Source organism: Panthera pardus, unplaced genomic scaffold (genome assembly GCF_024362965.1).
Source record: "Panthera pardus isolate Hobbes unplaced genomic scaffold, ASM2436296v1 HiC_scaffold_7, whole genome shotgun sequence".
Taxonomy (NCBI): Eukaryota; Metazoa; Chordata; class Mammalia; order Carnivora; family Felidae; genus Panthera; species Panthera pardus.
This window is the reverse complement of record NW_026527002.1, coordinates 73,947,526-74,016,959: the sequence shown is the minus strand read 5'-3', so window position 1 is coordinate 74,016,959 and position 69,434 is coordinate 73,947,526. Positions and strand designations below refer to the sequence as shown.

The following is a 69,434-nucleotide window of genomic DNA, read 5'->3' as shown; positions in this document are numbered from 1 at the left end:
CACTATTTAATACCGCAATAAATCATACCTCCTCATACGACTGTCACGCCCCACAGTGGAGAAAAGGGTGAGAGGCCAGGAAAAGACAAGCGCGTCCAAGGGAACAAACAGCATGTGCAAAGGGACAGAGGCAGTCCAGCCCTCCAGCGGCCAGAGTGCACCGTGGGAGCCTCAGAGTGACTGATCCTAACAGTGGGTCGCTGCGGGTCTGCAGCCCTCCCCACAGCTCAGATGTCACGCCCATCTCAAGGTGAGGTTCTAAGAGGTTAGACAATCTAGCCAAGGTCTCCCAGGATATAAACCCAGGTCTCCTTGACTAGCAGCTTCAGTTCCTGCAGACGGCCTGGGAGGAGATGATGTAAATGAGGAGCAAGGAGGGAAGTGAGACGGCAACTTGCCTTGCGCCTGGGGTGCCCCAGAGGTGGGAGGCCAAGCCCCCAGCCGGGCGCTGAGTCAAGGGAACCGGCCTAGAATCTGAATCATGCAGGTGACTCCAGAAACCAAGAGACCGAGCTGGCCTGGCACCCCAAAACGCCAGCCTGTGGCCGAACATGCACACCTTCCCGGGCTCCTATTAATAATCAGCCACAGGAAGCCTCCCTTGGTCACTCACCTAATGATTAAACCCATTATCACCGCTTCAGACAGCTCAGCCTCACTGCCCCTGGCGGTGGGGGAGGGGTGGCCAGGGAGGAGGTGATCTCATCAGCGAGGCCCTTTTCCCTTTCAGCAGAGGAGGTGTGGTTGCGGTAAGACTGGATTCAGAGTCACAAGACGAGGACAGAGAGCCAGGTGCATTGTCTCTGGTTGTCTGGGTCCCTCTGGCTAGAGTGTTAGCTCCAAGCTGCTCCCCAGCGACATCACATAAAAATGTGTGCAGAGCCCCTTGGCTTTAGAAGGCACTTGGTGGTTTAGGAGAAGAATGTGGGTTTGGGGGCCATCCAGACACGGTGGTGAGGAACATACTTGGGAGCTAGACCGCCCCGATTTGGTTTCCAGCCCTACCCCTTACTCGCTGGGCGTCTTGGGCAAATGACTCCATATGTTTCCTGCCTTGGTTTTTCCACTTATAAAGCAGGGATGGTAAAAACAGTACCCTACGTCTTGGAGATGTGGCGAAGGTTAACATTATTACACGCAAACGCTTTCCAACAGCCCCCGGTACCTTTGTGCTAAATCGGTATTTGCTATGCTTGCTAGAAATATTATACGAAACGTTGTCCCATCCATGCAACGGGATAGATATTATACGTTGTTGGGAACAATCTCCTTGCCTCGTGGATGCTGGGGATAGCGGTGAGGGTTCCCATGGGGTGGTCGTGTTCCCTGTCTTGGCCCAGGTGGGTGCTGTATATTCTCGGACGTTCATTTTATAATTATTCCACTATCCTGCACGCGTAACGTTCGATGCATTTTCTGTTTCAGACAGGCTGTATTTTATGATAAGAAAGTAGAAAAGAAAGGTGTGGGCAGACTTTTTTTTCAAACGCGAAGACGTTCATCATAAACGGTTATGTGAAAAAGGCAGGTTATAACAAAGTCAATAGTTATTTTTACAGGCTGTCATCCAAATACCTGCTTACAATTAAATGCTATCATGAACTTTTAATACATATTTACCCATACATGCAAACATACATATCCACAGAAAAATTTCTGCGGCAAGAAGCACCAAAATGCTAACAGAGATTATTACTGAGTGTGGGGTTATTTTAATTTTTTGTGATTTCTGTTGGTGTTGTATGTATTCAGTGCCTATCTGAATTTTTTTTTTTTTTTTTTTTTTTTTTTTTGAGAGAGAGCGAGCAGGAGTGAGGAAGAAGGGCAGAGGGAAAAAGAGAGAATCTTCAGCAGGCTTCATGTTCAGCACAGAACCCAACACCTGGCTGGTTCCCACCGCCCTGGGATCACGACCCGAGATGAAATCAAGAGTCGGATGCTCAACTAACTGAGCGCCCCAGGCGCCCCCATGCTTATCTGAATTTTCTGATAGCTCTACATGGAACATTTATTTTTGAATCGTTTTTGTTGTTGTTATGGGAGCAACCAAGTCTGTAGCATTTCCTAGTTTACGACGTGCTCAGGATTAAAGCGTGGTCTACATGCTCATGTGCTAAAAGTGAACTCATTGTCTACCCGGACAAGTACACATTTAGTCTCCATATAAACTGGGGACGGCCTGTTTGTTTTAAGGAAGACTGGGTGACTCTGAATGCACCTCGGCCCCAGACGTGGCTCTGGGGGCTCCGGCTTCACCTGGCTGGCTGGTGGGACCGTGACAGTCACCTCTTCTCTTCTCCTGCCACTCCTTGACGGTGCTTCCTCCTCCTCAGAGACAGCCTGCTCGTGTCACTAGCTCTCTGTCCAGCAATGACTGTGTCATTAGTCAAATCTGGGCCTCAGCTTCCTCATCTGTGAAATGGGCACCGACGTCGCCCACTGGTCAGGTCGTGGGTGGGCGTGGGTGGGACCTTCCCTCTGAAAGGTCCCATGGGCTCCATCCTTATAAGAGTATTAAGTACAAACCCACCCACCTGCTCAGGTGAACTTTGACCCTCCCCAGATTGTGTAAGGGCATATTGGTTTCCCCCCTACCTTCCCCCCCTTCTTTGCATTCCTGATTCGGGTCCCAGGTGACGGTGGGAGGGGACCAGCAGTCAGGAGCCAGTGGGGAGACTTAGGCTGGCTCAGGCTTAACTTCTTGTTCACTCAGAACATCAGTCAATGAGCACCTGTAAAGGTAAGGGGATGCATCCTTGGGGGGGGGGGGTGGGTGAGGAAGCAGAGTAATGTTTTGAAAGTCCAAAGGAGCGTACAAAACCTGGAAGAGTGATGGTAGTTTTGAACTGTCTGCACTTAACGTTCCAATCTCCTTCCTCCCTCCTTCCTTACATTCAGTCAGCAAATGTCCCTTAAGTCTCGCCTGCCCTGTGTAAGTCGGCGTGTTCCCAGCATAGAGGGACCGTGGCCCCTGGGGACTCACAGGCAGGATCCCAGCTGTGTGAAGGTACCTGGCGTGACCGGCCGGGGCAAGCGGGCAGGTTTGACTGGAAGGTGCAGTTGTTGCTGTAGGTGGTGGTGAAGGTAGATGGTCAGGCCAGGGAGGGGGGTGGAGGGCAAAGGGCCGGCAATTTTCGGATGAGCGGCCGCCAAGCATACATTCAGGCTCCTCAGAGCCCCCGTGACCTCTCAGAGAAAATGAGGGAAATCTCCCAAGGCTCTGTCCTCCTTAGAGATAAGGAATTCTCCAGCTAACTGACCTACATTTACTTGATAACCTCCTGATTGAATCTACAAAGGACCTGCCTTCAGACAAAGCCAACTTGGAGTGAAACTTATCTGAGAGCTACTGAGAGCTGGAGAGGCAGGGGCCTGGTGACCTCAGGCCCTGGTTCAAGCTGTGCCTGAAGCCAGCATCCTCTGGACTTCACAGCTGTATGAGCCCAGAGATACACCCTTCTTTTTTTGCTTAAGCCATTTGAAATCGTTTATGCCACATCCACATTAAAGAATTATAACCAACAGGGGCGCCCGGGTAGCTCAATCCGTTAAGGGTCCAACTCTTGGTTTCAGCTCAGGTCATGATCTCCTAGGTTCATGAATTCGAGCCCCACATCGGGCTCTGACAATGTGGAGCTTGCTTGGGAGTCTCTCTCTCCCTCTCTCTCTGCCCCTCCCCTGTTTGCTCTCTCTCCCTCTCTCTCAAAAATAAATAAAGCTAAAAAAAAAAAAAAAGAATTCTAACTAACAAAAAGAAAGGATAACATGCAATCTCCGGGGATCAGAAGGTGGCAAGGTCATGGTCACCCATGCCTCATCTAATGGCTGCCTGCTTCAATATCCCTTTTCCAGAAAGGCTTTTCCAGACCTTTCAGAGTAGGTTAGAATCTTGGGTCACTGAGTCTTCTAAGACTCTCTATTTTTTTTTTAATTTTTTAAGTTTATTTATTTTTTAGAGAGAGAGAGAGAGAGCGTGAGCAGGGGAGGGGCAGAGAGAGAGGGAGACCCAGAATCAGAAACAGGCTCCAGGCTCCCAGCTGTCAGCACAGAGCCCGACGCGGGGCTCGAACTCACAAACCGTGAGATCATGACCTGAGCCACAGTCGGACGCTTAACTGACTGAGCCCCCTGGGTGCCCCTGAGACTCTATTCTTACTTAAGGACACTTACAAGTCCATGGGCCTGCCATTGTTGTATTTATCCCTTTGTTCCTGCCCCTCACGCTGGGCCTGAATGGCTTGTGAGTGCTTGACAACTAGGTATTGAATTTGAAAAATGAACTGGTTGGAGATGCAGGAGAGGTTTCCTGGAGGAACTGACATGTGGCATGGCCTTGGAGTCCGGGGGTAGGAGGGGGGGGTGGGGTTTGAGGCAGCTGTGGGGGCTCAGCAGTGACAAACCAGCTCAAAATCCTGGGGGCAGGATCTTTGTTTCTTTTTCTTTTTTCTTTTCTTTTTTAATATGTAATTTATCGTCAAATTGGTTTCCGTTCTTTTTTTCTTTTTTAAAATGTTTATTTTTGAGAGACACAGAGCACCACTGGGGCATGGCAGAGAGAGAGAGAGAAAGAGAAAGAGAGAGAGGGAATCCCGAGCAGGGTCCTCACTGTTGGTGCAGAGCCCGATGCGGGGCTCGAACCCACGAACCAGGATACCGTGACCTTCGCCGAAGTCGGACGCTTAACCCACTGAGCGATCCAGGTGCCCTGGCAGCTTATTGCTTCCCCATGTCCCATATCTACTTGGGGTCAGCCGGGGGCTCTGTTCCATGCTTCCTCCTGCCAAGCCCCAAGGGAAGTCACCTACACTGTCCGGGGTAGTGCTTGTGGCCGAGGCAGGAGAGCAAGGTGAATCCCATGCTGGCTATTAAAGGTCCCATCCTCACTCTTACGTGGATCCTGAGAAACTTAACAGAAGACCATGGGGGAGGGAAAGGAAAAAAAAAAAAAAAAAGGTTAGAGAGGGAGGGAGCCAAAACATAAGAGACTCCTAAAGACTGAGAACAAACTGAGGGTTGATGGGGGGTGGGGGGGAGGGGAAAGTGGGGGAGGGGCATCGAGGAGGGCACCTGTTGGGAGGAGCCCTGGGTGTTGTATGGAAACCAGTTTGACAATAAATTTCACATTTAAAAAATAAATAAATAAATAAATAAATAAATAAAGGTCCCATCCGAAGTGACACAGGTCACTTCCGTTCCCCATCTGTTGACAATGAGAGGCACACCTAACCGCAGGGGAAGACGGGCAGGAAGCAGGAGAGCTGAAATGGTGGGGTGGGGTGGGGTGGAGAGCACCCCTAGTGTTTCCCCCCAATGAATGGAGTCTCCATAGGGGAAGGGGGTGTGTTGGGGGGGCTTTCTAGAAGGAGAAACATTGTGGGCCAAGGTTCAGAGGTGAGGACGTTGGGGGGAAGCAGTGAGTTACCCAGTGCCTGGGGGAGGGAGAGGAAAGTCCGGGCGTGTGCAGGGGCATGGGCACAGCCACTCCAGGAGGGGGTGGGTGGTGAACTTGGCCGGCAGCAGGAGCAGTGGAAGGTTTAATTAGGCAGGACCTGTGATTAGGCTGCTCAGGATAAAGCCAAGCAGAGGCTGAAGGGAATCGGAGAGGGCCGATGACACCAGGGCGGCTGGCGGAAAGCCGGGCGGGAGCCCCTCGGAGACCCCCCGAGAGCAGCACCCTCGGGCCCGACCCGAGCAGGCCAGGGCGTGGGTCTTTCTGCAAATACGCTACAAATATTAAGTACACACTAACCGTGTGCTGGGTTGAATCCCGTCCCCCCAAAATTCATTTCCTCTGAGAACCTCAGAATGTGACCTTATTGAGAAATGAGGTCTTTGCAGATGCAATTAGTTAGGGTAAGATGAGGTCATACCGGATTAGGGTGGGCCCTTAATTCAATCTCACTGGTGCCCTTATTAGAAGAGAGGAGCTAGAGACAGAGACACCCAGGGAGAAGGCCATGTCATGACAGAGGCAGGGATCGGAGGGACATGGCCACAAGCCAGGAGACATCAAGGGGTGCCAGCAGGCACCAGAAGCTGGGAGCATCATGTGCAAGGCAGGATTCTTCCCCAGAGCCTTCAGAGGGAGCAGGGCTCTGCTGCCCCCTTGTTTTTGCACGTCGGGCCTCTAGAGCTGTGAGATAATGCATTTCGGCTGGTTTAAGCCACCCAGTTCGTGGTAATTCGTTACAGCAGCTTTGACAAACTCTTACGAACCAGGAGTGAAGAGAAATTGATTTTCCATGGGCCCAACCTCGCGCATCTCTTTGCTTATGTTCAGAGTACAGGATCATTTCGTGCCCTGAGCACAGGCTTACATCCAGCCTCGCATGGAATTGTTCTCCAGCCGTTTTTCCCATGGCCCACCGCGGGATGTTGCGGGGGCAGACCTGCTCTCAGAGCACTGGGAGAATTTACAGAGGTCCACGCATGGGCTCCGAAAGCAAGTCGACAGATCCCTGCCCCTCCCGACAAAATCTGAGCCAGGCTGCACGAAGTAGGGAGAATCCAGAGAGAAGGACTCGCGTCCCCCCACTTACTCCACCAGTATCTGCCCGATTTCCGTATGAATCGGGCACCATGCAAGATGCCAGGGGTGACGGTGGCGATGATGGAGTCTGCTAACAGTTTATCAAGAGCTTTTTACCTGCCAGACACTGTTCTAGGCACTTTACATGTGTTAACTCCTATATTGCGGATTGTTTGGTTTTTTGTTATTTTATTTTATTTTATTTTATTTTATTTTATTTTATTTTATTTTATTTTATTTTATTTTATTTCTTTAGAGAACGAGCCACAGTGAGCAGAGGAGGGGCAGAGAGAGAGAGACTCTGGGAGAGGGAGAGAAAGAACATTTAGCAGGCTTCACGCTCAGCACGGAGGCTGACATGGTCAGGCTTGATCTCAAGACTCTGAGATCATGACCTGAGCCAAAATCAAGAGTCAGAGAGTCAGATGCTTAACTGATTGAGCCATCCAGGCGCCCCTGTTTGTTTTTTTGTTTTTTCTTTTTTTTCTTTTGATGAGGAGGCTGAGGCAGGAAATCAAAGCACTTGCCCAGGGGTGTAGAGCTTGTGAGTGGTGAGGCCGGGAGGGGGTGGGGAAAGCTATTGTTTTTCCTAACAAGATTTGCAGAACTGTTTGGCCAGGAACTTGATAAATTAAAGCCTTAAAAATAAAGGGAAAGGGACTGAAGGAGGTGGAGGCCTGTGTCTAGACACGTGGTTAGAGTAATTCCATGGAGGAAGCGGGGAGAGGAGTAGGGCTACAGTAACCAGAGGGCAACTGGGATACTAGAAAGGGTCATGAACTGCAGTGAATGTGTACTCCTCGATTAGAATGATCTGGAAGGGAGGGAGATAGGGATTCCGGAGGATGGGGGGGGGGCAGTGCTCTGGAATCCCTATCTCCCTCCTTTCCAGATCATTCTAATCAAGGAGTACACATCCACTACAATTCATGGAGCTGGGGGATGCTGGCTTTTCAGGGACGTTTCCTCATCCCAGCAGGAAAGAAATATGGCACCGCGACGTCAGGCTTATACATTGTGGTGGAAAGGTCTGATGGCTTCTCTCACCCGTTTGTTCTATGTGCACGTGGAGGGGACGGAGGTGCAGGGAGGTGGGGTAACTGCCCAGGTGTCACAGCCCCTATGGGAACCAGGTGCTATTCTCCTGAACTCCAGCTTTCTCTCGGGTCTCTCTCAACCCTGAGTACCATTACCTTCCAAGAAAGAGGGTGGGGAACAGGTGAGCCCTAAGGTCCTTTTCGTCCAGATATTCTGTGATAAAATTGAAGGTGTTGCTAAACAGAAATTTCCAGAGGACATTAGCCCAGAAACTCCAATCTCATCCTGTGACGGATTTGCAGCACACACGCATTTACTAAGCAAATCTAATTCTATTGCTGACCAGCGAGAAAGAGAAATAATTTAAACAGCTCAACTCAATTGCACCCACATTTGGCTCCAAGGGCTTCTGCTGCCTCAGCTGGTCCGGGCTGGGGGATGTGGGGGTGTGGGCGGCTCTGGGCTCCTAGGCGCACTCTTCTACTCCCCTGTGCGTCCGGACTTGAGCCAAAGTCCGTATTTCCTATAGTGTGGCCACCTTGAGGGAGCTGGCTGTGTTGGGTCTATGGGACAGGGAGTGTGGGATCCAGCGGATTTGGACTCTGCAATCATCGCCTTTCAACCTTGTTTTAGAATGCCTCAGCTCTGGGGCACCTGGGTGGCTCAGTCGGTTGAGCGTCCAACTTCGGCTCAGGTCACCATCTCATGGTCGGCGAGTTCGAGCCCCGTGTCGGGCTCTGTGCTGACAGCTCGGAGCCTGGAGCCTGCTTTGGATTCTGTGTCTCCCTCTTTCTCTCTCCTCCCCCGCTCTTCTTCTCTCTATGCCCTTGGTACCTTCCCTCCCCTGTCCCTGAATTTGTTCTCCTGCTCACTGCCTTCTGGAAAGTTGGGGTTCCCATAGAGCAACTTGGGGGCCTCTGGCTGCAGGTCTGGGTTGCTCTGTGTGCACCGTCCCAAAGACTTCCTCACAGGGGCAGGAAGGGGCCTCTCTTGGCCAAACGCCCTCCTTCAGCACACATACTAGTGTTTTAATTTGTTATCCAAGGAGTAGGCAGGCTCCTCCATAGTTTTAAACTTGACTCTGTATCTTTGGCAGGTAACAAACCACAGGTGCTCAATAAATGTTTGTTGAAAGCCAAAACAGAAGGTAAGGGAAAATGGATGCATGTGAGTGGGGTAAAAAGACTGCTAGATCTGGGAAGGTCTTCAAATAGCAGGGTGGCTTCGGAGGAGGCAGATTTTTGTTCACGACCATATCCGCAGGGTCTAAGACTGTGCCTGGGCATAGAAGGGGCTTGATCCGGGTACTGAATGAATGGGCTCAGTGTAGCCTTTTTGTTGCACGGATGGGGAAACAGAGACTCGGTCTCCTACGCCGCGCCCCTGAAGGAAAGGACTTTGCCTTTTCAGTCCTTTTCCCCCGTGGCTGAGCACAGACCCCGGCTCACTGCAGTGGCTCGATAAATATTTGTGGAGTAACAGGAGAAGTAAATGTCAGGGCGTATGGAGGCAGACGGGATGCACAGGGAGCCAGGTCCCTTGGCTCGAACAAAGCACCGGCAGGTGGAGGGAGTGGGTTTATCATCAGCCAGAAGCGATAAGGCGGGGGAAGGAGCCTGGAGCCTGCAAATACAAGTCCTGACAGGGGCCTGGGGACAGTGACAGGGTCTTCCTTTACTTATAAAGTGATGTTCTTCCAGTCCAGTGGTTCTTACCCAGCTGCACCTTAGAACTACCTGGAGAGCTCCCTAACCTTCTGATTAATCTGGTCTAGGACGGGGCCCAGGCAGGCCCCTTTCAAAAATAAGTTCCTCCGGGGGATTCTCATAGGCAGCGAGGGTTGAGAACACGGAGACCATCTTCAAACAGTAACAAGGCACGGGAGAAGGACAGCTAAGGGTGGAAACGGTGCTCGGGGTCAAGTACTGGGAAGCAGAAGAGGAAGAGGTGAGGACCCTCCCAGCCACGGCTCCCAGGGGAGGGGAGAAGGCCAAGGGCGGGAAGCTAGTGGGACTGGTGGGCTTAGAACTGGGGAGGGGCAGAGGCAGGGGCCGCTGGGCTCGCAGATCAGGTGGGATGGGGTGAACCAGACGGATGAGATTCAGCGGGAGCTAGGATTTCAGGGGAGAGACGAGCCAACAGGGGGACATGGAGGGACAGCCGCTGGCAGCTGGTCCAGGGGAAGCCGAGGAGGCAGCCTCGGGAAGGCGGTTAAATGGGGCTCGGAGCTAAGACCTCGAGACTCACTGGGAGGAAGTGGGGAGCAGCCCCACAAGGGATGTCAGGGCGTGGCGCAATGGGACTCGGCGGAAGAAACTCCGAGACACCGCGGGGGCCGTTCGGTCACACGGAGGCACACGGAAATCCACACGCGCAGGCACGAGCGTGCACGTGGCCACGCGCGAGCACACAAACGCTCCCCGCTCCCCCCCCCCCCCCCCACCCCGTGCACACGCGCCCGCGGCACACGCGGAGGCCCTGGCTTTCCGGGCGAGAGAGGCGACCGCCGAGCCGAACCGCAGCCCGGCCCGGGAGGGCCCTCCCCGCCGCGCCCCTACAAAGGCTTGCGCAACAGGCAGCGGTTCTGGCGGGCGCCCGCCGCGCTCTGCCCCAGCCCAGCCGGGCCAGGCTCACTGGCGGGAGCGGGAGGAGCGCCGGGGAGGAGGGAGCGGCGAGGGGTGTGTCCCCGCGGTGTGCGGGCTCGGGAGGGGCGGGGCGGGGCGAGCGCGGGGGCGGGGCCGCGGCGCGTATAAAGTCGCTCTCCGCTCGGGCATAAACAAACCTAGCCCGGCTCGCCGCTCGGACCCCGGAGCGCACGCACAGCCTCACCGCTCTCCTCCGCGCCCGCTGGCCGCCGCGCCTCCAGCCGAGCTCCGGCCTCTCTTGCCTTCCTCCCTGTACCTTGGGTAAGCCCGACACCCTCTTCCTGCGGGGCAGGGAGGCGTCGATCGCCCACGGGTGCCGCCGCAGCCCCTGGACCGCCCTTTGTGGCCCCCGAGCGGCAAGTGCGTGGCGACCCTGCGGCGCGGGGCGCAAGGAAGGGCTTTGGGGCGCGGCCGCCGCTGGAGTGGAGGGGTCGGTTAGCGAAGAGGAGGAAAAGAGATCCCCGCCCACCTTTCCCCAGCCGGGAAAGTGGGATCCTGAGGGTCGGGGACGGCTGGAGAGCCGGCCGGGGAACACCTTGATCGCGCTTCCCAAAGGCACCCCGGAGTCACGGCTGGCGTCGCAGGCCTGAGGGCGCGCTGGAAGGGGAAGCCGGAGGAGGGCCTGGGAGAGTGCGTGTGTGTGTGTGTGTGTGTGTGTGTGCGCGCGCGCGCGCGCGTGTGTGTGTGTTGGGGCGGGGTGTGTCCTCGGAGTGGGGTGTCTGGGGAAGGAGGGCTTGAGCGCGCGTGTGTAGAAAGGAGGCTGGTAGGGACCGCTCGAGCTGAGGCTGGAAAAGGGGCCGTGGGTGTGTCTGGTTTCCAGACTGCGCCCCGAACCGATTTGCATCCGAGGGGCGGGGGCCGATTCCGCCTCGAAGCCAGGGTGGGGTGTGTGCGCGTGTGATGGGAGGGGGAGGGTCCGAGTGTATCTCGACGCGTGCCGTACGCGCGGGAGCCCGGGTCCGCCAGCGCCGCTGGGCCGGGTGCGCACCCCGAGGTGGCCCGGGGTTGGCGCTGTGGCTGCGCGGGAGAGGTGGCCTGCTCCAGAGGGGTCGTGTGGGCAAGTGGCGGCCCAGCGCTGGCCGGGGCCGCGGGTGGCGTCATTTTCGCCTCCGCCCACCTCCCCCGCTCGCCTGGTCTCCCGGCCTCCGGGACCCGCCTCTCCGGCCCTCCGCGGGGAAGAGCAGCTGGAGTTGCTCCGACGTTCCCAGGAGATCCGCGGTCCCTGATCCAGCCTGGGGCCGGGAGGGCAGGGCGTGACGAGCGAGGTGGGCCGGGGGTGGGGTGGGGTGGGGTGGGGGGCGACAAACGAGCCGCCACCTCCGTCGCTTTAGTGACTGAAGCCCGGATTTAGTGGATCCTTTCCTTACCCGCCCCCCGTCGCCCCCGCCCCCCCCCCACCCCGGAATTTTCCCGTCTGTCGCCTCTGCTGTCAGATGTCCCTGTGGGTCAGCGGCAGCACCCGTCTGTGGCTGGGAAGAGGGAGGTGCCTGGCAGCCAGTGGGGGAGGGCCCAGGCTCAGCCCTTCCTCACAGATGTCCTGGCCACTTGGATTTGTCCGCTTCCTTTAAGTTCCTGGGGAAAGATTGAAGACTCAAAGAGAGTTCAGCCCGTGGCCACACTGGACAGCTTTATTCTCTTCCTCGCGTCCATCGGCCACACTTACTGTTCTCAAATGAGCAAGATAGCTAAATACAGACTTGTGTTCTCGCTGTGAAAATGCAGTGTCCCGGCAAACCCTTCAGCCGTGCCTCCTGTACCGAAATTCGGCGTCGGTACTGGCTTTCGCTAACGTGAACTGAAGTAAGCAAGGTACAGAGAGAGCACATCCCAGCACCTGTTTGCAAGGGGTTCACCCATTGCGGGGACAAGTGCAGGGAAAGGGGGGGAAGTGCTGATGTGGCACCTGGCATGGGGGGGGGGGGTGACGAAGAGGTGGAGGTGATCCCGAAGTGGAGGGGGAACTGCCAGAGGGACCCTGCCCTGGTGTAAGGAGTCAAACCTATAAAATGCTCTCACCTGTGACTTCTTAGTTTTGTGGGACTTTGTCCCCCACAAGAGGCTGAGAAGGAAGGCTTTGCCTCCCTCGCCCTGCAACCTGATACCTGGCACTTGAGAGGGGTTCAAATCCATGCACTGAATGAATTGAGTGGCTCCTTCCCTCTGCCCCATTCCCCTCTAGTATCCTGGGTGGGGTCCCAAGCAGGCAATTGACCTTTGGGGTGGCCGTGTTCGATTTGGCTTTGCAGAGAGACCTTGGAGCACCTGTTTGGGGGTCTTCTCTCCCCCAGAGGGAGATCTCCAGGCGCGACATGCAAATTCAGGATTACTAACTGTGGGTCTGCTAATTTGGAATGGAATGAAAAACCCACACAAGTTCCTCATCCAACTTCTGCCCGTTTTACAGATGGAAACTGAGGACCAGAGATAGGGTATGGCTTGTCAAGGCTTAGCCAGAGCTGGAACTTCACCTTCCAGACCCCTCTGGTTGGGACTGAAGGTGGTGAGAGGCGTTCTTGGTCTTGATGTTTGCCCCTCTGCCGTGAGGGGGGAGGAAATCAATAGGATCCTCACTGAGTTTCTGGCGAGGAAACTTTCCGGGCGGAACGTGGTCATCCTTTATTTATTTAGTGTAAATCAGATTGTTCTGGAGAGCTTAGCAGAATCAGACTAGTGAGCAAGGGCTCCCGCTGGATTCTGGCTGCCCCCTCCAGGTTGGACCTTAGATCTGAACAGAGCTGGGGGCTCCTCCCCGCCTCACCAGGCTCACGAAACTTCCTGGCCTGAGCTTGCCTTGGCGTGGATGGGGAAGAAAGATGACATTGTGTTTTCCTGGTGGCCCAAAGCTGCACTTCTTTCTTGGGACCTAACTCTGGAGAATCCCATCCAAGGCGTGACTCAAAGTGGCTGTGCCTCGGGGAAAGGAAGCCAGGATGATGACTCAGCATCTAAGACTCTGGTGGGGAGGAGGCCTGACTCAGGCTGGGAGGGGGTAGAGGGGCAGGGCTCGCCCTCTCTCTCTCTCTCTCTCTCTCTCCCTTTCCCTCCTAGCCCTCCGCTGCATCCCTGCTTTCCCTTTCGTCCCTGGGAGAGTTCTGCCTGAGCTGTATTGGTTCCACTGAGTAGATCAGAGAAATGAGGCTCAGAGAGTTTAAGGGACTTGTTTGCGGCCACCTGGCTGAAAGTGGGAGAGGCAGGCTTTGGACCCAGAGAGCCAGACTCCCAAGCGTCTGTTCTTTTTCACGACAGCATGTTGGGGTGACCGGGAAAAGCTGGAATGAAAGGTCCAGAGATGCAGACAGGAGCTCCCTGCCTCAGTTTCCTCTCCGGTAATGTGGGAATGACAGACAACGTCTAGTGGAGACCTGTAAATGTTAATTGAGTTAATCCACATACACAACTGAGAGGAGTGCCGGGCACGTGGGAACGCCATGTAGGTGTTTGCTGTCGATGATATCCACAAATTACATTTCTCAAGGCATTTCCTTGGCAATCCGTGTCCGGGACTTTTGTCCCAAGCTTACCCATGCCAGTGAACGTGCCTGCACGTGCTGAACTCATGTTTTGCTTCTTGAAGCTCTTCCAAAAAAACCAAAACCAAAAACAAAAACTAAGCTTCTGCAGACTGCATAAAAATGTGATGAGAACCTTGTCTGAAATGCAGATTTCCAGGCCCTGCGAGTTTGGGAGGGGCCAGGAATCTGCACCGTTTCAAAGTCCCCTGCGCTGGATTGGAGGGAGGGCGTAATGAAGGCAGCCAGGGTTGAGGACTTCTGCTCCAGAGCGATGGGCGAGAGGGAAAGGAAAGGAGAGGCCACGTGTCCCCTGCTCCTGTGTTACCAGACCGGGGGGCTCCGTAAACAGCCCTTACCTGGCTAAGGTGCCTTGTGGCTTCAGTGTTCTCACCTCATTCAGTTGAAAGATGGGAGACATTCTTGCCATTTCTCAGGTCAGAAAACTGAGGGTTGGGCAGGCTTCCTGGATTTGTTTCATGCTGCCCTTCCTACCTCCCTGGTCTCAGTCGGGGCCCAGGCCTGCCTGTCTACTTGTTCTTTCTGTTTCCATTTGGAGACCAGAGATGGATGGAAGGCAGCGTCTGCTGCAGAGCTGGAGGTGAGTTTCCCGATACTCTCTTGGCCTCCTCCCACACCAGCCCGGGCTTATTGGAGGTGGGTGCGCGGAGGGACTGGGACACTTTGGGTGCGTGTGGAGCCCAGTTCTCCAGGGTGGGTGTTGTGAGAGATGAGGGAAATCTGGGGGGGTCTGATTTGGCATTACAGAAAGGAACAGATTACAAATTCAGGTCCATGAAGGGACCTTTCTGTGAGCCAATCTTTGCCTTGCCATCTTACATTTACTAAAGACCTGCCCGCCCCCTACCTGCCGGGGCTCTGCCTCTAGGCTTTTCCAGTCTAACAGGGTGTTCTTCCAACTGAGCCCATAGGAGATGAGGCTCATTAGCCGTCTGGGGGGCCTTGAATGGCCTGCTCAGGAGTTCATCTTTTGTTTTATAGTTTTTCTCTCTTAAGTCTGTGGCAACCTCAGTATACGTGGGGATGTTTACACCTGTGTTCAGCTCTGCTTGAAGAGATGGATGGGGGCCCGGACTCCATCCTGCTCCCCATCTAATCCTAGCTTTACTCCCTTGGCTTTGAGAAGATTCTGAGCAGCTCTCTGGGCACCACCCACATGTGTGTTTGAGCAGCCATCTTAAGAGGTACTCAATTCTGCGGACTCCCAGCTGGGAACCCTGGCTTCCTCTCCTCTCTCTTTCTAAGCATGGAACTTGCCTCCTTTTCTCCAGAACGCCCTCCCTGGCTTTCCCCTCCAGGCAGGCTGGCATGCTGGGGTGGTGCCCTCCTTGGATCATTCTGGGCTGAGTCTGCTTACCCTTTTCCTGCAGACTTAGTAGGCACTTAATGTTGATCAGAAGAAGCCCTCCATTTCTTAAGGAAATAACTTGGGCCGTCTTGGTGTAGGAAAGATTGGAAGGCCATCCAGAGTGTAGAAGCAGCGAGACCATTTTGGGGAAGGAGCCTGTCTGTGTGGCCATCATGCCATCTCTGGAACAAAGGGTTTTGTAGGAGGAATCTACATCCTTGCCCTGTGCTGGCATTGGTTCCGTTGGTGTGCGTTCGACAAATTATCTCACGGACCATCCGGTGCAGCTTGTCCCTCAGATTTGCAGAAGAATCCTTGAATCCTACCAGTGTCCTCCTTTGGACTTGCCATTGTTCTGCTTGTCCCCGCAGACGGTCTTCTCTCTACCAAGCAAATTTATCGGGCTGCCAAAATTCTACTGAGAACCTTCAGGATGATCCCCGGGGGTTGTTGCAGAGAGGGGGTGGGTGCCGCTGGATTGCGAACCCCTCCCTCTTCCTACTTTATGTCCTGGACCCTCTGGCTAGTTCTGTGCTCTCGTTGAACCCAGAGAGGGGGTCCCACTTCAGCTCTGGCCCCGGTACCTGCGGAGTCAGTGCAGCAGAGGTTTGCCTTGTTTGGGGAGATTCCTTTTTTGGTTTTGTTTTGTTTTGGTTTTTGTTTTTGTTTTGGTATCAAACGATTCCTTGAATGCCTGCTGAGTTTCGGGCTCCATGCGGAGCAGGAAGGGGCCCTCCAGGAATTCCTAGTCTGGCTCTCTCCTCCGCATGGCACTTGAGCCCTTTTATTGACTTTGAGAACCCTGTTCTCAACTTCTGTTCCCCTAAACTGGAGAGCTCTCTTGAGGGTTCAGGAAGTCCATCCGTGCCGCTTACTAGGTTGATTACGTAAGAAGAGCATGGAGAGTTAAGGCCACCAACTTCTTCACCCTCCCCAGGGCCTTGGGTTTCAAAAGGTCCAGAAAATCTCAAGAGGACCCGTGAACTGCCTTGTAGGTTGATATCAAAACCTCTCTGGCAAGAAAGAACGGTATGCCCAGTAAGGCAGCGGTTTCCCAGGCATACCCCAAGGCTGCTTTCCTTGAGGTTAATGCAGGCATGAGTCTGTTCTCTGGAACCTTCGGGAATTGCAGTATTCGGGGAAGATGCTGTGCCTAACAGCAGCAGCACACATTGATTTCCACCCCCCCCGGCCCCCCTTTTAAATTCTGTCCTATAAAGAGCCCAGTGTGCTGGAAAGAACACCACTTTCATGTGGCTTTGAAACCAGGCGTGTTATGGAGGGGACAAAATCTGGGCCAGTTGCTGACATTCCGAATCGATGCAAGCTTGCGAACACTCCCCCCTGGTCGGCCTCTTTCTCTGCTTCACAACAGGCCTCCGGGAGCCCGCTGTCTGCCCGCCCCTGCCCCCCACACTTGCACCCACGTGGAAAGAGTGGGTGCCGGCCTTTAGGAAGTCACGCGGGCCTTTGCTTTGGAGCCTCAGGCTACCCCTCTGTAAGCTGGGGTGACAATATCCACCTTCTGCCAGGGACCTCCATGAGCAACAAATAGAACAGTGGAGCGAACACTGTTTCAAAGTATCGGAATGGCGGAATCAGCAAGGCTCCTGTGGGAGAGCTAAAACGGAAGGCTTTCTGGGGGTGGTGAGGGAGAGTAGGAAGGTCTAGGGCACGGACTCTGTCCAGAGCCCGGGCCACTCATCGGGGCTCGCTGTGGGACTGTGCAGGTGGAGGAGAAGCTCGTGACTCCCTCGGCCAATCCACATAAGAAAAGCCTCCCAGTTCATCCTTAGGACGTCCTGCCTGGACAAAGGGTGGGTGCACAGTATTCCTGCGTATTTAGGCCAAGTTGACTTCAAGGTCAACTTTCCCCTTTAACCTATGCTGGCTTGTTGCTTGGTGACTTGGGGCACATTTCTGAACCTCCCCGTGCCTCAGTTTCCCCATCTGTCAAATGGTGAGCATGATGGTGCTTGGGTCCCGTGAAGTTCAGAGGAAGTATGGACTTTGGCCTCCAGTAAACGCCATAGATGTCATTCTTGGTGTGTCGTGTGGGGTTTCTCTTTGGCCTCCCTGTGGCCACCCTGGCTGGGCTGGGTGCATCCTGGAGGTCCCGGAGTACATCATGGATGTTTCAATGCCGGACACCCCCTTTGCACCATCTTGTGGGAGTTCTGGGGCCCCAGGAGAACTTGCTCAATACTGTGTGTGCGGATGGCTCCCCCTGGGCAGAGAATCAGAGCTGGAGGAGAATCGGAGCTGGAGGGGGGGGCCCAGGTCTTTCAGACAGGGAGAGGTCTGAGGCTAGGAGGACAGGGACTTCCAGGTTCCCCGGGCGGATCCAGACAGGACCGTTTTGTCTCTGTGTAGCACAGGTTCCCACCTGGGTTCCCCTCTCAGACCACATGATGTGTGTAGAGTGCATCCTGCGTATTTTGCAGGTGGGGAAGCCGAGGGCCCCAGAAAGGAATGGATGGATGACTTGGCCAAAGTCACGAGGCCATAGAGAGGCGGGTTTCTGTGCCCTGACTCCTAAGCCAGTGCTCCCGCTGCCCCGTCAAGGCTTTCGAGAGTCACGGGCTCTGTGTGTCCCTTCACTGCCCCCGTGACTGGTTAACAATTCTCTCGAGGCCTCACATTGCCTGACATGGCCTCTGTCTACTGCCCTCCCAGGCCCCCCGGGGTCATGTTCTTCCCTCCTCTGGGCCAATGCCAGTCTTGGCTTCCCTCGGAGCCCACGAGGTCCAACTAATTGCTGACTGTCTTCTGGGTCTATCGAACCGGAAAGGTATTCGCCCAGCTTTCCTTGGGCTGTCGTTACTCATTGACGGACGTTGCTGACGGAGGGGAGACGTCCGTGGTGGTGCATTGGGTCTGATCGCTGGAAACCCACGTGGCACTTGCTGCACTTCCGTGGGGCCCCCCTCCCTGCTGGGCCTGCTCGGGGCCTGACGGGCGAAGAACACACAGGCTGGGTCCCCCCAGATGTCCGCGGGTCTCCGTGGCGACTGGGAAAAGTAAATGCACTGATGAATTAAGCAGCTATCCCCTTGTCCGTGGTGTCAGTTACGCGCGGTCGGCCGAGGTCCAGAAGCAGATGATCTTACCTCTGACAAACGGTTGGAAGGCCAGCAGTAGCCTAACGCTATGTCACCGCGCCTGTGTCACCCCCCCCCCCCCGCCCCCACTCCATCTCTTCCTGGAGGCCTTTTACCACCTTCTGTCATCATAAGAGCAAGGGCAGATGCAGCTCAGTAAGATATTTTGAGAGAGAGTTAGTGCTCACATAGCTTTTGTCCCAGTATATTGTTACAGTTGCTCTATTTTATTACTATTGTTAATTTCTTACCGTGCCCAGTTTGTACATTGCACCGTATCGTAGATGTGTGTCTGTAGGAGCAAAAGGGGTGTAGAGGGTTCGGTACTATCGTGGTGCCAGGCGTCCCCTGGGGGGGGAGGGGGGATCTTGGAACATACCCCCCCCCGGTGGGGAAGGGGGGCCGCTATGCTATGTGCCAGATTCTACGTGCCGTTATTTAACTTAAGCCACCCTGCTACTTTCTGGGAGCCGGAATTGTACCCATTTCACAGACGAGCAAACTGAGGCTACGAGGCCAGAGAACTTGGTGGGGACTGCAGAGCTAGTACATGATGATTCTGCCCCCAGCTCCCGGTGACCTTTCACTTGTCTCTGGGGGGGTTTCCTCCGAATTCCTTCTGGGGAGAGCGGGTGGGAAAGGAGGAAGCGGTTCAGTGAACGGGGCTGGCAGCGGGTGCTGTGGCCTGGAGCCCCGTTGTTGGCCCTGAGAGGGGGTGGTGTTTAGCAGAAGGAGACATGTCCTGGCCTAATTCCCTGTCCTGAGGGTTGGCTGTCTGTGCTTCTTGGAGACAGGGATGGCGGTACCACACATCCATCGTCATGCAAGGTGGGGCTGGAGGACTGGAGGCCGGACTGCTGGGCTCCCACCCACTGTGTCCTGGGTGTCCATGCCCTGTCCCCCCATCTGCCAAAGGACCGCCTTGGCCCTTTCCAATCTGACGCTCTGTTTAGGGGCTTTCCAGGCGGTGGTGGAGACCGGCAGGGCCTGGCGTCCAGCCCTCGGCCTCAAGCCCGGGGAGGACCCTGCAAAACCAAGCGGTACCTCGGGGAGCCCGAGGGGAGTGACCCCTGAGTGTGGGCTCCCGGTGGCTCCTGGCAGGGGGAGGCGGGTGGGGGGGGCACCGGCCAGAGCACTCCAAACCAGGCCACCTCCTCCCGACCCCCACCCATCCCTCCCTCCTGGCGAAGAACATCTCGATCACCTGCAAAGCAGCATGTGCTGGAACTGCTCTCCTGAATGAGCCGTGTGGTCTGGATGCTGTGGGTTTGAACCCTGAGAAGAAACGGTTTTAGGAAGAAGGTGGTAGAGAGGTAATTGTGGGCATCAGAGGCTTCTGCCTCCCCGCCACCCCGCCTGCCACTGGCTTTGTGCCGTTTTAGGACAGTCCCTCGACCCCTGGGGCTTTGGCCTCCCCCTTGGTAAAGTGAAGGTGGTGACAGTGGTGGCCGTTGGGGGGACCCTGTGACTCTAGGAGAGCGTAGCCTCGTGGAGGGACAGGGCAGCCGTGCCTGGGCCTAGGCGGGGAGCAGGACCGCGAGCTCGGTGGGGCAGGGCTGGGTCTGTTTGTTCACGACCGTGTCCCCAACTTGTCACACAATAGGGCCTCGTCAGGGGAACTGTTACAGGTACGGTCACACTTTGCTCAGTGCTGGGCACACAAGAACCTACAGGAAGCAACCTCTGAATGCGTCACTGTTTCAAACTGTGCTTCCTGGAGCTCAGATGGTGTTTGAGGGTGGGCATGGGGGGCATGGGGCGGTGGAGGCCCGCGGTGGGCTGGGGGAGGACAGGGGGGCGGCTGGGGGGCGTCAGGCCCTTTCCCTGGCTTTATCCAAAGCGCATGTCAGCTTTTCTGTTGTTGTTGCTCTTTGCTAGATCTCTTTTTCCATGTTGAGCTTCCTTATACAATTTCTTCTAGACAAACGGGTTCTGGAAGAAAAGTGGGAAAAGTTTTTTGGGCTCAGGCAAAGGAGAATTGGGTGAAGGCTGGCCCTGGACTGGCCCAAGTCAGCAGAATTGGGCTGAAAGCAGTCAGCTGTCTCTCTGCCCCTGGTAGGCTGAGCCTGGCACGAGTGGTGTTAGAAGCTTCCTCTGCTTTATCCAGTCTCCCTGCAGACTTCAGAGTCCCAGGGCACTTATGGATGTTCCTTGGTCTAGACCAGGGTGTCTCAGCCTCAGCGCTATTGACAGGCGGGGCCGGATAATCGGGCTGCAGGGGCCGTCCTGTGCACTGGAGAATGATCGGTAGAGGACCTGGCCCGTCCCCATAAGATTCCAGTACCATCTCCCCGTCGTGACCATCGAAAATGTCTCTGGACGTTGCTAAATGCCCCCCGGGGGACAGAACTGCCCGTTTTTCTCGCGAAACACTGCGATAGTTCTTAGTGGCCCCACCTGAGCCTCCCCACGGCCCCCAAGGGCTCTCAAGAGCAGTAATTCTGAAACACTCGATATTTAAGAGACCGGCCGGTTTTCGACCCGCCGCCTCACATGGGCTGGGAAGCTGAGTTGCGGGAAGGAGGAGGAGGTGTGGGGTAAAAGAGGTTTCACCAGGAGCACGGTTCGGAACCCGTGCAGGCTGGGATCAAACTCTCTTCTGTTCTGGGAGAGAATGAGGGAGCCGGTGGAGGCTGAGATGCCGATGTGATCGCAGCATCTGGAAGCCAAGAACCGACCAGGCTGGACGGAACTATGGCATATGCTCGAGGCCGTATAAATGGAGGCTTGTTTAAAGTCACTTCACTCTTGCGGTTCAGCGATGATTTAAGAGTGAATTTAAATGCAGACATTACTGTTAAGCTGCATAAAACCTGTTCGTGTATTCCGCGGGGGAGTTGTGGTCCAACTTTGGGAACGAGATCGGTTAGGCTCCCTGTCCTGGGAGCCCACAGGTGGGGGGCTGCTCTGCCTGAAGGAGCCCCTCACACTCTCAGCGTGACAGGCCGGCGTTGCCAGAGCCCTGGGCTTCTGGAAGGCTCCTTAGGCTGTGTAGGCGAGGTGTCCCACGGGCCAGGGTCTCGGGACCATGAACGCGCTGAATTAGCAAGGCCGACAGACCTCTGCTTTTCATGCCTCCTGCCTCCGAGCTGGCAGCTGTCCAGGAATGCTCACAAATATAAAACCGACTTTGTTTTCAGAATGTTCTGGAGCATAGACTCCAAAGGCTGCATAAAGGCATTCTTGTGGGGCTGGTTATCTACTGGGGAAAATCGTGCTGGGGCCCCAGACCAGAGCATCCCAGGGGATCCGCCCACGGAATGCCATGTGTTGGCACGGGGGGTGGGTGCAGGGTGGCCCCGGTGCTGTTGACAGCTGACCTCTGAGAGGTGCTTCACAATGAGACTCTCTGTGGGTTCTAGGAGCTGGGGGTCCAGAGGATTTAATAGGCGTGTGCTCTCTCTCTGGCCCTTACACCTCTGGGGTGTGGGGCACCTGGGGGGCCAGGGCCCCACCCTGGAAAGTGGCAACGTGAGGGCTTCGGTCAGGCTGGTTTCCACCAGCTTTCCCGATTCTGGAGGTCTGGGCTGTGACCTGGGGGCCCTCCGACTGCCCTCCGTCACTTATACCTTCTCCCACCTCCCCCCGCCTCTGCCCGCAGCACCTGAACACATTCTGGCTTCTTTGTGCCTCGCCCTGGTGTTGGGGGCACCTCGTTCTTCTAGTCTGATTACGGAGCTCCAAGAGTAAATGCTTATACCGCCCGCTTCCAGGTTAAGTTCCCAGAAGTAGGCTCGGTACGTGTCACCACCCAAAGTTGGCTCCCCAGGGAGTCCATTGTGGTGGCTTTCCACCATGCAGGACTCTGCCCCTGCCCCTGCCTAGCTCTGCGGAGGTCACCTGCCCATGTTAGAGCCAGGCAGGGACCTTCCCTGGCCCACCCTTCCTGCCCCCCTGCCCCCACCCTTCCTTCCATCCTGTTCCCCCCACCCCTGCTCCCCATCCCTGCTCTCACCCCCTCCCCCTGCCCCCTCACCCCCCCTGCTCCCCATCCTGCTTCTCCCATCCCTGTTCTCACCCTTCATCCCCCTCACCCCTGCCCTTCCCCCTGCCCCTACCACCGCTGCTCCCCATCCCTGTTCTCCCTCTCCCCCTTCCCCCTCACCCCACCCCTATTCCCCCACCCCTGCCCCCACCCTTTCCTCCATCCTTTTCCTCCCACCCCTGCTCCCCATCCCTGCTCTCATCCCCTCCCCCTGCCCCCTCACCCCACCCCTGCTCACCCATCCTGCTTCCTGCATCCCTGTCGTCACCCTTCATCCCCCTCACCCCTGCCTCTCACCCTGCTCCCACCACCCCTGCTCCCCATCCCTGCTCTCACCCCTCCCTCTCCCCCCACACCTGCTCTCCCACCCCTGTCCTATTCTGCTCTCCTTTCCCCCCACCCCTGCTCCTCATCCTTACTCTCATCCCCTCTCCCTCCCCCTCCCCCCCACCCCACACCTGTTCTCCAATCCCCACTCTCACCTTCCATCCCCTCACCTTCTGCCTCCCCACCCTACACTCCCACCCCCTCTTGCCCACCCCCTGCTACCTTGAAAGTGCTCCCCCTGCCCCAGAATGCCCCTGAATGTTCAGTCCCATCAGACCCCTTGAGCTGGAGGTATTCCCCGGCCTGGCCCTGTCCTCGCCAGCACGAAGCAGAGAGCCCCGCACACAGGTGGGCGTGGTGATGTCTGTCTGGCCACCCCCTCTTTGGGGCTATTCTGAGGATGGAGGGGGATGAAGCTCAGGCCGAGCTTGCAAACGGGGAGCCTCCTGGGACTTTCTCTCTTTTCGGCCGTCAACCTGGGGCTGCCTGACTGCGGGATCGGTGAGGGGTGCCCCCTAAAATGCGGCACCTGGTTGTTTATTTTTGCTTTTGTTGCCCTGGCCTGAAGCGGCACCCCCCAGATATCGCTTAGACCGACGACAAAGAGCTGACTGCTCACACCTTCTGAAGCGGCATAGGCCACACGGTCGATGATGTTGTAATAACTGTGTAGGGTGACCAGGCCTGTCGTGATCCTTTGCTAACGTACCCAGTTGCTCTGTTGTCTACCTGAAATGAATGTCAATTACCATAAGAAGAAGAAAAAAAGGCCGTGAGGAATGCCCTGGGTGTGGGGGTTGGGCGGGGGGACTGCACGTGAAGACCCGGCTTTGAATGGCAGTCCGTCCATTTTGTCAGAAAGGTAGTTGCGTCCGTGGGCCTTGGTTTCCTGCTCCAGGAAATCCGCATCCGTGGCCCAGGAGGCGAGAGGGGCATGGGCCATTGGGTTTGGGGTCTTGGGACTGTGATGGGTGTGCAGGAGGTAAGGGCTGCAGAACGGGGTTCATTCCCCGGCCTCGGATTTGCTTCCTTCCGGGAAACATCTCAGCAGGAAGTGCTGACCCCACGCCCTTTGTTCCTTTGCAGGCAGGTGACAGCAGGAACATGTCTCGGGAGCTGCAGGATGTGGACCTCGCCGAGGTGAAGCCTTTGGTGGAGAAAGGGGAGGTGAGTGGAGGCGCTCCTGGCTACCTCCCCTGACACGCACACCCATTCGTATACTCAGAATACAAACACACACGTGTGTGCGCAGGGGCCCACGTGCGTATGCACTTACACGTGTCCAAGAACGCAAAAGCCCAGATCTACCTTGTCCTTTCGGTCAAACCTTTCGCGTCGAGGAGGCCTCCCTGTTGTAGACGGAGGCCCTTGCCATCCAGCGTGGACTGGAAAAGCCTTTACGTTTGCACAGTTGACGCTGTACTTTAAACTACATTCACATCCTCGTCCTTACGGAGCTGTGTAGCTGCCTGTGATGGTACATCTTTTTATTTTCTTCTATTTTTAAAAATGATTTTTTGTTAACGTATGTTCATTTTTGAGAGAGAGGGAGACAGAGTGCAAGGGGGGAGGGACAAAGAGAGAGGGAGACACAGACTCGGAAGCGGGCTCCAGGCTCCGAGCTGTCGGCACAGGGCCCGACGCGGGACTCGAACTCACGGACCGCGAGATCACGACCTGGGCCGAAGCCGGACGCTTAACCGACGGAGCCACCCAGGCGCCCTGCAGCCACTCAGCTTTATAGATAGTAACACTATGAAAGCAGCCATAGACAATATGTGAACAAATGGGCTTGTTGTGTTCGAATAAAACTTTATTTACACAAATAGGGAGAGGGCCGTAATTTGCTGATCCGTACTGTGTACTGTCCCTGCTCCAAATTCATTTCCTTTTCCACTTGAGTCTATGACAGAGTCTTAAAAAAACCACCCAACCGATGGTAGGGAATGCAAATACACATCGATATGTTCTTACTTCTCCCTTTTAAAAAGTCACGTGAAACAGCGTGTAGCGCACTTTGCTTTAGTCACTTAACGAACTACCTTGGAGACCTTTCCAACGTCAGTCCACAGAACCCTTTTCCCTTCCCGTTTCACAGCATCCCACCAGCTTTATTTGACCAGTGCCTTGTCTCGACGTGTGGGTCTTTCCAACCCTTTGCTGTCACCAGCAGCGCTGATGGGTGTTTGCAACACTTGGACCTTGGATGTAGGTCGTTTATATGTGTGCAGCTGCACCTCTAGGATAAGTTCTCAGACTTATCAGTGGAATCTGTGGGTCCAAGGGTAAATGCATTTTTAAACACAGTATTTCTGTTTTTCAGGCAGCCTAGTGGTGTCCTTGGAAAATTTTATTTTCATAACAAACACCTAAGAGGTTATCAACTGTGGGTTACCTGTCTATCTCTAAGCGAATATTTGCCTTTTCTTTCAAGGTTTCGATGGGAGTAAATCTTCCAACTCCTTAGACTGACTCAGCAAAGTGTCTTTTGTTTTTAATTTTTTTTAATGTTTATTTATTTTTGAGAGAGAGAGAGAGAGAGAGTGAGGAAGGAAGGGGCAGAGAGAGAGGGAGACACAGAATCCGAAGCAGGCTTCAGGCTCTCGATGCTCAGCACAGAGCCCGATGCAAGGCTCGAACCCATGAACCGTGAGATCATGATCTGAGTTGAAGTCAGCTTAACCGACTGAGCCACCCAGGCTCCCCTCAGCCAAGTGTTTTCAATTAGAATTGTTTTGGGAGGTTCTTCCTGATGGCTGTCCTCAATCTGGACGGCTGCTCTGTTGACCCTCTGAAGACTGGGGTTACACAGAATGGCTTTTCTCCTCCCTCCTACCAACACACACACGTACATAGAGTGGACGTCGGCCACCTTTGCTTCTGCCTGAAGTTACCAGCCTCCCTGGTGCTCTTTACCCGGCCCAGGGTGTGTGAAGCTATTTTAAGCCCCGACAGTCTGTTCTTCAAACCCCACTGTCCCGAGGGGTCTCCATGCGTATTTCCTTCCCCTCTTTTGCATTTCTCTCTGCTGGGCTGTCTTCTTTCCTGGTGCTCGGTGATGGGGTCTGGCTGGGGCTTAGTTTTCAGAGGATCCGTCTCTGGGCCAGAAGGAAAACTTGCCGGCCACGTCTCTTGGAGACGTTGGCCACGTGTCGCTCCACTTTCTCCTCGGAGTCACGTTTTCACTGATCCCCAGGGGACACGGACAGCCATGGAAGAAATTTAAGGACAGTGACAGGGTCAGGTTTGAGTTTAAAAGTGTAACATGTGGTTGGAGACAGGGAGACTAGTTCATAGGAAATGGCATTCCTGTATCTCTCAGGCTTGGGGCCGGCTTAGACCTTCGCGTCTTTTTTCACCAAGGCTGTAGTCAGCAAGGAATCTGGGTAATGCGTCTCCTTTTCTGCCGGACTGCTATTCTTTGAGATGAAAAGAGAAGTGTCTCTTTGTAAGAAATTGGAGAGGCCCCACAGAGGAGGGAGGGTGGAAACAGACTCAGGGCTCGGACAGGCCCGTGTGTTCCAACATTGTTTTTGTCCCCTCCCTGGCGACTGACAAAACTGACCATCTCTCTTGTCTCTCCACAGACCATCACCGGCCTTCTGCAAGAGTTTGATGTTCAGGCAAGTAGAGGGAGTGGTCTCCCGTCCCCCTTCCCTGCTCTGCCTTTTCTGTTTCCTTCTTCTTTCCATTGGTTGAAGAGCGTTGTTCGGCCACGGGGGGCAGGGGAGGGGAGGAAGTTGCGTCAGCTGGTTCTCCACAGTCAGCTCCTTCTCCCCGGAAAGAAGCTGGTTTGAGTTCTGGCCCAGGAAGCAAGAGCCCGTCCCCCCCTCCGTGAAGGCCGGAAGGAGAGGCTGAGGTGTGGGACCTGTGCGGGAGGGAAATGGGGAGCAGTTGGGTGGGCTTGGGACCACGTGGGAAGCCGAGCAAAGGCTTGATGTTCTTGGCTCTGCTTGGGAAAGTGAACCCAGCCTTCTCTGTGGTTTACTGGCTCCATCGGCTCTCAGGGTTGGCGCAGGCACTGGGGGTGTGTCTGGAGTTTTGTCCAAGAACAAGTTTTCGGGAGAGGAGGCTGGCTGGTCTTGGCAGAGGGGAGGGTCAGAACCCCAGGAACTGTAAGCCCTGGACTCATTATCTCAAGGCTGGCATGGGTCCCACGCTGTGGGGGACCCTGAAGGGATGTGTCCTGGTCAGTGTTGGGTCAATAACACACCCTAAGTCTATTTTTTTTCCAAGTTTGTGTGTGTGTGTGTGTGTGTGTGTGTTGAAATAGACATAACATTCAACACCATGACCATTTTTAAGTGTTTCGTGGCATTAAGGACATTTATAATGTTGGGCATCCATTGCCACCGTCCGTCTCCAGAACTCTTTCCACCTTGCAAAACTGGAAGCCTGCCCCCATTAAACACTAATTCCCCACCGAATCCTCCTCCCGGCCCCTGGCCACCGCCGTTGCATTAAGTGATGTCATACAGTGTTTGTCTTTTTGTGATTCGCTTATTTCACTTCACGTAACCGCTTCAAGGTTCATCCGTGCGGTAGCACGTGTCAGATTTCGCTGCCGTTTCAAGGCTCTATAACATTCCATTCGGTTTTTCGGTTCGTCTGTCAGTGGGCACTGGCTGCCTCCACCTTTTGGCTATGGTGCATAATGCTGGTATGAACGTGGGGTACACATACCTGCTCCGGAACAGATTTGCTTTCAGTTCTCTTGGGTACACGCTCCGAAGTGGAATTATTCGATCATGCGATTATCGTAGCTATTTCAAAGCTTGGGCTTTGATTCGGAGAAACCTGGAAAGCATAGTTTATGTGTTTCCTCTGAAGATAATTCCTTATATTTCTGTCCCCCTTGGTAGTTTGCAAAGCGCTGTTAGGTGCTCCGATCCCAAGGCACAGGTGGTTGGTAGAGCAGAGAATGGGACCTCTGGCCCCACCTGCCGGCCCAGGCCCACCCTCTAGCTTTGAAGGCGATGGTGTCCAGGCAATGGTTTCCCAGGAGGGGGCGGGCGAGGGTGCCGCGCCCTCCTGACATCAGCAAAGGGGTGACCGAGAAGGGAAGCCTCAGCGAGGGGCTGGGAGAGACAGGATAAGGTCTACCCACATGGTCCACCAGGCTGGGCTGGGCCCGCTCATTTAATCCCAGAGCTGTCCTGTGAGGTGGGAGTTTTTTTCTGATTGCCCATTCCTTTGTTCCTTAACAAATGCCTGTTTTGTGCCTGGCATTGTCTTAGGCGCTGGGGACACAGTGGGGAGCGTGACAGGCGGCGATCCTTGTTTTCAGGAACTTAAATTCCAAACTAATCGCTCAGCACTATTGAGCCCTGAATATATGCTGGGCGTCATTCTGAGTGCGTTGTGTGTTTTGCTCCTGGGGCAACTCATAACGATTCCTGTCTCCATTTTGCAGAAGGAGAACCCGAAGCACAGAGAGGTTAAGTAACTTGCCTGCAGTCTCAGGGGCAGAAAGGAAGAGGGCTGGGGTTTGATCTCAACCAGTGTGTTTCCAGAGTGCACGTTTAAAACCACGGCTTCTGACTCCCCAGAACCGGGGGAAAGTAAACACGCCAATGCCAATGCCAATGCCAGTTACTGTAGGGGTTTTGAGGACAATAGCTCGTGCTGTGGTCTTGGGTTGAGGGGGTCAGGGAAGGCTGTTGGAGGAGGTGACGTTGAACCTGAGACTGATAATGATACCTGGAGCCAGTCGCGTGACCAGGAGAAGATTAGGGACCGATCATCCCATGCAGAGGGATGGCCCTACATCACACGCAGGGCCCCCCACCCCCCACCCCTGCTTGGATTCCGAGCCTTCTGAGGGTGAGCTGAGCTCTTCGCTAAGCTAATAGGCTCAATCTTACGAGGGGATCACAATATTTGCGCTGAATCTGAGTGCTGAATGACACCCTTTCAAGGTTGTCTCCCAAAACGTTAACTTTCTATAAAACTATATTAATTTGGATTGGGCTCCTAAACCTAGTTGACTCATGGTGTTTATGAAGGTTTCCTTCCGTCTTCCAGCAGTCTCCAGAACCACGGGGCGGGGGTTGCTGTGGGATTTTCCTCCGGAAGATGCATTGCACCGTGATGCCGTCTGCCTCCTGACGGGTTACTGACCACAGGCGCAGAGGCGGGCGATGACAGAGCCTTGGTCAAGGGCGGCTGCGGGGCGGGCCAGCACAGGGACTCACCAGGATTCACACGGGGCTCTGGCAGGATGTCTCCTGCCTGCTGAGGACTTCGTGGTCCCCTGTTGAGCCAGGCCAGGGCCCGGGGCTTCCTCACGCTCTCTTGCTGATCCTTCAGGGACCTGTACCATCATCCCTACTTGGCAGATGTGGAAACTGAGGCTTCCCGGTGACCAGCAGCTGTGAAGGGGCCCCACTGAACCAAGGCGGTCTGACCCTGACGGTTTTTCGTCAATTATTGCAGCGATAAACGTGGAAGGGCCCATCTGGGCTGGATTCCAGCATCGCTTTGCAATTCCTGTCGAGCAATAAAAAAAGAAAAGCCTGGCCCCGTAGATAATCTGAAGGATGCTTTGGGCTAACGTTTAGCCCATTGAAGGCAATGCGGGAGTCGGGAGTGGACGTGCCTTAGCGGTGCCCCGCTGTCCTCTGTGCCTCTAGTCGGTCCCTCACTGCTCCTTGCGGTGGGGCCCCACCCAGCCCGGCGGTTCCTTGGAAGTCAAGTGTAAGGAGTCTGAGCAGCCTTCCTGTGCGTGTCCGAAAGCGGCCAATGTTATTTCTTGAAAAATATTTGGCGCTTCAGCATTTTGACTAACTCAAGCAGATTCTTTGTTCTTTTCCCGAAGCACAATTCCCCCCCCCCCCCCCCCCGAATCCAAACACACACCGTCGCCCAGAGCTTAGCAGCAAGAAGCCGCTGGAGGGTCTGTTGCCCGAGCTGCTGGGCTGCCCGCCTCAGGAGAGGCCCAGCTGCCAGAGCGGTGGCCTCGTGGCCTTCTGTCTTCCTGGTGGCATCATCTCACGGTGGGCAGTTTGCTTTGGCCTGCGGGATGTTTTGGGGCAGGTTGATTGGTACCCGGGCATGTGAGGTTTTGCGACCTGCTCTTGGGACCCCACTTTACCTGTCTTTCCTGGAGACCCTCTGGGACCCTCGGAGCACGGGGCCGGGCGGGCACGGCTGAGGTGCCGTGACTGCAGGAAGGATGTAAGATGAGGTGACTCTGCAGAGAAGTTCCTGGCGTCAGGATCTAGGTAGCTGTGTTTGCAAATTTGGTGAGTGGGGTAGGTGGGAGTGTTTCGGGTTCCAGCTTACTTCCTTTGGCTGGAATCCTGGAATCCAAGAATATCAGGGCTGGCAGATGCTTTATGATCCAGCCCTTCCCTTTCTGCTCCAGGCAGGGAGGCTTGACGGAGGGCCACTGGGGGGGGGGGGGGGGTGGGGGAGAGGGAGCCAACGCGTATCCGCACGCTGATTGTCTCAGGGCTTCCTTCCCAAGGTGGGAATGTTACCCTCTCCTGCAGATGAGAAATCAGTCTGGAGATGTTAAGAAGGGTCCTCGCCAAAGGGTGCTATCAAGATAACCCTCAATTTTGGCCCATGTGACTCTGAGATCTGTGATAATCATGGGGGTCGTAATAGCTGACTTCCGGGCATTAACTGTACCCCAGAAACAGCGCTGGCCCCTTCTGCGTTGTCTCTTTCATCGTTACATCAGCCCTTAGGAGAGGTGTTAGCACCACCTTATTTTATAGTGGAGGAGACGAGGCTCAGAGAAGGTTTAGGGCATCTGGCCCGGGTCACTGAGAACTGAGATAGATGATGAAGCCAAAGCCAGTCCCCCGGGGCCAGGAGTCAAGGTCCGTATAACCAGTAGGGGGAGGGGGGCGCAATCTGCCGCCCACTGACCCTCACTCCTCCCCTGAGACAGGAAACTCTCTATGGCCCCAAATCGCCTCTCTTGTTGGCTTTGCTGTTTCTAATTCCTTCCACCTGGATCTTTAGTTATTCAGTTTAATTTGATTTGGTTTCCATGGGAATCTGTGTCTTTGTGCTCCCCAGGGGTCCCTGGGCAGGGAGCTGATGTCACCCACAGGGCCTCCGGGTGCAGGGCGTCGGGGGCTGGGGCACAGGAGGTGGTAGGCAGGGTCTGCTGGGGTCTGGCTCCCACTCTGGAGCCCAGTCTGATCCTGGGGTGGGGGGGGGCGGGGGGTGGGCAGAAGTGATCCCCCCCCCCCTTTTCTTGGAAGCAGAGCAGCTTCTAGGGAAAATGGAAACAGTGACCTTTTACTAATTTCTTTTCACACAGTTGCTTCTTGTTTTCATGCTCCCTGACTGAAGGTGGGCAGAACTCAGGCTTGGAAATCCTCAACCCACCGTTTCCCATCTCTGCCCTCCCCCGGCCCCACCTCCCAGCAAGGCCACTGGAGCTTAGAGCGAACCCTTAGTGACAGATGGCAAAGCGTTCATCTGGGTCACCGAGAAATGAGGCTTGCCTCTTCTTCTGCCCTCCTCTGCGGGTTTCCTGGGGGTGCCCTCCCGGGGGTGAGGGGTGGGAGAGGAGTGCCTCTCCCACTGAGCACCCCCATGGTGGGGCTTGGCTCTCCCCGGGTCTGTCCAGCCCAGGCTGTCAGGTTCACCGAGGGTAGATGCCCGTCTCCTGGTGTCACAGGCCTGGTGCACTGGACAGAAGCGGGTTCTGATCAGCTCTGTCTTTGCTAGTCGTGTGTCCTTGGCCAGTGGCCCGACCTCCCAGGGGCTTCCTCTTCCGATCTGTAATTTGGGGGAGTATCACCACCCCTGAGAGGGTGTTGTGAACATGAAATAAACACAGCATGGGACTCAGCACGCAAGCCTCCCTCTTCTGCTGGATGGATGGATGCTGGGCGCTCCTCCCTCTCTTTTCTCTGATCCGACAAAGACCCTTCCTCCTAATTCTTTCTTCCTTGGAGAATTGGTCTTCCCCGTGGGTTCCGGCTTCCCTCTGTATTCCCAGGCTGATGCCTGTCTTCCCGCAGCGGCCGGTTTCCTGACTCTGTAGCTTTGCTATGATGTGATGACAGCATTAAGGAAACCTGAGAAACGGGGTGTGGGGGGGCAGCCACGAGTTCCACTGGACGTCTTGGAGGTCTTGTCTTCTAGGGGCACCCGGCGTGCCTTCGGCAGCCCTGGGCTCGGCTGGGAATTAGGACCCAGTGGCCCAGGGGCTTGTCCTGAATCTTGACTCCGCAGCCTGCAGGTGTGTGTGCTGGGATGCACGCAGAAGCTGGCTTTTTCCATTTGTGAAATAGCTGTCATGGCGTTTGCCCAGTAAACAGATGACTGTCCCTAGATGGAAATAGATAATGTATGTTTCTTCCACATGGGTGGCCCTCCCTGGCACCCTTCATCCTTTATCTGGTTCTTATTTAATGGGAAGGATAAGATAACAAGGATAAGGCATAGCCAGGCCTACCCCTTCCCCACTGTGGGCCCTGGAGATGAGCCAGGAAGACGGGGTGGGGGGGAGGGTATAATTTACAGAAAGGACGGTGATGGGGCGAGCCCTTGGCATTTTCTCTTGAGCCTCACTTGTCACGATTAGCCTTTCCTGCCCCAACAAGGCTTGAGTTCATGCTGCGTTTGACTAGCCAAAGAGTGCCCTCCGCCCTCGGCCACGCCTTGACCAAGATGTGCTAGACTGAGGGGAGGGGCAGCCCAGCGCCCCAGCTGACTTAGTGTCTGTCTCAGGGTGTCATCCCTTAGAGTCCAGAGCATTCAGCCTCTCCCCAGGGCCTGCTGGGAAGGAGGGGATTGGGGAGGGAGGTGGCGGCAGCTGGTCTCAGAGCTCCCCTGGATCACTCAACCCGTTGACTTAAGCCATTGGGACCCCTTGTGGCTTCACGCTGATTATCTCTGCGATGGGCATCCATAACAAGCAGCGTCCAGAGAGTTAGCAAAACACTTCCCAGTGTGTCTAGCTCGGTTTTCGTCTTGGGAGCAGCTCCCTGAGCAGATAGACTTATTACTGCCCTCAGTTGACAGCCGAAGGGATTCCCAGACGAGTCTGGTCACTTGGCCAAGGGCACGTGCTGAATGTATCACTAGAATTAACATCCCTCCACAGATACTGCCCTAAACAAGGAGATGTGGCTTGTTGTCACTCATCTGGAAGACCTGTGAATGTCACCCGGTCCCAGACTCCTTCAGCCTCCTGCTCTGTCTTCCTGGGCATATGGTTTTTGTCCTCATGCTCCTAAGACGGCTGCTGCACCTCCAGGCATCGCATTCATATTCCAGGGAGGAAGCAGGTGGAAGGGTGAAGGGAAAAAAATCAAAAGGCCACGTTTGACTCTCAAAAAAACAACACAAAACAAAACCACTGTCCTCAAAACTCCAGCAAGTTCTGCTGACATGAGTCAGAAATGAGTCTCCGGACCACCCTTGGCTACAAGGGAGATGGGGGAGGAGAGAATTTTATCAGACGCATTGCCGGGAATTCTGTCGCAAAGGAGGGAATAACAGATGTTTAAGAGGCCAGCCAACACGCTCAGCCGTGGCTTATAAAGCTCCAAAGCCAGGACTCAGCCGAAAAGACGGACCCTCTTGGAGGAACACTTCGTGGTAGGTGCTGTTTTCACCAGCTGCCATCTTGCGAGCAGTGTAGACGGCAGGGATAGGGTGGAGCTGGCCGGCAGGTGGGAAGTGGCTATGAAATGGCTCTTTGCGCGGGGGGTAGGTGCTCCAAATAAAGGAACGGTGCCCACAGAAGGGCCTGCCCAGCCCCGCGATGTTTGCGCTGAGGCCCCTCCAAGTCAGATACCCAGCAGGCCTGCTGCGTTATGGGGGCAGACACACGTTGTGGGAGGGGCAGGAGGAACCAGTGTTACTCCTCGATTCCATGTGCCAGTGTGTCCCCTGCGCGTGGCTGTGGACGGCTGGTCCCTGGAGATGCCGGGGAGACAGAAAGCCATCTACGGTCACATCAGCGTGGGGGTGGGGGGGAGCGGGGCTGGCTTAGAGAATCACAGTGCGCCTTCTGCACTAAAGGCTTCCTTTCTTCATGTAGCGCTGGGCACACAGGGTAAAACAGAAGTCAAAGAGCACAGGCTTTGGACCGTCTCGGGTTCGAATCCCGCCGTGCTCTTCCAGCTGTGTGACCTTGGACAGATAACTTACCCTCTCTCGGCCCGTCTCCTCCTCTGTAAAATGCCGGCAGGTGCCTTCAGGGACGCAGCGCTCAAGGCAGGGCCTGGGTACAGCGGGAGGGCCGACTTGGTGACTCCTGGCCGCCCTGTGCCGCCTCTTCTACGCCGTGAGAGAGTGGCTTTTCCAGAGGAGGTGAGAGGAAAACTCTTGCGCCCTGGCTTTTCTCTGTTGCACGCTTCTGGCTGGATCTTGTCTGTGAGCAGGGACTTCTGAGATCTGGCTCTGAAGCGTGCAAGGGCTGAGGTTGGAGACCTGGCTGACGGAGGGACCGAGTGTGTATTTCCAGCCCCCGTCTTAGCCAGAGAGAGGACCCTTGACGAGCCCCAAGACGGGCGCCTTCCCGTATCCGGCGGGAGGCCAAGGAGTATCACGGTGCCTTCTCTTTGGGAGAACGTGGGGGATTGTGAGGTAGGTCCCTCCCTACGGGACTCTAGATAGTGATTCATCGCCACGGAGACAGAATGTTCCTTTGGGTCTAAAGAGGACAAAGGCCCGTGTTCGTGAGTGTTTGAATTCCTCCATCCAGTCTCAGGCTCAGTCTTGGCTTTGGCCAATGGAGAGAGACCACCAGGGCTGGCTCAGAACTGTGTGTGTGCGTGTGCAAGCACATGTGTGTGGATGTGTGCGCACAGGTGTGCATACATGGGGGCTTGTGCATACGTATGTGCACGTGTTTTGTGCATGCATGCGCGTGCCTGTGTACATTATATGCGTGTGCGTGCATGCATGCATCTGTGGCTTAAGGAATGGGCACAGAAAAGATCGCACTTGGCCTTTCCTCTTCCTCCTGCCTGTGTGGGCTGGCGGACACAGAAGGGGAGGCCTGATGGGCCCAGCACCGGCATGAGGGCCCGGAAGACTCAGGTTCGGATCCTGGTTCTGCTACTACAGAACCTTGAGGTTCTGACCTTGGGGAAGTCTCCTCAATTTCTTCATCTGTGAAATGGGATAGATAGGCATAGCTGGGGGCGTGGAGGCTGGGCTCCCTGCCTGCCTCTTGGCGGGCACTTGGCAGATGTTGCCCCTCAACGTGGGCTCACCCAGACCCAGGGGACGGTGCCGCGCCTACGCATCTGCACCGCGTCCCTTCCGCTTTCGGAGACCGGATGGGTCGTGCTTCCAAATAAGGCTGGCCATGGCCGAAGCTTCTCCTGCCCGGACCGAGGTTCAGGCTAGGGGTGAGGTGGCGGGGCCACGGCCACGACACTCCCGTGGTTCCTGTTGGGGGCAAAGCATAGGGCTCAGTGGGGCTCATGCAGTCCCGGGAGGTTTTACACCAATCCTGGGAGACGTCACTGCAATCCCGGAGCTTACGAGAGGCTGCTTGCCGAGACTCTCACGGCCAGTTAAGGGGCAGAGTGGAGCCTGGACCCAGAAGAGTCAGGACTTTCTAGAGAAGTTATGTTACTGCGGTCATTTGGTCTCGGGTGTTTCACCAGCGGCCTGATGCACCTGCTCTGCGCTCCGACCGTGTGCCAGGCCTCGGGACAGAACAGTAAGCGGGGCAGAGGCAGCCCCTCCCTTCTTGGACAGATTCAGTTCTGGTTCCATGGCCGTGTAATTTTAAGGCCTCCACAGAGATGAGTCAACTCATCCCCACCCCTGGGTGCTGCCAGGGACATCCCTGATGCAGCCGGCAAGGGGCGTCCCATATCTGCCACCAAGATGGCTTCCAGGCACCGCATTAACAACGTCTGCCACCACGTACGAAGGGTGTCCTTTCCTCCCGGCACTGTGTCTCAGACCACAGGGTGACCTCCTCTCCTGAGAAGCTGGGGTGAGGGGGCCCACTCCTGTCGTACAGATGGCGACCCAGGGCCCAGAGGGGTTGAGGGAGGGCAGAGCTCGGCTGTGAACCCCGATGACCCCAGGCTGGCGGGCGCTGCCTGGCCTGGCCTATTTTTAGAGGGCGCCATGTGGGTCAGCTGGGGAGACAATGGAGAATGTGGCCCTCTCAATGGGCCATTGTTCCCAATCGACTTCAACGCCAGGGCTGGGCCCGGCAGATGATCCGTGGCCCCCACTGGGGCCCAGGCTGTTGCTCCCTCGTCTGTGGATTTTTCCACTGTTTTCCCAGTGTTTATATAGGCGCAAGCCAAGGGTCGGGCACTGAGGGGAAGAGGGAGGGGGCCAGGATGGTGGGCTCCGTGGTCGGGAGACTTCCTCTGTGGCAGGTGATGAGGCAGGAGGCTCAGGAGGATCCTTGTGATGGGGCTGGGGCTGGGCGCTGACAGGGAGGGGGGGTCCCCTCCGCGCTGTGCCCTGGGTGGGCCTCACCTGGTGACCGCTCACGCACCCCGGGACGTTCCATGGTTCTCCCGTCTCACAGACGCGACGGCAGCCTGGGCGCTCCCCCTTGGTTGGTTATCCAGCACCCCACTTGCTTGCTTCGGGGGTCTTCAGGGTGGGGGCTGGAAGCCCCCACATCCCCGCGCTTGGGATGGGGGAGGGAGCGGCTTCTTGCTAAAAGCACGGGTACCGCGCTCCCCGTTCTGGAGGTGGAGCCTGAGAACTGGGGCGTATTTCCTTATTTTTGAGCCAGGTTTCCCAGATCGACAGCCCAGCCGTTGACCTCGAAGGCTGCTGGGGGTGGGGGCTACCCTGCTCCCCTTCCCACCCTGCCCCTCCCCCCTCAGTGGGTTCTACACCCTCTTTCTTGCTGTTCCCAGAGCACCATGTCCGCACGTAGCAAGCTCTTGCCACATGTTACCGCAGGCCTGGGGCCCACCCCGCTACCCCAACACTAGCTTGTGAGCTCTTACCGACTCCTCTCTGCACACGCATACAGTAGGTGCATAATAAATGTCTTTGGGTAAAGTCGCCCTGGCTTAAGTGGAGAAGGAGCAGGGGTGGGGTTTGGTCCCCAGCCTGGTAGACTGTGTGTGTGTGGCTACATCACTCTGCCTCAGAGGTGACCCTTCACAGGCCTGAGATCAAGGGGCTGCAGGCACAGTCCCTCCTGCCGTGTCCTGTGGGCCTCCCGGCATCCCCCAGGGCTGGCAGGTCCCAGGCCCGTTTCCATTGTGCAGGCAGCTGGGGGAAGGGGCTGCTTGCCCAGATCCACAGGGGTCCTAACTGGGGGGGGTCTGGCCTGTTTCTTCTCGCCCGTGAAGGCGGGACACAGACCTCTCCCCTGCACTTGGTCAGTGACCGATACGATTCACATCTAGGCTGGCTTCTGGGAGCAGGTTAGACGGCGTCTGGAGTGTTCCCTCTTTGGGAAATGAATGTCAAGTGCTAACCTAACGTGGCCTCCTGAGGAGGGAACATGGTTTGAGTCCTCGCGCCTCTCAGACTGTGAGGGAGTAAGAAGCATGTGGGGAACACTGGCCTACCAGGTGGGTGGGTCCTGACCGTGACTCTGGGCAGCCGACTTGGCTTCCCTGAGCCAGGGTGGCAGCATCTGCCAGCTCGGGGATGTGCCACCCTCGCAGGGGCCTTGTAGGGATGCAGGGCGTAGAGGGAAATGGCTCAGCGCTACCCCTAGAACGTGGGAGCTCTCGGGGTCCTGTCCCCAGCATGCTGGTGGCCTCCCCCGTGCCCGCACCAGGTAGGAGGAGAGCCAGGAGTTGGGGGTGGGGGCTGGGGGGTGAGGACGCAGGCAGAGAGCGCTTGGAAGGGGAGGTCACGGCTCTCAGACATGAAGAGGGACAGGTCCTTGGAGCCCCTGGGGGACCTTGAGGAAGGTGGGAGCCCAAGACGGGGGTGGGCTGAAGGTGAATCGAGGCAGTGGGTTGAGAAAATTCATGACCGCCACCCTTTGGAGAAGTTTAGTTAAAAACTGGCAGGTGAATTTATGGGCTTGGAATCAAGGCAAGGCGATTTTTTTTTTTTTTTTTTTAATTAGGATAGAGGAAAAGTAAACATGTCTTTAGATCTTTAAAAAAAAAAAAAAAATTCACAGTATAGTCCTGAGAAATGTGGGGCTGACTGGCTGAGGGAGCCGGCTTGAGGACACAAGCTGGAGCACCGGCCTCGACCAAGGGAAGAGGGACCCCGGCCCTCCAAGAAGGGAGGACAGGACAGAGACGGATATGTCATCATCGAGGATTCTTGTTGTCAACTCAAAATGCCTTAAGGGGGCCTGGAAGTTGTTGGCCTGTGGTCCGAAAATCCTAGATGGTGGATGCCATCAGCAGGACCTCCTTTCTGTCTTTTCCATCTCTGGGCTGGCTGTGTGTTCAGGCAGGCCCTTGCCTCATGGGAACAATATGGCTGCTGCAGATCCCCCCGCCTCCCAGCACTGCTGGGTCAAGTCTAATCCACTTCCCCAATAGCTGCGGTTGGCTCTGGTTGTCCTGACTCAGCCCTTCTGCCCTTCTGTGAACCGGTCCTGTAGCTGGGAGGGGGAATGCATGAATTAGCCTTGGCCCGTGAAACATGGGCAAGCGTTGTCAACAGACCCACTAGGATGGATGGTGGGACTGGAGTGGATTCCCAAAGGAAATTGGGGGCTGTTCTTGGAAGTAGGGATTGAATTTGGGGCAGCCCCAGGCCATCAGATGCTAGTCACCGTTGTAATGACCCTGTGGGACGGGTGAGACTTGGGGGCAGGTAATCTAGGAAGCTCGTGCTTTGACGACCTCAGTTTCCCAGATGGAGAAACCAAGGTCCTGGGCAGAGAGGGCCTCTGGGGCTGGGGCTGGTGCCTTCCCCAAGTTCTGTGCGGTTAATGGCACAGTCTGAGCCAGGCCTCTCTTCTTCCTCCCGACTGAGTTCTCCTTCCCTCCCTGGTTCTTGGAGTGGTTTCTCTGGTCAGAGAAATGTGCTGCCCAAAGGCCAGGGCCCTCCTCACCAAATGAGAAACGTACTCGGAACTTCCTCAAAACACAGTTGGAAATACGCTGGGCGCCTGCAGTCAGTAGTTACAGCCACACTGATGCTCCAAGTGCCACATCACAGGCCCCTCTGTCTGCCGTCTTCCCTCAGGAGCAGGACATCGAGACTGTGCATGGCTCCATTCACGTCACGCTGTGCGGGACCCCCAAGGGAAACCGGCCCGTCATCCTCACGTACCACGACATTGGCATGAACCGTAAGTTTCCGGGAGTCTCTGTTTCTGATGAGCCAGTTCCCGCTGGGGGTGGACGAATAGGACAGCTCGGAAGGGCTGGTGGCAGGGAGTCTAGCTCTTTCTCTTTTGCTGGCACTTCCCGGAGCTGTTGGGGGAAGGGATCTTGCCACAGACTGGAAGAGTCTGGAATGCACCCCATGGGACGCAGAGTTGTCGGTGTGCCTGGCTGTGCTGGGAACCCGGGCTCTCCCCTGTCCGCGTGTGACAGTGACATCTTTTGAGCAACGTGTACTGTGGTTTTTAGTATTTTCACCGAGTTGTGCAACCATCAACGTACTCCATTTGAGAACATTTTTATCACTCTGAAAAATCTGTACCCTTAATCTAGCGTGCCCCAATCTCCCTTACTCCCCAGCCCCCGGTAGGCCCTAGTCCGCTTTCTGCTTCTAAGGATATGTGTATTCTGGACATTTTCTGTATATGGAATCTTGCAGTATGTGATCTTTTGTGACTGGCTTCTTTCCAAGTTCATCCATGTCGTGGCATGTGTTAGCACTTCCTTCTTTGTGGCTGGATGATATTCCATTGAGTAGAGACGCCCTACTTTGTTTACCCATTCTTCAGCTGATGAACACTTGGCTGGTTTTTCCTTTGTGGCTATTCCAAATAGTGCTACCATGAATGTTTACACTGCATTCTTGAGATTCCCGGGAAGTGTCAGCCTATGTGGGTCCCCCATTTTTCACGGACGCTAAAGGCACAAGATCTACTGCATGTTAAAATCACACAGAATAGAAGTGAATATTTCTGCCGGTGATTCGGAAGGCGTTTACAGCCCTCGGGGCCAGGCATCTCTGTAAACCTGAGTGTTGCAAGCTGTGCAAGTGTGGTGGTGTTATGCCCCCGTTAGAGATGTTCACGGTCATCAGTAAGCCAACTGGGGAAACAAAAGACCCTAAGACCTCTGGGGCTATACGCGATATACATCTATTCCTAACTCATGTAATAACTCTGGGCGTTCTGTGGGGCATCTTTCGCATGTGGATTCCGGGACCCAGGCTCCTACTGTGGCACCGCCATCCCCTGGGGTCTTAGCGGCTTCTGCATCTGGCAGGTGACGGCAGAGGGAGAAACCTACAGACCGGGCAGCAGGTGTTAACAAGAAACAGTGAGCACTGTGTGCTATTGGCCAGAACCCGGTCACATGGCTGCCTCTCGTTGCAAGGGAGGCTGGGAAATGTAGTCCTGCTGTGTGGCCCAGAAAGAAAATGGCGATGGTTTGGTGACCAGGTGGCCATCTTTGCCTCAGGCCCTCAGCAGTCGGGAGACTCCTCCAAGGCCACGTAAGGAGTGAGGCTGTCCGAGCTTTATCTCCTAAGCTCCTCCTTGTTTGAGAATTGTGTGCCCTGGCCATTATTTCCAGCGTGAGGCTTTAGGAGACCCAGACAGAAAGAGAATAGCAGTGCGGCAGCCCGGTCCCACACTGGGGACATCACAGCCACAACTGATAGGGGAGAAGCAGGACCCGGGATGGGAGTCTCCTCCCAGCACCAGCTGGAGGCTTAAGCTTCAGCCGCCAGCACATACAGCAAAGTTTATTGACCATTTCCACCTCCGTGCCCACTTGCCTTTCATCACCAGAGGGACGGGGCGGGGGGGTAGGCGGGGGGGGGGGGGGGAGGCGAGCTTCTTTTCTGTGTGTTCATCCCCCCCCCCCGACGAATGGGGGTGAAACCAGCAAAACGCCTCACGTGCTGCTGAACACCCTAATGTATTCTCTCCTTCCTTCTTCCTCGTCTCTGCCCCCTGCCTGTTCTGCAGACAAAACGTGTTACAACCCCCTTTTCAACTCCGAGGACATGCAGGAGATCACACAGCACTTCGCTGTGTGCCACGTGGATGCCCCTGGCCAGCAGGACGGCGCTGCCTCCTTCCCCGTGGGGTAAGACCGGGAGCCTGGCACCCCAGGAGGCGGAGAGGAAGGCCGCGCAGGTGGATGGGGGGGCGGGCGTTAGACTGGGTTTTCCATTTGTTTTACTGCAGAAAAAAAAAGAAAAGAAAAGAAAGGAAAAGAAGAGAAAAGAAAAAAATATATATATATATAAAACCTAAAATGTACCATTTTCACCATTTTTGCGTGTGCAGTTCAGTTGCATTAAGTGCATCGGGCATTTGCACTGATGGGCACTTATCCCCACCGTCCCTCTCCAGGCCTTGTCACCATCCCAAACCGAAACTCCGTCCCTCTGAAACACTAACCCCTCATTCCCCGCCACCACCCGCCCCTCCGCTTTCACCCACCCAGGTAGCTAGTTTGTTAATAGGTGGGCATGAATGACCTGGGCAGGACTGAGTGGGAGAGGACCTTGACGAGCAAAAATAGTTAGGAGAGAGTTCTAGAAAGGTTGGAAGAAAAAGAGAGGGGATGATAGGAGATTATACTGATGAAGTCCTTCCTGTGGTCCAGGCTTCATTTTTATACGCACGTGTCACTTGCACTCAATCCTTACGGCTCCGTGGCTGGTGTTGTTAACTCCGGTTCCTGGGTGAAGAAACTGAAGGGTGGAAGGGCTAAACATTGCTCAAGGTCACCCAGCTAGTTTCACTGGGGGAGTCGGAGAGTCTGCTGACTCCAAGGATCGCCTTCTCGTTAGAACGTCACGTTCCCGTGTCCGAGGTGTTTACACCGCCTGCTCTCCCCAGCGTGCAGCCAGCGGACAGGCTGACGGGTGCCCGGGACAGTTAGTGTGACCGGTGGGAGGCAGACGTCTCAGAGGCACCTCCGTGCAATGCTGTCATTAAGCCAGGATGGGAGCGGGTTCTTGGGTTTCACGTCTCCCAGAAGGGACCTTCCTGGCATTCACAAATAGATTTCCTTATTGGTGTTCAGAATTATCCTTCATAATCAGCCTTTATCAGAGTAGGCATACACGGGGCCAGGACCCAAAATTAAAAGCTTTCTAATAGAGTGGGACGCCGTTACCTGTTAACTAACAGATGGAACCAGAGATCTGTCAGGAAATCCATTTTTATTCGGAGCCGTGGTGTGGAAGACTTGAGGTAACCTGGTGGCTCTTAGCTCTCCACGGGGAGATTTAAAAACTATTCTAAGATTGGGGCCTCACCCCCTGGAATTTTCATGAAGCTGACCTGGAGGCCAAGCTGCAGTGTATTTGTCCCTCTCCCCGCGCCCCCCACTAGCAGGTGATTTCAGTGCGTGGCTGGTGGGAACTCGGCCTGAACGGGCCCTGGCTTCTTCCCGCCACCTGGAGTCGGGGGTCTCCTAACACGGGGTGCCGTGTGCACCTGCTCTGACGGCAGCCGAGGCCTTGGTGAAAGGGAGGATTCTTCGAGTTCTTCCGGGGAAGACGAGAAAGGGAATGAGAATGTGCAAGAACTCTGGCTGAGGTTGTGGGCCCTTGGTGAGGCAGAGGTCTCCGGCCTCCTTTCTGGAGATTCCAGGGAGGTGAGCGCACGGTGGCTTGTGAAGAAGCAGAGGGAACAGCAGGTGCGAAGGCCAGGAAGAGAGCGGGCCCCGAGGTGCCTCCAGAGACACCGGGGGACAGGGTTGTTCTTGGACGAGAGGAAGGAACCAGCCTGGGAAGTGGCTCCTTATAGTCCCGGGGTCTGACAACTGGTATCCCCACTGGAGAGGTGGGCACAGTGGGAACAAGAAACCCCTCGTGGGCCCAGCTGAGGAGTTGGAGAACAACAGGAGACTGTTGTTCCCTGCGTTCCGCGATGGGAAACCTCCGCCTTAATGCGCGGACTCGGGACAGCCTGCAGACTCCGTAGTCTCCAGCGTGGGTCTGTCCTCACCACTCCCGCCTTCTCCATTCCTGCGGTCGTGATCCAGTTTTGACAGAGGGGAGCCTCCCCCTCCCCGCCACCCAGCCCTCTGTTAACAGGAGCTGTGGGCCCAGAAGATGTGTGAATTGAATTGAAGCATCCCAGTGCCTTAAAATCTCCCTGGCTTATCCATTTCCCAAAGCCCCCCGGGTCCAGCTCATCAGCGTGGCCCACTTCTCTGCAGTCTCTCCAGGCTCCTTGCGGAGCATCTCTGGGGGACACGGGCGAGAGGGGAAGGACTTCCCCGTGGCCCGGAATGTCCTACAGGCGAGCTGCCGGGAGGCCTCCTTTTGGGAGGTGAGCACAGGAGTCTTAAAACCCCAGAGCCCACGTGGGATGCCATGCCAAGTGCCCAGCAGGGAAACCAAGTCACTTACCCCAGCTTCAGTGATGTTTCCAATCTGTGCGCTGGGGCAAATCATGGCAACCTCACAGAGCCGTTATTGTGAAGGATTAAATGGGCTTCTAAGGCTCCTCAAATGCTTGGTGCGGAGCAAGGAAGCAATCGATCAAGGGTCAGTTTACAAAACGGGGAGGATTGGGATGGGGTGTGGCCTTGCACGGGGCAGGGGGTGTGCAGGCAGGTGCACGTCGCTCACTGCTGGGAAGGAGGGCTGCGGGGGGCCGGGCAGGGGGCCTGGGCACTGGGACCAGGGTGTGCGTGGGCCCTGCCCTTCCGGCGTGTCCCTGTTCGAGTGATTCATTTCCCCTGGGGTCTGGCTCTCGCTAATGGCCTCTGTATGGCTTCTCCCAAGGTACATGTACCCCTCCATGGACCAGCTGGCTGAAATGCTTCCTGGAGTCCTCCACCAGTTTGGGTAAGAGTGACATATCTGCTCCCCCACCAGCCTGCCTTCTTGCTTGTGTCTCTCCCTTGGCCTTGACCTGGCCTGGCCACTGAAATGGCAGATTTAAAGGTCAGGAAAGGAATTAGACCTCACACTTGGTGAAACTGTTTTCAGACAGTCTCTCTACTCTGTCTCTCGCCGGCTGGGCTTTTCCCCTTGAGCCAACACATCACCTGCAGACAGCCACCCTGCCCATCCTTTCCGTGCCCCTTCCTCTTTTGCCGTTTTCTCCTACTGACGGAATGTTCTGGAATAGGGTTGCGCCAGCCCTCGGTTTCTCCCTCCAGGCTCTGTTTCTCCAGAGCTCTTTCCCTTTTAGTTGGGCCTTCTGTGTGAAGATAATACCTCCGAGCTCTTGCCCGATTTAATTCCATTCCGAGTTTTAGAATGTAAAATAGAGCTCCAGAGCGGGAAGAAAGCAGTGCCATAACGGGCCCTCCCATAAATGTCAGAAGGTCTCTCCGTGCTCGGGCTGCAGTCGGGGGAGAAGCGAGCAGGAGGGCCGAGTCTCTCCGAGGTCATGGTCTTCGTCAAGCCGTAGCACTTGATGTGTTCGGGTCCTCCAGTCACATCACGGCAGCGTGTCCCCACTCTGTCCGGCTCTCCAGCCACGCTCGTGATGCCCCCCGGGACAGATGCTGGGGGCGGCGGGGTTCCTCGGGGACCAGGAGCGGGGCAGGTGTTAAGAGGGTCGTTAGGGCTCCCCTCACTCATTCCTTCTGCGACGTGAATTTTCACTTCTGCTTCCAGGCTGAAAAGCATTATCGGCATGGGAACTGGAGCAGGGGCCTACATCCTCACGCGATTCGCCGTGAGTTCTTGGGCATCTTTGAAAACATGGCACTTTAAAGAAAATTAAGTCAGGATGGAGGAAGACAATTGGAAAAGCGTCACAAAGCCCAGACGAGGAAAGAAATGACCCGTGATTTCATTTCCGAAGGGAGATTCACAGTTCACAGTGTGGTTTGTGGTCCAGAGTCGTGTGTGTGTGTGTGTGTGTGTGTGTGTGTGTGTGTGTGGACTCACGCACGTACTTAAAGCTTTCCTTTTTCTTTTTCTTTTTTTTTTTAATTTTTTTAATGTTTATTTATTTTTTGAGAGAGAGAGAGAGAGAGAGGCAGAGCGTGAGCAGTGGAAGGGCGGAGGGAGAGGGAAACCCAGAATCCGAAACAGGCTCCAGGCTCTGAGCTGTCAGCACAGAGCCCGACGCGGGGCTCGAACTCACGGACTGTGAGATCATGACCCGAGCCGACGTCGGACGCCCAACCGACTGAGCCACCCAGGCGCCCCTAAAGCTTTTCTTTAATGCTCCTCAAACGTGCTCTTTCATCACTGGTTTCGCTCACCTAGCAGTGGCTTGTGGGCAGGTCCTCACGTCACCACGTGGTCTCCTATGCTACCTCGGTGATACCCCCAAGGCTTTTGGGTCCTGGCTGATTCTGTATTAGAATCAGAGACACATGGCGTTCACGGGACCGTGGGCCCAAGCCAGGTGCTGCTGAATGTCACGTACCCTTGCCAAACACTCGTTTGGAAACGCAGCCACGCTCGTTTATGTGACCGTGAGTTTTCCGACCGCCCATTATTTGCTGGGCTTTGTCAGCGGTTAGAGACGCTGGTGTGGATAGAACGTGGCCTGACCGTCTAGGCTCTGAGCAGACCAAGGAAGGTCTGTATTCTACGTTAGATGGATGTATCTCCCAGGAGCGGTCACTAAAGAGCGGCTACCTGCCCTGCCTCACTGGGAGGCTGGAGGTCTGATACACCCCCCTGAAGGCTGGGGAAGAGGAAGTGCGGGCAGAGGCGCCTTGCCCGAGGCAGGTTTGCCAAACACGCACTCTTGTGCTTCCTGCTTCCTCCCCCCAGGCTTTCAGGGGCTCGGTCCTGTGTCGGCTGAGCTGGGGCCTCGGTTTTGCAAGGTGGGGGGGAGGGGTGTGGGATTTGAAGTCTCTTGAGAGCAGCAGCCGGCTCTGGTGGCCCCCACCAGGGCCCTTTCCTGGTATTTTCTCAACCTTTGGTTCGACCTTGAGAAGTTCGCGGTGGCTGAGATTTCTGGGCTGCCGCTCACCTTGTGTCTTGAATTAACAGTTGAACAACCCGGAGATGGTGGAGGGCCTCGTCCTCATCAACGTGAACCCTTGTGCCGAAGGCTGGATGGACTGGGCCGCGTCCAAGGTGAGGCTGGGGGCCAGGGCCAGGCAGGTGGAACAGTGTGCCCTCCGAGACCTCTCCTGGCCTGTGCGCCCCGCCCCTCCCCTTTGCTTTGCTTGGAACAACAAACGTGACCTGGGCTGTTTGCCCTTCCGAAGATGTTGGTAGGACGCTGCGGTCTAGACCAGACATGCCACGGGGACGTGAGCGCTCGAGCCAGCTTAGATCAGCGTAGCTTAGGTTAAGAGGTATTTGCTGAGGACCTAACACGTACTGGACTTTGCTCAAGACACGGGAAACAAAAAGATGAACAAGGCAAAGGCCTCTGATCTCGGGAACCCACCCACTGTCGATGGAAAAGAGGGTGCATTTGGTACCAACCCCTGCCACTTAGCTTGATGACCGCGAGAATCAGCTACTGTGCGCGGAGTCCTTGCCAGGGGCCGTTTGCACTCTCTGTCGCTGCACGTGCGTGACCTCATTGAATCCACACGGCGACTCCAGGAGGTGGGATTGTCATAAATGACGTGTTATAGAAGAGGAAACTGAGGCTCAGAGTGGTTACGGTTAGTGGTGCCCAGAGGCCCGCAAAGCTAGGCAGCGGGAGAACTGGGGCTGAATGCGGATCCCTCGTACTCCGTGGTCCTTGGGCCTCACCTCGTGCCTCCCGGTCTCATCCAGCAGGTGTTTGAATGGCACCTTGACCCCAGCGCTGCAGGTCTGGGAATACAGAGGGGCCGGACACAGGCCTGCCTGGGGGAGAAGGGACCCACGCTGTCTCGGGAAGTTCTGCTCTGGCCGGTGTCCTAGGGCTCCTTGTTTATCTTTTAAAAACGATTATTGTGTTTTCTTCGTAAAGGCGCCAGCATTTGCCAAGGAGAGGGGGGAAATTGTTCCAATTGAAACAGGACAAAACCTCTCAGGCCGGGGTGATCCTGGCTTCTCACTTTGGAAGTGTGTTTTTGCCAAGTTCTGGGTGGCTGTCGCGGACAGAGCTTTGAAGGGGTTGTGCCCCTCCCCCCTGCCTCCCACCCCTGTCTTGGCCGCCCTGTTATTGCCGCTCTTCCTGGAACGTTCTGCCGGAACGCAGGAGCCCGTCCCTCCCGTCTGTGTGATATGCAGGAGTGGAGCACACTCCCTGTTTTTTATTTTATTTTCCAAGAAAGGAAGTGATGTTCCAGTCAGCCAGTTTGGCTCCTCTTGTAAGTGCTCTGAGCCAGACGTGGAGGGCCGGGGACATTGGCTAAAGTGCGGCCTGAGGAATGTCTGTGTGGCTTTAGTATCTGTACCGTATCCTTCCTTTCCAACCCCAAGAGAAAAAAAGACCTGTATCCAGAGTCCACTATGGGTCAGGCGCTGGCGTCAGATCCTGTGACATGCGTACTGGCCTCATGCTGTCCTCACCTTGGCCTTGTGACTTTGAAGCCCCCGGCCACCTCGGCTTGTAGGTGAGAGGCCTGAGGCTCAGAGGCTCTGCAACCTGTCCAGGACCACACAGCTGGGATCCAACAAGACCTCCGATCTAGAGAACCCCCAGGTCTAGAACTTCTCTATCCTGCCAGTCCCTGCCTGCCTGACACGGAAGTTGGTCAGCATACATTTATGGAGCTCCTGCTGTATGCCTCCGCATTTATGAAGCCCCTGCTGTATGCCTATCACTTATGGAGCTCCTGCTGCGTACCTAGCATTTTGTTGGGGAGAGGCAGAGAGGGGAGAGTTGGCAGTGTCTTTAGTAACCTCAGGATATCCAAAGAGAGGATACTGGCTTGAGGGCGGAAAATGTAGAGGATGATACAGGAAGGCTAGTTCAAGGTAAGCAGGTCCCCTGGGGTCTAGACTGGCAGAGTTCAGTGTGTGTTTTTTTTTTTTTTAATTTTTTTTTTTTTCAACGTTTATTTATTTTTGGGACAGAGAGAGACAGAGCATGAACGGGGGAAGGGGCAGAGAGAGAGGGAGACACAGAATCGGAAACAGGCTCCAGGCTCTGAGCCATCAGCCCAGAGCCCGACGCGGGGCTCGAACTCACTGACCGCGAGATCGTGACCTGGCTGAAGTCGGACGCTTAGAGTGTGTGTTTTGAAGAAATGGATAGGGGCCCCTCGTTGTGAGGACTTAGTGTGCTATGGCCCAAGCTAGGAGAAGGTTGGCTCTCTGTTCAGCACGTGTCTGCCCTGCATGGGCCCCTGAGAATAAGCGATCGACAGAGACCCAGGCCCTGCCTTCCGGAGCCCCCAGGTCCAGTCCACAACTGGGACTGGAACCACATTCCCCCAAGGGGGCCGTCCTCAGCCCTGAGTGCCGGGGAGCCCAGGACTTCCGGTCTGCCCCCGCGGGCAGGGAGGCTTTGCTGACCTAGTCTCACTACCTCAAATGCCTGCTTTCTAGTGACACCTGTCTTTGCCCTCCCCAGATCTCCGGATGGACCCAAGCCCTCCCAGACATGGTGGTGTCCCACCTCTTCGGGAAGGTGAGTAGCGTGGACCAGCGTTCTATCATCCACGCTGAGCGAGCGTGTGCTGCCCGTGCGTAGGGCCCAGAGACGAGCAGGACACAAGCCCCCTGGGGATGCCTACCACGCACATAGCTGACGGGATCGGTTTACAGTCAGGTGTATCGCTCACCTTTTTTTTTTTTTTTTCAAGTTTATTTTTATTTTGTTTTGAGAGACAGAGCGAGTGGGTGAACAGGGAGGGGAAGAGAGGGGGAGAGAGAGAGAGAATCCCAAGCGGTCTCGTGCGGTCCGCGCAGAGCCCGATGCGGGGCTCGAACTCACGAACCATGAGAGCAGGACCTGAGTTGAGATCGAGAGTCGGGCGCTTAACCGACTGAGCCACCCAGGCGCCCCCGTATCGCTCGCTCTCTTTTTAACGTAAGGCTGTTTTAACTAGCCTGATTGGACTATAGTAAACTGCACGTTTTGGGAATACAGAATTGAGTAGATGTTGCCGCGCGTCTACACCCGGACAACCACATTGCAACTGGGGTAGCGGACGTCCCCATCACCAGAGTCCCCTCGTGCCTCTTGCTAATCCTTCTTTCCCTGCCCGTCAGACAGCCTCTGCTCTGCTTTCCGTCACTAGAGAGGAGTTCGCATTCCCCAGGTTTTTATATAGAAGTGGGTGGCATCATGAAGTATGGAGTCTTCCTTGAAAAGAACAGCAAACAGAACCCAAAAAACAACTGTGGCTTCTCTCGCCGCACGGTTATTTTGACCTTCGTCTCTGTCGTTGGGTTTATCAGTAGTTCCCTCCTTTTTAGCGCTGGCTGCCCATTCTGTGTGTGGGTGTCCTACGATTTGCCCTTCCGTCCGCCTGTCGATGGGCATTCGGGTTATTGCCGGTCTGGGGCTATTACAGATACGACCTGTAACAGACACACCCATGGAGTTTGCCGTGTGCCCCGCTCGGTCCTAAGGACTTTTCAAGTATTAACCCATGGAGTCCACTCAAGAGCTCCATGAGCCATGTGAAAAGTACTAATTTGATTCCCACTTTATGGATGAGGAAACTGAGACCAGAGAGGTTGACTGACTCGTGTGAGGTTGCACAGCCAGGGAGAGGTGGGGCTGGGATCAGAGGCTATGTGTCTTGCTCCTGTATCCAGAGCAGGGCACTGACCGTCTGTGCTTCCACTCATGGGCTGTTCTGCAGTCACCCCAGGCAGGCCCCTGTCCCTGTCTGGCCAGCCGGCATGGCCCCCGACTCTGGCCGGCAGCCCCAGGAGAGGCTGTGTGGGGGTCCTGACGCAGGCCCAGACACCGAGAAGCCCCTCGGTTGCCCAGCTCAAGGGTGGCTTGCCCTGTTTACCGTGTGGCCCACTCAGCACTGTCTGTTCCCGAGCGGGGGAGTGACCTTCTGAGATGTGACCGGCTGCTCTCCTCTGGGGCTGGCCAGGTGCATCCACTGGGCTCCTTCTTCCATTATTTCCTGGGCCTGCTGTAACAGCCCCCCCCAAACCGGGAGGCTTGCAACAACAGGAACTTAACTGTGTCGCAGTTCCGGAAGCCAGCACTCTGAAAGGGGGTGTCGCCGGGCCACACTCCCTCCAGTGGCCCTGGAGGGAGAGTCCTCCCTTGCTTCCTCCAGCTTCCGGTAGCTTCAGAATCCCTCCAGGCTCTGCCTCCGTCTTCGATGACCTCTCCGTGTCTGTCTCCAATCTCCCTCTGCCTTTGTCTTAGAAGGACCCTTGTCATTAGATTTAGGACCCGCTGGGATAATCTAGAATGACCTCACCTCAGGATCCTTCACTTAATGATATCTACAGAGACCTTTTTCCCGAAGAAGGTAGGCTTCACACTTCCCCGGGGTCTCGACGGGGACATAGCCTTCGTGGCCCCCCCTGCAGCCCTCGGTGGCCTTCTTCCCTCTTCCGTGCTGCATTCAGTTTGTGATACATTTTCTTCACCCTGAGTGTATAATCTGAACCTGATAGGAATATGGAAACAAACAGAGCCAGCTTCTGAGTTTCCTTGCGGGAGAGGGCATCAGGTACAGAGGGAGAGTCTGGCCTGATTGTACCCCACGCGATGTGAGGCATCTGTCGATGCCCCCAACTTGCCGCGGTTGTGTTTTGACCTGAAAGCCCAGCACAGCTAATTCTTCAGACCGTACAGTTCCCGATTTTCTTTTGCGTAGGCTCTTGGCCTCTTTGCTGCTTCAGTGATGAGGGGCTGTTTAGACAATAGCTCGGGCTTGACGTGGGGCCCCCTCCGCTCCCTCCCTGCCCTGCTCTGGTCGCCACTGATCACATCAGGCTGCTTTGTGAAACCTTCAGCATCCGCTGTCGTGCAAATGAGAAACAGAGCAAGCTCGTAACTTGTTTGTCCCAAATCGCATTCGGAAAGGAACCAGAGAGAGGGAAGGCTGCGGCTTCTGCAAGGCTCCGGTTGGCCCCCCCTCGGGAATTGAGATGGCCCTTCTTTCCAGCAACTTCCCGGGACTTGCAGGAGTTGGTTTTGTTTTTCCGGCGTGAAAAACCTCTCACCTCCCCCTTAAAACCATTAATTGCCAACAGTTGCATCACTTTTATTATTTACAAAGGGCTTTTCTGTGCACAATCTCTGTGAAATCCCATAACCTGCAGAGGTAGGTAATATCCACACACACACACACGCACACACACATATTTATTTTTGAGGGAGCTAAGGCTCAGAGAGGTGAAGACATTTACTCCCGTCCCTCATCCCCCACCAGAAAAAAAGAAAAAAAAAAAAAAACAACCAAAACACTGATGGATCCAAGCTCCAAATCCGAGAGGACTGACTTCAAATAAAAAGTCCCAAAGTCATGAGCCCAGAAGGGCCTGCTTTGTCCTGGTGGGTCTGTACTCCTTCCTGCTCTCACCTGATATGCAAAGTCAGACTGGCTCCGGGTGGGGACTTCCGCTTTGGGGAAGGCGTCCTCGGGCTCCAAGGCGGTCGAGCGGATTAGACGGTATCGTCTCTGTACCTGTATAACCTGAAGAACGGAGATAGCAGTGGCTGGCCCGGGACCAGTCCTAATGCAGGGCACCTCCGCCCTCTCTCCACGCAGGAGGAAATGCAGAATAACGTGGAAGTCGTCCACACCTACCGCCAGCACATCGTGAAAGACATGAACCCCGGCAACCTGCACCTGTTCATCAATGCCTACAACAGGTGCGGTCACGCGGTGGCCATGTGTCAAGGTCCTTTCGTTGGCCTGGAACGGGGCAGGGGTAAGGCAGAGGGGTTATAACGTTAGGAGGAGCTGCAGCCCCTGAATTCAAGCGAGTAGATTCCCCGGACAGGGGTGCGCCTGGGAGTCAGGTACATCTGCGGGTTTTGAGTGCTCTACAAGGCGCTGAGCCACCGCTCCAGACAAGCGGGGCGCGAGCACGAGGAGGGGAGACGCAGTCACGCCCTCGAAGGGTTTTGAGTTATTGCCTGTGTCCCGGCTGGCCCTGGGAAGGACCAGGTGTGGGAGAGCTAAGAGAGCGAGCGAGCGAGCGAGCAGAGCCCTGGGGGTGGAAGGGGAGGGAGGAGTCCAGGAAGGCTGCCGGGAGGTGTCACTCCAAGAAAAAGCACGTTCCTCCAGCCTTGGGCAAGGGGCTAGGCCTCTTCGCGATAAGTAGCTGCTGGCCTGGACCTCGGCCAGGAGAGGGGACAGCTCGGGAACACCGGTGGCAGCTGGGGGGACGGTCTGCAGACTCCAGCGTGGTCACTCAGTCTGCCGGACCAGCTCTACCAGCCCCCTTCCCAAGCAGGGGGCGGGAAGGAGCCACAGGGGCCGTCTCTGCTCACGGCCAATAACTTCACGAAGGGCATTAGTGTCTGTAACAAAGTTCAGCGTCCGTCTCTTCTTCCCACCCGCCCAGCCTCTCAGTGCGGGAGGGAGAGGTAGTATCGCCCGTGGGTAACTAGGGACGCGGGACTCAGCAGCGCATTTCTTCAGCAGACGCTCCCTGAGGACAGGCGAGGTCAGGCTGTGGGCTGGGCAGTGGACCCACAGAGACCAGAACACCCTCCCCGAAGCCCCACCCACTGCCTTGCCCTCACGATGCCCGTAGGAATCAAGGGGCTTCTCTTAAAAATGCTGAGACACCGTGACCATCGTCCTTTGCTGCTGAGGAAACACGGGCACAGAGAGATTCAGCATCCTGCCCGAGGTCACACAGCTAGGACGTAGAGGGACGTGATTTGAATCTGTCCGTGGCTCCAGGCCATGAGCTGGAAAGGCCGTCCGGTGGGAGCTGCCAGGAGACGAGAGAGAGAGAGAGAGAGAGAGAGAGAGAGAGAGAGAGAGAGAGAGAGGCTCGGTGTAGGTCTGCAGGGACAGAGTCCAGTGGGAAACGGTGGCAGGGTTTGAGATGAGGGGGGTGAAAGGATCACATCTAAGATCTAAAGAGATTGGGTTACTGTGTGAGAGGACTCCGAGTTGGGGCTAGAGAGACTCAGGGCTCCAACTAGGGGGACGGGAGGTATGGAGTGTCTCCATGGGAAATACATGAGTCCTGCTGTCCCTGAAACCATTGATATGGACCCCAAGAGGCCGTGATGTCCCGAGAGCCGTGCGGGTTGGGACACGGGTCGTTTGCCAGAATGGCCAACGACGGGACCCCCTGGGATGGGCGAGATGGGAGGGGCCGCCTCCGGGGCGGGGGCGTCTGCCCGTGTCACCGAGTGACTGTGCGTTCCTTGCCCGCAGCCGGCGAGACCTGGAGATTGAGCGGCCCATGCCCGGAGCCCACACAGTCACCCTGCAGTGAGTAGATTTTCTCCTGTTCATCATCCGCGTAGCCTCGCTCGGCCACCAGCAGGGCTTTTTCTGAGTTTGGTTAGCCGTGCCACCCTGTGCTGGGACATCGGCGGCGGCGAGGCCGGGGGTGCCTTCTTCCCAGGAGTCAGGCATGACCCAGCTGCACTTGCCTTCTCCTTGTGCAGGTGTTGAGCTCCTGGGGTGTCCCTGAGACGAGGGTCGGAGCCTTGGATGTCAGGGAAAGAGTCCGCTTCGGATAGGACTTATTAAGCACCTACTTTGTGTCGAGTACGGTGTTAGGCTTTTCTTTCACAGAGCCTGGAGACGAGTCAGACGCAGGACAACCCACCCTAAAGGCTGGCAGGAAAATACGGTCGTGGATGCAGCTAACTGCATTCCACCAGTAATGTCTGCCTTTTTATAGTTTCCTAAGTGAACTGTATTATTTGACACCTGAACTTGCCACGTGCCATTTCCTTTGTCAGGTACGTTCCCTCGGTCTCTGATCTTGACTCACGGCAAAGTCCTACTCCTCCCTCTTTGAGGAGAGGATGCTTGAGGCTAAAAACACCAGGGCATGGAAATTCTCTGGCTTAAATTCATACTAGGGTGTAAATGACTGCCAACCCAGTTTATCTGAAAAGCAAAGCAGAGGATGAAAGGAGAAGGAAATAAAAAGAGCAGAGGCTACTACTGGGGAAACCCGAATAATTTTTTTTGGAACCCTGGTCCCAGCCTGGCGGGCCTGGGAGCATGTGAATCTTTCAGTGAATTTCGTGTTCCCTCCCCCCTTCTCTCCCTGCCCCCAGGTGTCCTGCTTTGTTGGTGGTTGGGGACAGTTCTCCTGCTGTGGATGCCGTGGTATGTAGAAATCGTCCACTCGTTTCTGTACTTTGTTCAACAGTCCAAATCTGCTTGGCCTTCGGACAGAGGGCCCAGACCCCGGCTCCTTGGCCTGGTGACTGCCAGTCCTGTTTGCTTGGTAGCGGGCCCTCCGACTTTTCTCCCAGGCCCCATCACCTGCCCGTCTGCCTCCCACTCGTTTGTTTCTACGGACGTGTTTGCCACTTGGCTTCCTGGCCGAGACGCTCTGCTCTCGTTTGGGAACCCGTTTGCAGACCTGGTTGGCGCCTGATTGTCTGGCGGGGCAGAGAGACACTGGGGAGTGGGGCTTAGACAACCCTTTCTGGGTCATTCCACCCCTGATTCCCACCTATGATGTTGTGGAGGCAAAGCAAAGACTCTGCCTTTCCAACATGCCCCTAGCAGGGGACAGAGGGACTTAGGGGCTCCTGAGCAGAGTCCTAAAGTGGTGATGTGCCTCGTGCAGTGGGCTGCAGTGTGAGATTTGCAAAGGCTCATTTGGCAAAGAGCTGAGACGTCTTAATGGACTGTGGGCATCCTGTGATCTAACCCACTGGGCGTAATCATAGGATGCATCAGTAGAGATACACTTCTCACATCAGAGGAGGGCATAGCTCTCCGGTAGGCACTTTGAACATCACAGGATACGTGTGGGCATTTTGCCCAATTTTGGATGCACTGCTAAGATGGTCACTGACAACGCGAAGAGGGGAAGCAGCTCATAGTGGATCCCAGTTCGCATGGTGGTCAGGACTGGAGATGTCGAACGTGTAGCATCTGCGGCCGCGACTGGTGAAACAAGGCCATTCAATCAGCAGCTCTTTCCAGAGTCTCCTCTGGGTTTTAGCGAGTCTTCATAACAACCCTTGGAAAAAGACATTCCCCTCATTTTATTGATGACGAAACTGAGGCTCAAAGAAATTGCCCGAGGTCGCTGCACGACAAGGTTGGAATTTATGGCCGCCTTGCTTAATCTCGAAGCCCGCGTTCTTCCTTCCGTGCTAGCGGGAACGCTGGGGTCGTTGACGCCAGTGGCAGGGAAGTGAGGAGGGGGGAAAGACTGGAGCCTGGGGCTCCAGATAGAAAATTAGCACATTTCTTCCCCTTTTCCCCGTCCAGGTGGAGTGCAACTCGAAATTGGATCCAACAAAGACGACTCTCCTCAAGGTACCGACACAGTGAGGGGGGTTGGTGCGAGTTCTCTCTTAGGAACCCCTGGCGGCCGCAAGATTGAGTCGTGCCTGACTGAGGCAGAGCTGGTGGTCAGAAAGCGTAGAAATGATGATTTCACGTGCATGCGTTCACAGACGTCTCTCTGCTGGGCGCTGGCTGGACACCCGAGGCTGTGAAGACAAAAGGGACCCTCTCTGGGACCCCGAGAGTCCGTGGGCTCTGATGAGGGATGGCCCAGAGTTGTGCGGGCAGGGGCTGTGCCAAGGGTGGGGCTGGGGCGTTCCTCCGAGAGGGGCTGGTGCCTGTGGGAGAGGAGAAAACGCCCCCCCCCCCAAGGGCCATGGAAGAACATCTCCAGCAAGTTCACTAGGCCTTGAGGCCAGGTGGGGGGTGTGAGCCCTCCCTGACCTGACCGCACAATCCAGCCCGGGAGGCGTCTGATGCTTACTGAGGGGGGGGGGCCTGGTCCCCGTAACTGGCTCTTTACGCACATTTTCTTCCAAGATTCCCTCACCAGGAAATTGCAAGACGGGAAGATGGCAGGCTTCGGGCCTGAGGGGGCCGCTGATGGGCTAAGGCGGGAGCCCCTTTGTCTAAGTTACCCCAACACACCTGTTTGTCTGGACTCCGACAGCATCCGGGCTGCTGTCCCAGGACGGAGATGGACAGGCCACAGTCACTGCTGACAGGGAGAGGGGGAAGGAACATTCTAGAAGGGTGGGTTGGTCTCCTAGTGTCCATAACAAGTACCACCAGCTGGGTGGCTGAAAGTCACAGGAGACTGTTGTCTCCCCATCCGGAGACTGTAAGTCCAAAGTTAGGGTGTCCCTGGCTTGTGGCCACCTCAGTCCCATCTCTGCCTCCGTGCCCCCCAGCCTTCTCCTCTGGGTGTCTCTGTGCCCCAATATCCCCCTGGTTTTAAGGACCACGGTCATTGGATTTAGGGTCCACCCTAATCTTAACTCATTCCGTCTGCAGAGGGCAGGTGACCTGAGAAAAAGTGGCCGATTTGATGGTGGATGGGGATCCAACCCGTTTCAGCCCGATTCCAGACAGACTGTCCCCGCTGCACTCCTCTGCCCGGCTGCCTGGGCCCTGGAGTTAAATTCTGGCGTCCCGTCCCTGCATTCCCTTACCCAGGGAGCCTCAGTTAGCGTGGTCCTGAGGCTAGCCCTCAGGGTCTGGCCTTAAGACTGAGGGCCATGGGATGGCCCGGCCTCAGCCGCTGTCACACACGCCTGCCAGACCTCCGTCTCTCCAAGCCACCTTCACCCCATCCCACCCTGCCGCCCGGGGTCTCCCGAGCCCTGGGCCCGGCTAATAGTCACACGTGCCTGTGGCACCCTTGACTGAGAGGTGGCAGCTTTAGCTTTGGTGAGTCAGTAGGAACTTTGGAAGCCGCGGCATTTACCAGGGTGACCGGTGAAGAGACCATTAGGCCTCTTAGATGGAGCCGTTTCTTTCTGAGGGAGTAAAGAGAACGTGCAAACAGGGCCTCATGCAGTGAAGGCTCTCGGGTCAGACGGACCCTGGCCAGAGCCTCACCGGGGCTTTGAGCTCTCCCGGCGTCGGCTGTCATGAAGGCACAGGTCAGTGCCGAGATGGACTGTAACCAGAGCGGCCCTGCTCGGTGGGGATGGGTGTTTCCCCGCCTGTAATGTGCCCAGAGTGGGGGCAGGGCAGCAGCAGGAGGGCGCCCACTTGGAGGTACCCCTCTTCTGGGGCGTCTGGCACTAACCAGCTTCCCTCTCTCCTAGATGGCGGATTGCGGTGGCCTCCCGCAGATCTCCCAGGTGAGCCCCACCTGCCACCCCTCCCCAGGCGGAGGGCAGGTGCCTCTGTGGCCTGTTACTACCCCCTCGTCCCCCGCCTCCTGCCTGTCCCCCACCCCACCGTCCCATCCGCTCACACTGTGGACGCGTTACTGTCTATACACGGTGCTTGCACATCAGGGCTTCGTGCAAGGAAAATAGGAACCACAGGTGCGGAACCACAAACCGCGAGATCGTGACCTGAGCCAAAATCACGAGTCAGATGCTTAACCAACTGAGCCGCCCAGGCGCCCCTCTGTGTAATTTGTTTTTAATGACAAGACAAAATGCCGCTGCACAGATACACTGTAATTGATTTTTCCTGACGCCCTATTGCCGGACACGTACAAGTTATTTCTGGTGCTTCAGAGATCCCTGCGGTGCTACAGAGATCAGTTCTCTGATTAATTTCATGTGGCCCCACCAGTTTCAAGGATTGTCTGGTGGAAAAGGGAGAGTCTCGGCTCTGAGTCCCCCAGTGAGCCGGCGATGGCTGAGAGGTTCATCTGGCTGCCCCCGGAGCTGTCCCAACAGAAAACAGCCTTCTCTTTGGGGGTAGTGAAGTGTTTCACTGGGGATCGGAAGAAGAGATCCCCGAGAAGTCGATTTCTGCATCAGGTGGATCCTGGATCTTGACTCATTGCTCTGGACCTTCTCTCACTGCAAGCCCCTCCCTCCAGAACTCTGTACAGAGGTAGAGGCACAAGTGGCCGTTGGTGGCTCGGTTATGCTCTCCGTCGTGTCCCCCTCTGCTGCCACTAGAAAAGGACAAAATCCTTTCGGTGTTTTATCTGCTGTTGCGTTATGCCTGTCTGACAGCTGGGAGAAGCCAGAGAAGGATGGGGTGTCCCAGCCATCAGAGGGAACAGATGGGCTCCCAGCAGAGCCCTGCTTAGACATAAGTGTGAGTTAATACCCGCACATTAGCGGTGGAAGCTTTATCCATGCAGCCTGCCCCCGAGATTCCTGCTGAGACGGCGCAACTCCAGGACGGGCTAGGGAGAGAGGGGCCAGTTTTCCTTCCATTTGACCTCCCTCCCTCTCCCTCTCCCTCCACCCGCCTTCCCTTCTTCCTTTCTCTGTGTGAAATGAGAACAGATCCAACCCTAACCGTAGTTAAAGCACATTATGAATGTGTGGCAACAGCTGAACCAGCCCAGGCTTCCGGGAGACCAGTTCAAGGAGGACCGTTTACCGTGTAATCCCTCCCCTTTCTGCCCTTACGAGTTGGGTGCGAGTTTACGGAGGCCGTTCCCGTCCTTCATTCCATTTGAAAGGGGAACAGTCCTTAGGGATGAGAAGAGCAAGTATTTATTGCAGTGTCACGAAAGGGGAAAGATTGTTTCTGCCGCCCTGCTGGCACGGAAGTCCCTGGCTGCCTGCAGCCCCGACTTGTACCTCTTGTCACTTGCTTACCATTGTCACACAAACCCCAGAGGACATCTTGAGCCCAGTCTCTCTTTTAAATGACATGTGGCTCTTGGTAGAATAGTGGCAGGAGTTGGTGGAGGTGGGCGGGAGCACTGCCTCTGCTGATGACTTCTTCACGGGGTAGGAGGAGTAAGAGGAGAATAGACCCAGGGCATTGCATTTGAGAGTTGTAGTTAATTCAGACTGTGAATATGGCCTTTACTTGGGAGCATTCACCCCCCAGTTCGGATTAAATTAAATTTGGGGGAGTAATTGGTAGAACCGGGTGTGTTCTTGGCATTCCCAACTCATTTCACTCACAGTAGCCCCACTGATTTGATTAACTGGTTGGCCTGACTATCCATCCATCTCTCCATCCATCCATCCATCCTTCCTTCTTCCATTTTTTTCTGGTCTTCCGTCTGTCCATCCTTTCTTTTCATCCATCTGTCGATCCTCCTTACTTATATCCGTCAATCTTACTTCCCTTTTAGTTATTCACCATCATTTCTTCCTTCCATCTCTCCAGCCATCCAGCCTGCTCTTGAGGCTGAGAAGGAACTGCCTTGAGAACACAGAGTTTAGAAAGCTCTGGATTAATCCGTAGGACCCACCCACCGCTAGCTAATGGCAGGACCTTGGACAGATTATTTGCCTCCATGACTGTTCAGCAATGAAATCTATGTGAAAACGGCACCAACCTCGTATAGTTGTTGTCAGGGGAAAATGAGGTAGTGCCACAAATGCCCTCAGCACCGCGGGTGGCACATGATGTTGGTGCCCTTACATTCTAGAGGCTGAGTTAGACACATCAGCTTATCAGTGTAGTCTTCTTTATAGAACCTCTCAGAAGAAAGCGTGGCTCTCTGTTCTTGTTTCACAGGCGAGGTCATACAACCTGATCAACCCCCACCCCCACCCCAGCTACGAAGTGAATTTGAAATTTTTCTCCCCAGCCAGAGCTGACTTTGGTCCCCGTAGTATCTCATCGCCTTCCCTTTCCTTTTGTGTGTTGTTCTAACAACATGTGGTGGCCTTCTCCCTCGGGTCAAGCTCTTCAGCGAAGGTGACCACGGACACAGCTCCATGAGGCCATTCGTGGTCTGGACCTCCGGGGACTGACCGCACTCTCTCTCTTTTTGTCTCTTGCAGCCGGCCAAGCTTGCGGAGGCCTTCAAGTACTTCGTGCAGGGCATGGGATACAGTAAGTGTGGCATTTCCAAGCAGGTGGTAGGTGGAGGGCAGGTGTGGGAATTGAAAATACGATGACCCGAACTGGGTTTGGATGAGTACTCTGTGTCACCTTGGCCACCTTCAGCTTTTTGCAAACTGGGAAGGTCAGGAGAAGAAATATTTAGGTGTGTGGAGGACGGAGGGCAACGTAGAAATTCTAGCGTCTCCTTTATACCACAGGGGCTTCTTCTGTCTCCACTGATGAGCAAAAGTTGTTTTACAGCAGGGAATTTTCTGTAGATTTAGCTGAGGACTAGCTCGTTAAGCACCAGGAAGACAAGAGCGAAGCCATGAAAACCTTTTACCTGTTGCCTACATGCTTTCTTAAGAGCCTTCCAGTCGTAGGTGATGATGATGGTGTTGATGCTGATGATGAAAGAGCGTTAGTACATCCTTCATTTTTTCTCGTTTCGTCATCGCGACCATCCTATGAGAATACCCTTCTCTCGTTTCACAAGTGATGGCCCTAGGCTTTGAGACCTGAAGCAAGGAGCAGAGTGGGGATCTCTGAAAGTTCTTTGAAAACTGTAAAGCTTCTGTGCCGGCAGGTGAGAAAGTCGCTTCTGCTCAAGACAGTGTGTCTTTGCTAACCCATTAGATTAGGGAATTGAAGGATAAATACGAGCATAATTCAAGACCTTGTGGTTTCTCACTTGATGACTATAGTTTGTTGGACACCTACAGCCCTTGTTTATAAATGCAGTCCCGTGACCAGAACAGGCAATGCCGAGTTCAAGCAGCTGGGTTCCAGCCACAGGGGGTGCCCGTTGACGTGTGAGCCATGATGGGGTCCTTTTGAGTCTTTCTGCCTACTGTGTAGAATTATAATTTATGTGCTCATCTTAACTAGGAAGTCTGAATGTCTAATCTCTTCTGGGTTTTCCCCCCCCCCCCACTCTGAGACTGAAACTATTTGTTCATTTAAAATAGTAATGACGTGTTTGGTAAACTGACCCCAGTCTTAAGATTGGCCTCAGCCATGTTTAGTTTCTAGAGAGGCCAAGAGCTGCTGAGCCTGATTTATATACTTCGGGCAGAGTCTGTGTCCCGAGGTGCCCTATCCCAACAGAAAACATCTGCCTGTGGGTCTCCTGCCTTTTGATCCGCTTTCCCCACAGGAAAGTGCGCGGGCAGAGACGGTGCCTGGAGGATGCCGTCGGGCAGGCTTCATTTACCTGGCAGGGCGTGTGTCATGATTCGTTTGTCTTGGGCCTGCCCTGGGTTTGGATTTCTGCCTTGAAAGTGTATTCTGGGGAGAAAGGAAGTGAAAGGCAGGTTTTGTTCCATCCGACACACACACACACACACACACACACACACACACACACCAGCTTCTATTTCCAGAAAGCTGAAGCATCCGGCAGGTTACAGGGGAAGACGGCAGGAAGGCATTTAGTCCCAGAGGCGTCAGCCACAGAAAAAGCGCGTCGTCGTCTACTCGAGTGCCTGCCTGTTCAAGCTGGGCCAGGCCTGGCTAGCTCTTTGCCCCCGTGACACCGTTCTGTAGTCGCCAGGGCCCCGCCAAGGTCGGTCAACCTCTCAGATTTGGGGTTGAGGAGTAGGTGAGTGGCAGAGGTGAGAATGATCTCACTTCTCTCTGGATTTAAACACTAGCTCTTTGAGAAGGGAATTCAGTACAGCAAAGATGAATTCTCTTTGTGGGTATGTGTCCCAGAAAGCCAACTCCCACGCCCATGGGGCGAATAATGTGCCACCTCAGATGACAATGTCTGTTGTTCAGCGTGGCCTTCGCAGTGATGCTTTATTTGGGTGATGTGCTAGCTTCCTGTAGCTGCCCTGAGAGCTCCCCACACCCTGGATGGCTTAAAAAAGCAGAAATTTATTCTCTCATACTGCTAGGGTTCTAGGAAGCCAGAGGTCCAAAATCAAGAGAGATGCAGGGTCATGCTCCCCTCAGAGGTTCTAGAAGGCTCTTTCCTTGCCTCATCTCAGCTTCTGGTGGGAGCTGGAAGTCTCTGGTGTTCCCTGGCTTGTAGCCACATTACTCCCATCTCTGCTCTGTGGTCACGTGGCCTTCTTCCCTGTGTGTGTGTGTGTGTGTGTGTGTGTGTGTGCACGCACGCGTGCGTTTTGCAGGGCTGTTCTGTCTCCTCTTCTGAGGAACCAGCCATTGCATTAGAGCTCACCCTAATCCGGTATGGCCTCACCTTGTCCTATTGGCAAGGACCCTATCTCCATTCTAAGATTCTGGTCGATATGACTGGGGGGGGGGGGGGAGGGGGAGGGGCAGGGTTCAGTCCTGTACTTCCTTTCACTTTCTCAGCCACCTGCTACGTGCAAGGGCATTTTCAGTCCCGAAGAGTAGACGGTGCCATTGATCGTTCCTGGAAGCTCACGGGCTTCTCTGGAAGAGATGGCAGGTGATGGCTGGGCCGCAGACTTGCTGTGTGGCCGCGGTTCCCCCACCTGTGGCGGATGGGTATCAGCCCAGCCGGCCTGGATGATCTTCCCCACTCCAGAGGTTGTGGGTGGTAGGGGGTTGTGGTACACGGGCACACACGTGGGTTTTGCTGCCAGGGGATTGGCATTCCCATGTTACTGAAGGTGACGGAGGGCTCCGAGCCGGACTCTTCCAGAGTCACACAGCTGTGAAACAAGCGGCAGATTTGGGATTCAGACCCACCTGTAGGTTCAAGCCACCGTGTGGCCGCCGGTCCTTACCCCCATCAGAGCCTCACTTGTCCACCTCTGTGAGCGGATACAGGGAGGACAGAGAGCCTGGTGGCCGGATCGCCCCAAGGATGGGCAGGCCAGGCACGAGGAGGCACCGTTGCCGACGGGCAGGTGCCTCTGAGGTTCTCCCCTCCCTAACCCGGTGCCCCCCACCCCTCTCTCCCCAGTGCCCTCGGCCAGCATGACCCGCCTGATGCGCTCCCGCACGGCCTCCGGCTCCAGCGTCACGTCCCTGGAGGGTGCCCGCAGCCGCTCCCACACCAGCGAGGGCACCCGCAGCCGCTCCCACACCAGCGAGGGTGCTCGCCTGGACATCACCCCCAACTCCGGGGCCACCGGCAACAACGCCGGGCCCAAGTCCATGGAGGTGTCCTGCTAGGCGGCCTGCGCCGTGGCCGTCCCCGGACTCTGGGCTCACGCAACCGCCCTTCCTCCAGCCCTTCCCGCCCTGCCTGCCACACCACACGTAACTCGTATTAACCCAAAGCTTATGGTGTAAGACAGCTCTGGGGGGACAAAGTTAGACCGGGTTTGTCGAGGGCGCCTCTCCCATCAGGGCAGGGCGGGCAGACCAAAGGAAAAGAAGCATCTCAGTGTCCTGTGCTCATTGGCGGGTGGCCTGGCGGCCACCCTCTTACCCTCCCTCAGAGACGCCAAACTGCCAAAAACAAGACGCACCGCCCTAGACGCTTCCTAAATCCAGGCCTAGGCTGGTTCTAACGGGCATTTTGTCGGAAGCCCAGCCCCTCTACTTCCTGTTTCCTCTCCAACTAAAGAACAACTGACCCAGTTCCTGGAAACAAAACCCCGTTCTGATTTGGGTAGGGGGAGAGCCGCGGATGGTGGGGAGCTCTTTTAACTCAGCAAAACAGGAAGCGGGAAAGAGGTGGACTTTCTGTGGAGGCTAGAACGCTTGGAAAAACAAATCTACGCAGTGAAACGTGAAGAAGTAGGTTTCTCAAGTTCGTGTATATATCCACTTTTTAATGCCGAAACACACAAGCCTGCTTTTCTGGCATCCTTTCAATGGGTGGTGAAAGCGGGCGACAAAATCTCCGGGCTTTCCCAGAGAAACAGTCTTGGCAAACATTGGTATCGTGAATTCAAGTCTTTGGCTCAGCTGTCTTGCCTCCTCCACAGCCCCAGCTTCCTACCCCAAGTTCATGAGTGAGTGATCATGTTGTTTGTGGGGAAGATCATTTAGGTTTGCACTTGCTTTCTTTGAAATGGAGGGAAACATTCCAAACAGCTGTACCTGGACGTGATGAGTCTCCACGCATTGGGGGGTGGGGGGGGGGGTGGGAGGGGGGAGCAGGGGCAGGGGAGTGGGGGTGGGGGGCTGTTTGGGTTATTAGATATACGGGATTTCTGTGGTTGTGATGGGATCCAGTACAATTGTGATTGCAGTCGATCCCGCCCTGGTTCCCGGGAATCTTGTGTGATTGAGTGAAATCCGGTTTCCAATCTTTGACAACTGGGGTTGAGTCTGAACTTGACGGCTGAGTGTTTCTGACCTGGTAACGTCACTGGATCTGCGGGTAGAACTGTTCTGCTCTTGTAGGGGGTGGGGATTCACACAGGGAGTGGTGGCTGAGAAGATGTAAGGATTCTGGAAAGTTCCACGGGATTTCCTTCCCTCTCCTGCCGTCCCCTCTTCCCTGCCCCTCTAACCTTTCGCTGAATGGGGCGGCACCACTGACATTTTTGGGCAACGTGAGCATAGCTGTCAAATTCCTATACTACTGCCTTTTGATTTCATTTGGCTAACCATTTCTTATAGGAAGTTTGATCAGAGTGGATGGATGGTTGCGAATCAGCCGCTGGGGCCTGGTGCTTTCTGGGACCCTAGAGTTGGTAGAAGGAAGTATTCAAGGCTTCCAGGTTGCTTGAGGGGCAGTGACTCAGTTTACCGCGCCTGCCACCTGGGAGGCTTCCCCTGACCTGTGCAGAAAGGTCAGGGGTCAGGGCAGGAGTGGCTGAATCCAGACAGGAAAAAATGTTGTGTACAAGGCTTTCCAGAGGAGTTTCTTAATGAGATATTTGTATTTATTTCCAGACCAATAAATTTGTAACTTTGCAGTGGCTTGTGTCTTTTTCCTCTGAGAGATCGTGTGTGTGTGTGTGTGTGTGTGTGTGTGTGTGTGTGTGTAGCCCCACCGTATAGGGAGGGGTCCTTCCTTACCTGGGACCTCCTGACACCTATCTTGGAGCATTGCTGTCCCATAAGAATATGAAGCAAGCTGCAGATGTTAAGTGTAAATTTTCCAATAACCACATTCTAAAAGGAAGAGACAAATGAAATTAATTTTAATAATATATTTCACTTAACCCCAGCATATCCAAAATATTACCAATCCAACATAGAATCCATATAACAGCTAATAAGGTATTTCAGCATCTTTATACTAAGAAAACAGTGAGTATTTCACACCATAGCATCTCTCAATTCAGACCAGCCCCATTTCAGGGGCTCAGTACCTTGGGCCAGCACCGTGACAAAGGGTTAAAGCTTTTCAAGCTATATTTAGAAGGGAAAAAAATTTTTTTTTTTTTACGTTTTATTTTTATTACAGGAAAGCATGTGATAAGACCACTCCCTTCTCACCGCCAGTGACAATTGCTATAATGTGTGTTTCCACTGCACTGAAAAATTAAAAAGTTAAAAAAAAAAGTAAACACAACAGGTTTTAGTATAACCTCCCATTTTTATTTAGGCTTTTTAGGCTTGGTTTCAAATTTACAGAACAATTGCAAACCTAGCGCCGAGTTCCCATAGACACCCAGTTTCCCGATTCGTAATATCTTCCTTTATTGTAATTGACCACAACTAAGAAATCGACACTGGCACATTGCTATGAGCAGAGCTCCACACTTTACTGGAATTTCCCTAGCTTCCGTCCCAGGATCCCATCCAGGCTGCCACATTACATGCAGTCCTCATGCCTCCTCAACTTCCTCTGGCTTATAACTGAGTCTCAGACTTTCCTGGCTTTTGATGACCTTTTTGAGAAGCCCTCGTCAGGCATTTTGTAGAATGTTCCTCGATTAAGGTTTCTGTGGTACTTTTCTCATGGCTCAAGGGGGGTGGTGGGTTTTTGGAACGAAGACCACAGAGGCAAAGTGCCAGGCGATCAGCATGACGGGTCAACGAAAGAGTTACCCCGGATGCGGTTGACCTTGAGCACCTGGCCGAGGCTGTGGTTCCCAGGGTTCTCCACTGCCCTGTTACTTCTTCCACTGTCCCACATTCGTCCTGTGGAAGGAAGTCACTAAACGCAGCCTCTGCTCAAGCCCACCTCCCCTTTTTAAAATGTTTTTAATGTTTATTTTTGAAAGGGGGTGGGGGGTGAAGACAGAGGGAGACGCAGAACCCGAAGCAGGCTCCAGGCTCCGAGCTGTCAGCACAGAGCCTGATGCGGGGCTCGAGCTCACGAGCTGTGAGATCATGACCTGAGCTAAAGTCGGACGTTTAACCAACTGAGCCACCCAGGCGCCCCGTCCACCTCCCCTTTTAAATAGCTATCTTGCTGTTACTGGTATTGGCTTTTCTTCACTGGAAGAGTTTCTTAGAGTGTGCTACTCACTGAAAACTTGAAGTCTGCATTATGGTGGATTATGGTCTGATTTGGAATGGCAAGGAGTTAGTTAGCACAGTGCAGAAGGGCAAGAAGGCATTCCCAGCCAAGGGGCCAGTGTAGACGCCAGAGGATGGAAGACGAGTGCCTTTGTGAGGAGCCTGTAGTGTAGACCGGGGCGGGTGACCTTGGAGGCTGGCAGGCAGTGAGGCAGTAAGAGTTGTATACGTGTAAGATGACGATTCCATTAGAGTCACGTGTAACTACCCAAATGTGACCACTGTGTGACATAATAGCTTATGCTTCTTTATTAAGTTGAATAGTGGCGTTGGGGCAGATCTCAACAGAATTTCTAGGTAGTGATAAGCATAAGAATATCTTGAGATATCTGCCAACCGGTGATACTGGGGTTCGTTGCCTATGCTTAAACGGAAGAGTGTGCTAAACCACAGTTAGACTGAACACAGAGATGCATTTGACCCTCATCCTAGTACGTGGCCCCTGAATTCTATCCCCGGACTGCTGGTCGGGCGACCTCAGGGTAAAGAGCTAGAGCGACCTCCTGCTCTATCTAGCTGCAGGAGAAGTTTTTTCCAATTGGCAAGAAGCACCTTCTCTGTGTCAGGTCTTGTGCGGGAGTCAGAACAGAGAAAGGGCAGGTGATGGTAAAGCCGAGAAGCAAGTTCCATACCAGCAGGTGCATACATCAGCTTTGGGGAGTGGGGGCATGGCGCAGACCCCCGCTGGACCCGCTGGGCTCAGCTCCTCGGGGCTCGGGCTTCCAGGGCGGGCGTGAACTGTTACAGGGGTTTGCATGCACCAGCAGCTACCGAGAGATAGGATACCCAGGAGGCTTTTCGCCAGCTGGGAGGTCTATTTCTGTCCTCCTAGCTACTTGTTTTGGTTTCTAGCCCCAGACCCTTGGGTTTCGGTAGTAGTTGGGAGACCAAGTGTGCTCTGAGATGACCCATGTGCAGGATCTGTGGGGACGGCCGAGGGCTTCAACTGTCGCCCTGTTCATTGTCCCTTCTCAGACACAACCTCACTATCCGTCCTTGGATCGGACCCTCGATGTAGCCCCGATCCATCTGGTCACGTACTTGTCTTGGGCTTCATAGGCTGCGGGGAAGTCTTTCAACGTTGTCCCACGTCGATTCCCAAGGCGGAAAGTGAAACCTGGCCTTGTGAGGTTGGAGACCGGATTAGGGAGGGGACCTGGGGAGCACATCAGTTTCGTTCTTTGCAAGATCAGATTTCTCTGTGCCTCCAAAGCCCAATAAAATGGTGGCTCTTACCCAAAGGCTGTGACCTTCAGGTTCTCAGATGCGGAACGAATCAGGTCTTTGTGTCTCCTAAGGGAAAGAATAGAATTGATTCAGCTTGATTTCGGTATCCACTTGCTGTCCAATCCACTATAACTGGGTTTGTCCTTCCCAACCCCCTCTCCCCACATGACTGCCTCAGGGGTTCTAAGCAACCGACGTCGTTGTGGCCTGTGAATCGCCATGGGCTGCGCCCAGTTAAATTCATTGACAGCCAAACTCACTGTTGCTGGACAGACCCTTCCTTATCCCTGCTCTGAGAAGTATTTGTTTAATGCCCCTATGTGACAAGGGCATCCTGCAGACACGGGCCCAGGAGTCCGTGCGGTGTTTATGATGTGTATCCCCGTAGGTGTCCTTTTCTCCGATATGAGCATTTCTTTGGCATCTCCCGGGCCAGCACAGATGCCCGGCACCAAACAGGAGGCTTTTGTCAAACAGACAAACACTTCCTCGAATGATAGCAATATTTAGCAAGTATTGTTGTTTCCCCTTTTTAGCCTTTATCTGTGAGGATGAGTTATCTTTGCTTCACCGTTACGAAAGCCGAGGCTCAGAGAGACGAAATGGCTTGTCCAGTCATTTCTAAAATAAACTACATCCCTCGCTGCCTTTTAAAACAGTTCACTGAGCACATGACTAATGCAGCCACTATTGACGTCTTGGGATGCTAGAACATCAGTTCGTTCCCTGGACCGGACACAGATGACCTTAAGGCTCTTATTGCTTGTGGGGATATTTGTCTGTTAAATAGTCTCGCCCAGGCTTGGATGACCTGTCTTTCACTGTGTCTTCTCTCTGCTTCTTAATTCTTCTGTCTCGTCCTCTGCTGGCAGGCTGATGCTTCCTCGTGGCTATCAATAAGCCGGCTTTTAACAGCTTCCTCTCCCTCCTGATGGGAGTCATTTTGGCTCAGTTCTCTACTTGGAAGGAACTCAGGTGCAGCAGGACCTTAGACTTCTGAACACGTAGGATGCTTCTGCATTTTTATTTCATCAGGGAGGGGATCGAGAGCACTGAGATCTCGGCCACATGCTTTTTTTTTTTTTTTTTTTTTTTTTTTTTACCTTCACAATAAAGTGCTCTGGCCGTTTTCCCTCCATCCCATTTCGTGAAATTTCACCCACCTGATATCATCAGAAATGTCTCCCCTAATCTACACATTTCTCTTAATCTGGGGCATCTATAGGACTCCATGATCTAACTTCCAATTTTGAAAAAGGTATGCGTCAGGACAGAAGTGCTCTGGGAAAGGATTCACGTGGCCATTATCCTTTTCTTGGCATTGATTCTTTCCCTATTATAATAGCATGATGTGTTTCGGGGTTAGTGAATGAGGGGGATCTCCCCAGAAGGCATCAAAAGTGTCTTTCACCCCATGTACTCGGCCATAGGCACATCTGTTCACGTGGCTATGCAGGTACTATGTAGTGCCCCGGGTTTGGGAGACAGAAAAGTATGGCACCCTTCCTGCCTTAAAAAAGCAGGGTGTTTAGGGGCGCCTGGGTGGCTCAGTGGGTTAAGCGGCCGACTTCGGCTCAGGTCATGATCTCACAGTTTGTGAGTTCGAGCCCCGCGTCGGCCTCTGTGCTGACAGCTCGAGGCCTGGATCCTGCTTCAGATTCTGTGTCTCCCCCTCTCTCTGCCCCTCCCCTGCTCACACTCTGTGTCTCTCTGAGTCTCAATAATAAATAAACGTTAAAAAAATTTTTTAAAAAAGCAGGGTGTTTAATCAAATTATAGCACATAATGAAGACATAAAAAGAAAAGTTAGGGGATCAAGCAGCATAGGATTAAAATAAAAAAGCGTTCAATCAAACATTGGTGACACCTTTTCTCTATATTTGTTACTCTGAAATAACCATCTAAATAAGTGAAAAGTATACAGGCACATACCCTGACTCCAATTTTTGCTGTCGTTTTGCTGGTTATCCCCCCGTTCCTGAAGAAACTGAAAATCTGCCAATAATACCTGGTTTCGTTAAGTGCTTACCACGCGCCAAGCTCAGTCCTGGAACCCCGAATGCCATTTGCATTTTCCACATCACAACATCGCCGCCACAAAGGCAGGTCCCATCCCATCATTTTCTGCATCTCAGAGCTGAGGAGACGGAGGTGCAGAAGGATTACGTGAGGAATTCCAGGAAAGACTGAAGTGTGCAAAGATCCACTCGACCCCCGAAGTCAGGGTGGTTTCCTTTTTTTTTTTTTTAAGTTTTTAATCTTTATTTATTTTTGAGAGAGAGAGACAGAGTGCGAATGGGGGGAAGAACAGAGAGAGAGAGAGACACACACACACACACAGAATCTGAAGCAGGCTCCAGACTCCGAGCTGTCAGCAGAGTGGGGCTCGAACTCACGAACCGTGAGATCACGACCCGAGCCGAAGTTGAACGCTCAACCGACTGAGCCACCCAGGCGCCCCCAGAGCGGTTTCCATTTTACCGTGCAACCTCCCCCACACGCCTCTTTACTCTCGCTGGTTCCTAAGGCAACTGGAAATCTCCATCTCTGTACATCCGATTCTCCAACCCCTGCTTCCCCAGTCCCTGCCCTGTGCCACACCCCGTGCTAGGCCCAGAGGATGCCATCATAGTCCCTGCCCTCAAGGTGCTA

At 54.8% G+C, this 69,434-nt stretch overlaps 1 protein-coding gene across 4 annotated transcripts; it reads left to right on the top strand.

Annotated features, from left to right (window-relative positions):
* Positions 1-10,334: 10,334 nt before the first annotated feature.
* Positions 10,335-64,000, top strand: NDRG1 (N-myc downstream regulated 1). Of its 4 annotated transcripts, none has more exons than XM_019459797.2 (16): positions 10,335-10,473; positions 23,590-23,670; positions 26,091-26,126; positions 38,590-38,695; positions 40,496-40,616; positions 43,279-43,341; positions 44,122-44,182; positions 45,460-45,546; positions 47,933-47,989; positions 51,054-51,157; positions 52,686-52,742; positions 53,546-53,597; positions 54,720-54,767; positions 56,531-56,566; positions 59,147-59,198; positions 62,089-64,000. In XM_019459797.2, the coding sequence occupies exons 2-16, from the start codon at positions 23,608-23,610 to the stop codon at positions 62,298-62,300; spliced, it is 1,155 nt and encodes a 384-aa protein (XP_019315342.1). In that variant the 5' UTR covers positions 10,335-10,473; positions 23,590-23,607; the 3' UTR covers positions 62,301-64,000. The 4 variants fall into 4 exon arrangements, with proteins under 4 accessions (XP_019315342.1, XP_019315346.1, XP_019315343.1 ...); XM_019459798.2 differs by lacking the exon at positions 10,335-10,473 and adding an exon at positions 11,827-12,021; XM_019459801.2 differs by lacking the exons at positions 23,590-23,670; positions 26,091-26,126 and having other exon boundaries at positions 10,356-10,473.
* The last annotated feature ends 5,434 nt before the right edge of the window (positions 64,001-69,434 follow it).

Bases quoted from the DNA above. Each gene is read 5' to 3' on its own strand.
- NDRG1 (XM_019459797.2), top strand. From the start codon at position 23,608: ATGTCTCGGGAGCTGCAGGATGTGGACCTCGCCGAGGTGAAGCCTTTG. The intron at 54,768-56,530 runs GTACCGACACAG...CCTCTCTCCTAG, and splicing joins CAAAGACGACTCTCCTCAAG to ATGGCGGATTGCGGTGGCCT. The intron at 56,567-59,146 runs GTGAGCCCCACC...TGTCTCTTGCAG, and splicing joins GCCTCCCGCAGATCTCCCAG to CCGGCCAAGCTTGCGGAGGC.